Raw genomic sequence first — 72,089 nt, forward strand, 5'->3', positions numbered from 1 at the left:
CAGTGAGTGCCGGAGACAGAGCAACCTGCTCACCAGCTCCTGTGACCTTCACCTTCATGTTTCATATGAACCGGCAGGCCGAAGGTCAGCTTGAAGGAAGCAGATCACTGAGCGCCGAGCAGCCTCCGCTTGGTCACGGTGACGTTGTGGACACGCACGGCCGTTGCAGTTCAGTGTGAATCAGAGCCTCACGGTAGTTCTGCTAACCCGTTATTCAAACACGAGTCAATTTGTGACACCAGCCCTACTTCTGACGCAAACCCCCCCCAGCTACAGTCCCAGTCTGTCTGTTTGCCAACGTGTGAACCGGCCATTTAAAGGTCCCGCATCTTGCTCATTTCAGCTCTATGTTTTTTATTCTGGGACTCCACTAGAGAAGCTTTGCATGATTCACAGTTTTAAAGTCCTTATGTATCTACTCCTGGCCCTTTCTGCAGCCCCTCAGTCCCACCCCCCCCCCCCCCCCCCCTGTCTGAAACAAGCCGTTTTAGACAAACTGAACAACCTCCAAAAACTTGAAGAGTAAGTTCTGAGCAGAGCGCTCCGATAACTTAGACAGACTTAAGCGGGTGGATGAGCGCCCCTGTACTTGGTGGGTGGTGCTGTTCCTGGATCAGATGACCTGCTGGGGGGCGTGGCTGAGGGCGGTGACTGTATAGTTGTGACATCACAACCTTGAGGAAGTCCTGACAGCGTGTATAAAGTGTCTGAACACGGACTGAGCGTTTTTGAAAATCTCCCTCTCCACAATATGGGACCTTTAACTCCCCACCCCCCCAGTTTTAAGGATTTAAACAGGATATTATTCGACATATTACATAGCAAATCGTGTATGAATAATAATTAATGAGCTGTCGGTTGGCTGAGATTAATACATGATAATGGGATGGGCTCTAAGAAATAGCAGTGCACCGACACTGAGGTCACATGTGTTTACCACACGTGTTATCTATGTGTGTGTGTGTGTGTGTGTGTGTGTGTGTGTGTGTGTGTGTGTGCGTGTGTGTGTGTGTGTGTGGCCCAGTCATCCTGGAGCATTGAGTCAGTGGCTCTCTTGTTCTCCCCTAATTGATCAGCAGATGGCATTGACAAATGATGAATAGGTTGGACATGGTGCACCCCTCTCACTCTAAACACATACACATGCATGCACGCGTGCACACACACACACACACACACAGTGGCGCCCCTCTCTTGGTGTCATCACTCTTGTCCTACAAGACTCCTAACACCCCAGTGGCATGGGAGAGTGAGCGCATCAAACCACAGAAGAACAGCCCTCCTCGCTTCACTGAGACAGAGAGACTACACAAAGGCATGAGAGAGAGAGAGAGAGAGAGAGAGAAAGCGAGGAAGAGGAGATTCCTTACATAGCTTCCCATTTGTATGCACGGCTGCCGTCAGAGAAATGAAGGTATCCCCAGATATCCCATCCCTCCCTGTCCTTTCATGTGGCATTCAAAGGCAGCTCTTTCCTCTTTGGGCCTATTGAGATGCCACCACCTGTAACTGGATGCAAGGTTTCTCTCCTTTGTCCCTCACACACACACACACACACACACACTAAGACTGTGGGATAACATGAGTAAATGAAAGAGGGAGTCAATGAGCGAAAGGGTTCACATCTCCCTCCCTCCGACACAATACACCACGCAAGAAAACTCAACTTGTGTCTACGACCAAATCAAAACTGCAGCGATTCAGGTGTCACTGGACAGCTTCAAACGCCAGGATCCAAAACAACTTAATATGTTCCTCACATCAACTTTGGTCTTATTTTTTTTGTAGTTCAGACCACAATTGTCTATCGGCTATGATGACGTTGCACTCACTGAAGCAAATACTGAGACGTGGGAACGTAGTGACGTCAGGGAAAGAAGAAACACCAGCGGTCAAACTATCGGACAGGTTGGAAACGAGCCGATAGTTCACCTGAAGCCCCCTAAAAAAAAAAAACCCCATCACCAAATAAGCGTCGCTAAATAGCAGCATAGGCCAGGCATACTGTCATGTTGTTATATTACAGCAAATGTCTTCAGGAGGAGGTCGGGGTGGGAGGGTGGGAGGTTGCGTCAAAATGTCATTGTGAGAGGGGTTGACAACAAACCACCTTGTCTCCCACTAGCAGTCAATATTAGCTTCTTTCACAAACAGCCATGACCTCATTACACCATTTTGGGAGCCTTTTTCATTTGATGGGAAATCAAAGATTGGAGCTACATGGAACCAGTTCAAGGAAACTGGTCAAAAGCAACACAGTGGACCTGAGGTCCTCATTGGATTCGAGACGCAAAGACGCTTTAGTTTGTCGTCGGCGCCGTTAGAATTTCTCAAAATATTGGCTTTAAACGTCTAAATCCTGGTCATCGAACGTAATCCATGGTTTTCGCAGTCCCACTGTCCCACATCGGCATTGTTTTGCGGCGACTGTCGTGGTCCTGTGGGACCTTTTGGAGGGCACCGACAAAAGACCTGCGTTGCCGTTTAGTTGCGGGAATATTTCACTGGAGGAAACGCGGCGATAGTGACCGATACGCACATTGTGAAGGTTAGAGTCATCAAAATGAACCCTGAGCTTCCAGCACAGCAGCAGAGGGCGTGTGGCGTCGGTCGCCCCCCAGCTCCTCTGTCTTCATAACTTTGTGAAGGAGTTAACGTCTTAACCTCTCTCTCTCTCTCTCTCTCTCTCCTGACCACCTAGGGTCTCTCTCACAGTCCCTGTGGCCTGAATGTTAGTAATGAGGTGGCAAATTACTGTCTTAAAGTTTGATGGAGAGGTCCCCCGCTGACATCCTGACACACACACACACACACACACACACCCTGCCCCCCCCCCCTCCTCCCTCAGGGCTGTCCTCGACCCCCTGCCAACTGTAAAACAACAATGCTGCAAACTCTTTATTGATGAGACAGCAGTGGTTTTCACCGACTTGCCATTTCCCTCCAGCCGTTTGAAGAATTGTTCTTCTCCGTTTTTCACAGGACAGCTGATTGGCGTTTGTCCAGGACCAGAAAGCCTGCATTTCAACCACAGAAGAAGAAGAAGAAGAAGAAGAAAGGACGGACATCAGGAGGAGGTTTGAAAGGCATAAATCAATGAGTTTCACTTGCTTTTGTTGAGATACCACACAGCCTTGATATATATATATGTATATATATATATATACATATATATATATACATAAGTAACTTCTTCATGAAACACGAAATTGTTTCCCTACTGAGCAGAGAAGCGCTACTGATGATTTCATTTCAGTGTGCAGGCTCCTTCCCGCCACCTCCTCGAGATTTAAGCTTTAAAGCCGGACTGCAGGACGACTCCCCGCTCCTTGTCTACAAACTGTGTTGGGACCAGTATGAACACCAGTCTATTGCAATCCAAATTCAAAGTCTTCGTAAAGCTGATGACGCTCAGCGACACGTACGACCCCACCCCACCTCCAATTTACATTTACAACAGTCAAAGTTGCACAAATGCAGATAGAAAAAAAATTATAATAATAATGATAATAATGGTACAAAGAAAATGAAGAAAAACATAGACGTATATAGTATAATGATAAGGAAAAGAGAAACCTGATAATAATAACAATAATTTTACAAGAAAAGAAAGTGTCCATCTTTTCTAAGCTAATTTTCCGGAAGCCACTCAGCCTCAGAGGGAAGGTTGGGGGGGTGGGGGTTAGCGTCTTCTTTGTCATTAGAAACATTTGATGTCATTTTTGTGTATATAACATGAGTGGGAATCCATAACAGGAGCTGGAGGAGGTTTTTTCTACGGCCTTCTACTGTTGCTACACATGACGTGGAAAGGAAAAGTACCGCAAAGGTAATCTCCCTCCTCCTGAGACTGAATACTCCACTAGGTTTCACCAACCTATGGAACTCATGAACTCAACCGCAACTCCCTCACTGTCTGCCTTGTGGAGTCCATCAGGAGGCACAGCAGTGTTTAAAGATGACGGACAATCATTCGTTGGTCTCTGCAACACCGCTGGACGATGCAACGATCCGGAGATCACCTCGGCATTCATCGGGCAGTCTGCTGTTGGTGGTTTACACAATGCTTTCGAGTAAAGTTACGGCCCCGGTGCTCCAGTGCCAGGCTGGTGGTGCTCTTCTGCATCAGCGACCTGGTGGGAAGCCTGTGAGGGATCTGACATGTCTCTGAGAATGCTGCTTCTTCTTGCTGGCAGGAAAGAGTCAGGCATGGGGGGGGGGGGGGGGGTAGCTGATGTAAAATCCCCCATGATCAGATGTCTTTATGCAGATACAGATCACATGTTAACACCAGCTGGAAAAGTACCGTGCCACCAGAAAAGTGCGCGACCTGTTCCATCGCAGTTACACGGCCGGTGCCTGGAAGTCCCACATATGAAGGTGCTATCAATGAAAGAAAAATGGACAACATCATATGAATAAACAGTGTGGAGGTGCAGTGCTAATTAAACCATCTCGTCATATATCATGAAATGCTTTATAAATGCTGTGAAACATTGCAGAAAAACACCACATTTATCTCTTATGAAACAAATTCCCTGAAGAAGCCTTGCCCCCCCCCCCCCCCCCTCCAGTGAGCATTCTCATGGGAAAACTAACACCTCACTTCTTTTTTCCCTCCCTCTCTCCCTTCTTCTCCCCCTCTTCCTTCTTCTCCAATAAAGAAGAGAGAGCTGAGGGGGCCATAACGGTGGCAAGGCAGGTCTGTTTGATCCCCGTGCCATGCTATCTTCAGTTTTCTCCATTCAGCCCGTATGGACGGGGATCAGTGGAGTGGACCGCCCGTCTGCCCAAAGGGACAAAAGTCCCCCTGCTAATTGCTGCCACATCAAATGAAGAGGGACATCCCAAATGGGAGCCCTCGGATTGATGGAGAGGGGGAGAGGGAAGAAAAAGGACAGCGAGTTATTCTTCAAGCCGCTCGCTGGTTTCTCTCCTCAGTCTTTGTTGAACGTCAGCTGATGAAGTCTGGTTATTTGTTAAAGTCGTGGCGATTGTTCAGGATTTTAATATCGAGGGACATTTCTGTCTGTAATTTGCAACATGCAATATGACGTAACACGTTAGACATGAAAATGCATTGGGGGAGGTCAAACTGGCGGCAACTACGGTTTGTACACTCTGTTGATAGGTGGCATCTTAAGGTAGTGGCTCATGGGGATTGTGACATTTGGTACCGTTTCTGATATGTTTAGAGAAAATAAATTCATGTATCCCCTTTTAACCTCTTTTAGTTCATTATTTTGGTTTAAAAAAAAAGTTCCAGGTACAGCAAATCTCCATGTGCCCAGCATTGAAACAGCAGACAAAGTTATGGACTAGCAGCTAACTATGCTGGCGTCGGCTCTTGCAAGTTGTCGCGTACCGCCACAGTGTTCGAGACCGCAGAATCAAATAGCTTACAGGTTGCTCAGCCTTCGTTTCATTAGAATATATATTTTTTCTTTCTTTATAAAGTGTGTCCATGAATAGAAGTACAGCTCTAACTCGGCATTGAGGGGCCGCACAGCGGAGCCAGCAGCCGTGTTTGGCTTCTTGCTTCCTCACAGAGCAGTTGGCTTGTCGCCCCCGCAGAACACCGCAACGGATAGCACGTTGAACGCAAGCGCCTCTGTGTGCGCTCGCGGCTCACGCGCCACGCCGTCTAGCCAGAGCACTAATAAAAAAAACAAACACTTAAAAGCCTCCTGAGGACGTTATTGAGGACCGTCCAGCGCCTATTCATGTTGTAGCTTCGTCACTCAGTCAGGGACAGACTTTCATGTTTACGGGGCCGAGTCAAGTCAGGAAAATTCATTGTATTCTCTCTGTTGTTATTTTACGATAGAAGCAATAGTGAGATCTAGTCTGATTTTGAATTCAGACTTTGAGTTTTGCTTTGCTGAATCAAAGAGTTGAATGAACTTTCCAGTTGTGTCCAGACGTTGTTGGGTAGATTACAGATTTAATGAAGTCCCAATAATAATGCTAATGTCATGATGGTAGTCGAATTTTCGCGGTGGGTCCGTATCTTTCTTTTGTTTTATTCCTCATCAAAGATGAGTTGTTTTTTTTTTTTTTTGGAGGAGAGTTGGAGAGACATTCCCAGATTAGTTCTGCCCGTGCGGCTGCCTGCTATGTTATTGGGAAGCAGACAGTAGCTGACTGACTGCCTGTTTGACTGGCTGCCCCCTTATTGTCCTTCGGCAACGAGGAAGATCAGTGGACCAGGACCCGGCAACAAAAGGCTTGGAGCCACCACTCTGTGTGTGTTTGTGTGTTCGTGTATGTGTGTAGCTGTCACGGCCCAGTGATATAAGTGTCTCGGGGCCCCGGCCGGGTCCCTGCACCACACAGGGACTGAAAGAGAGGAAAAAGCTGTCACTTCAGAGGGCCTTTTCAAAACCTGCATCACTTTGGAGCAAACAGGCCCTGAAAGTCACAGTCCATATAGCCGCTGCTCAGCTTCTGCATCAGATGATTTGTTCCTCGAGATTAATAATGGGTCGCAATATGATCACCCAGGTAGGGAAAAAAAAAACCCCAAAATGATTCTTTGTACTACTCACAACTTGAAGAGGGGTCGCAAAGAGATACTGCCTCATATTAACGGGTCAAAAAGCAAAAAAGGTTGGGAGCCACTGTGCTACTGTGTGTGTTTCCATTTTTTTTTTTTTTTTTTATGGAAAAAGCTCTTAAGCATCAGGCTGGCATTATGTCAGTTTAAGCTGATTGTCCTTCTACGACAACAATACTGCTGCTAAGTTTGTTTTCCACTTTTAAGCTCGCAAAACGAACTAGCTTCTACCCTGGAAAAGCTGATGTTATTGCCTCTTAACGTCCGGTTGCTACAGTGTGCTGTTGGAGTCCTAAAACCCAGAAATGAGTCAGCAATTTTACACTTCCGGTTCCCTTGTCTGGAAGTCAATGGGTTTTTGGTTAGATGCTTGAAATAAGGTCTGTGGTGAACACAAGCTTTAGAGATTTGAATGTTTTGTTCCACTACTCAACCAGTCCTCCACCACCTGATGAAACATAAACGTGTGTCGTGAAAGAGTTTAGAGTCTTCAGCTGTTAGTCACATGTTAAGAAATACATTTGAGACCCTTTTGGTATTATGTACAAAAATACAGAAGATACTTTCATTTTAAGAATACTTCAGCAGTGGCTTCGGCCTCCAGCCGGCTTTCTTTAACCCATAAGAACCCAGACCCGTTTACACTCCAGACCAAGTGGACCACATTGAAGACATTTCTGATGGGGTTTTTTTTATACTACCCCTTAATGTCAAAGATCTGCGATGGTACATATATACGTTTCATTGGGCGTTTATGGTAAATTTACTTGTTTTATTGTTTTATATTAATTTGTTCAAGAAACATGGTCAAAACAGGTTGACTGTATACAGGAGACACTATTATAGCATTAGAATTGTTAAATGGGTTTTAACTTGCCTTCAGTATCAAAATACAGGCTTTTTGAATTGAGTTGCTTCCTTCACTTGTGTTACATGTCACACCACCATTTTGAAAAGGTCCCGACCTGCCACAGTCACATGACTGCGACATGACCACCACACCAGGATGTTACGTATATGTCTCTTAGGGACTTAATGAGTTGAGATCAAGCACAAAGCTGTATAAGGAAGATTCTGGGGCCTTTGAAGTGTGCGTTACACTGGTGTCACCATGGGCTCTTATGGGTTAAACCCAGCATGCTGGATTTCCCAAAGGTTAAACTGAACATTCAGCCCCGCTTTGACAAACAGAAGAATGTGCCTGCAGCTCTCAGGTGTCAGTGTACGTAACCGTGTAAATGCAAAGCAAGTTCGCCATTCTTGAAAGTGACAAAAAAAAAAAGGTATCATTTGTTAAGAAAAGGTTAAAAAGGTTGAAGTTGAATGGGGCAAGTACTGCTAAGACTTCGCCCTCTGATCACTACGGTGATGTACGGTCTGAGTTTTTCCCTCATAGCCTCCCTGTCATTTCTACAGCCCCCAGTTAATAAGACATGAAACTCTTCTTTCTTTTTACAACTACCCAGCAACATGCACAGGAACTGAGGGAAGTTCACGAGGAACTCAATGACATCAGATACGTTTCAGTCAAATCATCTGGCATCCCGAACATAAAATACATGAGTGAAATGAACAATATCTTATCTTAACAATATCTTATCTATCTCTAAAAAGTATAAAGAGTAATGGGATTAGAAACGTTCTATTGGTCCAACTAGTGAGCAATTGGTCGGACAGCTCTGGCATTTATGACATTTCTGGGAACCACAGGGGAAATACATTTAATACATATTTTAGAATTGTTAGACATTAGACGAATACATTTAAAATGTTAACCTCTCAGCTCTGTGAATTTTTTTCAATTTCACAATACATAATAGGCATAACCTGGAACAAAACTTTACGATGTAATTATTTCCAATGCAAAACAAAAAGGCCAATGAAATACTGGCTTTTAAAAGATATTGATTCTGTCAGGTTCAGTCTCACAGTTCTCATCAGGCTCATTTCCAGCCACAGCAGGCAGCTGCACCGAAGTTAGCAACTTTGTCTGGGTGCTGCATTTAGAAGCTACGGGCACATTTTTCTTAGTAGTTGGAGACCGAAATAGAGATGGATGGAGGGCGAAGGTTTCACTTTTCTTCCAGAAACTCCAAATAATAACGGGAGAATTTGCGACCCAGGAGGACACTTGAAAAGAGCAGAAAGAAATGGGAAAGGTGGTGACTAGGTGCCGGGGTTCCCCATGGCTCACAACTAGAGCCATTGTTCTTCCTTCGTGTTTAATATTGTTAAGGTGGATGTAATCAATAAGCCTTTTTGGCTCCTCCATCTCCCTGCACATACATTTCCATTTTTATGGCATTTGTATGGACCCCTGAAGGAGACAACGGGGACTCTGTGCAACATGCTGAACCAGACTCTTTCTCATCAAGGACCGCTCCCTCTCCAAGCTTTAAGCTTCAATTCTCCAACTCCCTCTTAAAGCTGGGGTGGGCCGTTTTCTGGCGCGAACACCGGCAGCATTTGTAAATACAGCCCCTCCCCTCTCTGTTCTACGCCCCGCCCGTCAGGCGAGCACGGACACGTCCACGCGCTTCGTACGCGCACGCAACCCAAGCTTGATCTCGACTACAGGCCAGCGAGCCGGGCCCAGGAGTTCGTAAGGTCAACCGGTTGCTTTTTACACAGCTATAAGGATACCTTCAATTGCCACGCTAACTTTTCCTGCTGTATTTTCCACCATTGTATCAGACCGTCTCCTTCTGAACGGCTGTGCATGCGCATCTGCATTCATAGAGGTCGGGTTATCAGCCAATAGGACCATCCTCCCTCTGAAACGACCCGTGATTGGCCAAAATCTCCCGTCACGGGCTAGATTTTCTGAAGCCTGAAAACAGCCATGAGGAGGTGCAGAAGTCTGGTTTCCTCTCGGACCACTTGAATTACAATATACTGAAAGCTTCTAATGCATTTTTCTGCTCAATGACGGCAAAAATAAAACTGCCTACCCCAGCTTTAACTGCCCCCCCCCCCCTAAAATCAATATTGGGCAATACTGTTAAACCCTCAGATGATGTTCAGTGACGATGAATTTGAAATTCTCTCTTTCTACAATATGGTGACCTCCACGGTTACAGTTAATAAAAAGGGGACACAAATTGCAAGCCTGTGATGGAACACAAACACTCCTGCATAAAACTCAGACGCACGACACCACCCCAACCACGCCCTTACATTCCACCACACACACACACACACACATCAGGGTCACTTTTCATCTTATGCTTAAAGCTGCACCATTATCCGCTCAGGACGCGATGTTCTTCACTCCACTACACCTTCTGCACACACTTGCGCTCTGGTTCTATGAGCTTATTTTTTTATTTACTTTTTTTTTTTTTGCCATTTCTTTTTTATTATGTTTCTGGGGTCTATCCTCTTAAGAAGCCCTAACTCAATAAGAGCTAAACTTACTTTCAGGGATCCGAGAGCTACTACTATAAGGTCGGCCAGACAGATGTCATTTTAACATGCGGCGCTGGTTCGCTCCTTGTTATCAGGCTCCTTTAAATCATCAGAGGGAAATTCTGGAATTCGTCCCTTATGACACACACTCTTCATATGCATATGCCAATCCAAGCAGACGAAACACTGTGTGAGAGAAAAGGACCGTACAATCATTTACCGTGAAAGTAAATCTCAGTCGTCCTGAAGCCAGTTTTGATAGACCCTCTGCCAAATCTGAGCATGGCAGCTGCCTGAGGCCTTTGTCTCCTTCCTTGCCGGTTGTTTCGGCGTGTTGACCAGTGTTGTTGTGCTGCTCGTTACACCTGACTGTCCTCATCAGCTCTCATTGTCTTCTCATCGGGAGTTAGATCTAATGAGGGTCAGTCTCTCATTACTGCCCATCTCGGCTCACCCCAGTCTGACCTCTGACCTCTTCCTCCCCACAGCCAAGAGATTTTTTTTTTTCCCCTTCTTTCCTCCCTCTCTGCCTTATGGCCAGACGCAGCACAAACTTTTCAAAGATGGGGCCAGAATGCGAGAGGAGAAAGATGAATGCAGCTTTCCTTTCAAAGTGCATTAAAATATAACATTTCAACAAATTTTACATTTTCACCAACAAGGACTTCAGAAAAAAGGGGAGTGAAATATAGCCTCTCATACTTCTAGTAGGATGGTAGTGAAGGGCTGGGGGGGGGGGTGGCTGGCAGTGGGGGTCACAGGAAGGGTGGAGGTGAGGATTAGGGGGCAACAATGAGTTAAATGTTCCCCCTCCAGACCACGTCGAGGCCGAAGCATCCCCCCAGTGTCCATAATTTGTCTGGAATAATTGAGTGTGTGTAGCCAGGGCTCAGGCCTTGCTCTCTGGTAGTTGGAGGTGAAGGGGCTCTCCAGAGAGAGTGGAGGACCCTCGCTGTCAGACAGGAATCTGAAGAGACCTCCCAGTAGCCCTCAGCGGTGAGACCCCGCAGCCCCGTTTATTCACAACCCTCCGTGGAGGGAGGCTGGGAGAGGGAAAATGCTCTCGTCATGTTTTGGCGATAACAGGGGCACACATGGACAAACGGCCCGGCAAGCCAGGTGACTCTCACACTGACGATACTGGTGTAACAGAACGACTTTTAAATGGGATGTAATGCATAACAACAACAACAACAACAAAATGTTTTAAATGTATTCATTTTACTTTAACAACAATAATGTACAAAGCGTTATTTATAATAACACGGACACATAGAGACGAGAAAATGACTCGGTTAATGGTGTTACCGGAGGAGACGCAGGTGGATGATGGAGGTGGGGAAAGTGATGGTGGAGGAGTTGGTATCAGATGTGATGATGGAGGAGGAGGAGGAGGAGGCTGTATCTCCGGTCTTTTTTTGAAACCGACACATAATCCTAAAAGGAGACATCCCAGAATAACAAGATGCTCTTTCTGCTGCTGAGGGTCCGTGACATCAAGCGTGTGACTGACTGGTGTTGACTTGTGCTCCGCCACTGAGAGTCAACTGTCAATGATGCACTGCCATCTAGTGGCAACGCTGACACATGCTGGACTCAGGAGGGACCACTGCCTGGCTGTGACCCAGGCACCTCCTGTGATTGGAAGGTTTTCATAGAGAACTACTGGACTATGCTAAGTACTGTATATAGAAGTATACATAACGTACTCTTCTAAAAGTTTTTTTTGTTACATTTTTATCATAAAAACCTCAATAAGGCAGATGTGAGATGAGATCAATTATCATGCAGTCAAAGCTGCACTAATCAGTGTTTTCATCCTGATGGTCAGCACTGCGGGTTGTCCATTTACCCCTGATGAACGTCTCAAAGGCTCAGTCTAAACTTTGAAACGTTAAACGCTGCAGATCATTTTTGAACTCGTGGAGCTTTCAGCCACACCTCACGGCATGTAATGACAACTAAACCGTCCCCGTGACAACCGAGCAAATTCCATCCGCAGGTGAAGGCCGTGAGGTGCGGCTAAAAAGCTCAGAGAGAGCAAGAACGTGGACTTGTGATAAAGAGTCTTTACTAACGCGACTTTGAAGTCAAAGTGTCTAAATGGTTTGTCTTCAGAGACTTTCAGCTTCACTTGCGACTTGAGACTCGACTCGGACCTGCTCCAACAGGTCCACCGCCAGTACACACTGTGTTAAAAAAAAACAACAAAACTGCTGTCTGGCACAGCCCGGGCTGTATAAACACTGTGTATGTCCATGTTTGTTATGCCCCTGTATGTCCGTGCCACTGGGGTGAGAAAGACATTTGTGTAATCTTTTCATCTGAACAAACCGGGCAAATAGAATAACCCTGTTTATGTTTGCTCAGTCTGTCACAGCACATGCCCTTCACCTGGGGCTGGGCAGGGGGTGGAGGAGGTGATGCGTCATCGTACAGCCTACTTATGTTGAGCGTAACGGCATGAAACGCACACTTCTGATGACATAGGAAGAGCTGACTCTTTTGAAGTTGTATGTTTGCTTCGTTCATCACCTCTCGGATAACCCCCGACCTCTGTGACATCGACAGAGGTTACTCCGGTTCAGTGTCTGTGTGGCCATGTATGGGATATATGGCAGAGCACAAACGTTTTGACGAAGCCCTTAATGGAGTTCAGGTGCCCGTCCGCCAGAGCAAATCTCTCGCGTGGTGGGAGAAAACGAATTACTAAAGTTTTAAAGTCCTTTTTCTATCGGCCGAGAGCTCTACGGAGCCGACCCGATTTCACTGACCACCATTTCCAATGTCGAAAATCTTTTGTTTTTTGGCCATTTGGGGGCAGCGGAAACAAGCTGTAAATACAACACCGACATATTATCACCTTTTAAAGGTGCCCTGTGGAGATTTCTTGAGGACACTTCCTAAAACGTATCCCTTAAGGTCTGACTAATGTGCTTTTCCTTACACATAAAACATTAGCAAAGCTCAGCTCCATGTTCACGAGCAAGCGGCCTTCTTCTTCCCTGCTATTTTTTGGCATGTTACCGCCCCCCCCCTGTAGATCAGTGGAATAACGTGAAACCATTGGTAGGAGTGACGAAGACAACTAAACACACAGAGCACTTCAGTGGGGCTTCTGTGGGACGCAGCCAGGAGGAGGTTATGATGGCAGGCTTTCCTCCCCACATTGAGTGTGGTCATTCGGAACAGCTAACCCCTGACGTGACAACTGAGCAATCTTCACAACAACTATGCAAACTCCACCCTCTGAGGAAGACAGTAAGATGTAACAAATGGCTTGCTGCTGTCTTTAGACTCATGCCATTAGAAGTTCTACTACTGTCTCCTGTGGTGTACCCCAAGGCTCCACCCTAGGTCCCATTTTCTTTTCTTTATATGCTTCCACTGGGTTCTGTTTTTAGAAAATAAAACAGCCCTTGTCACTGCTACGCTGACGACACACAGCTATACTTCCCCTTGAAACCAAGCGAAACACATAATCCGCAGTCTCCTCTAAGTTGTCTTGAGGATGTCAAATGCTGGATGGCAAAACATTTTCTCCAGCTAAATGAGAGTGAGACAGAGGGCCTTATTATTGGTGCCAAAAATATCTCTAGTGGTATAGCTAATTCTGGGCCTCTGTCTTCAAAGCTCTGTGCACATGCCTGAAATCTGTAATCAGTCATTTTTGACTCAACTTCCATTGAACTCGTGAAAGTTCACTGGAAGTTTTCCTGGTCTCGTATTTGAATACAAAGATTATGTTTGAACAACATGATTGGTGTAAATATGATATAGAACATTAAGAAAATCTTTAGATTCCTTGTTCTCACACACAGATGTTTCACGCACCGTGTCTAAGCTTTAGGAAAAACATGTTCCACTTTGGTTTCACACTGAAGTTGTCCTTCATGTTGCCAATCCATCAAACACTAGTTATGGTCTTTCCTGAGAGTCTGGATCACTGCACCGTACTGAATCAGACATGTTTCGGTTGGATAATCAGGGTTGTGACCTGTTATCTGTTGGAGTCCGGCCAGCATGTCTCTTACACCTGTTTGGCCAAAAGTGAAAGCTCTTTGGAAACAACACGTGAGGTTCTCTGCTGAAACGGAACGTGTATTGGGACGCCTTTGAATAGTCCAGAATCATGAAGGTCACGAGGTCCTTGTACACACTGCATGGTACTGCATCTAGTCTATTTAGTCCGGTTAGCGGATACTTGTGAGGGAACCTGAAGGCGTTCACTGGAGTGAGGTCAAATCTTTTTCCATCTATGACTGACAGACAAGGTTATCCCAGCTCTTTTTTTTTTAAATCATTACAACAGACGTGTAGTGAAGATTTTTCTTTTCTTTGCACCAAACACTCTTTGTGCATACAAACAGTGCAGTGCAGCTGCCATTTGCACAGCTGTGTTGCTCTGGAGTCCTGCCAGTGTTTTTGAGTCCACACGTGCTCAGTAGCTACAAAACACAACATCACACACACACACACACACATATACACGCCCAGAGAGAGAGAGAGAGAGAGAGAGTGATGAGTGAAGAAAATTGTCAGCCTGTTTTTAAGCATGTAATCCACTGTCTTTTAGTCCAGTTAAATTCTCGTCTTGATGCATTAATATGCACAGAAAGTACAATAATTAAAGGGGCTCCCACTGGTGAAAATAATACCGGTGAAGTCATCAGGCCTATCTTGGTGCTCGATGTTTATGCTGCAGTTTAGAGACTTGTAGAAAATAGTTTCACACTCAGGAGTTCAGACTGAAGCTGTGAGTTTAAGAAATAGACAATAACCTGAAATAGAGGGACCACTGACTAACCTGGCTTTCACGTGTAAATCCAACGTGAAAAGCTGGACCTTTCTCACAGTGAACACACCTCATTTTCATCAGTTCTCAAACACAGGTGTCATTCATAGGAATAACAGCTGCCTCCCGTTGCAGGTCCAGGCCGTGGCATTGCCCACGCTGGCTCACCTGATGTGCTTTTCCTGCTGCGTCCCGATTCCGTACTGCATACTTTTACTTAGGCCGTTTTCATATTAGGGACGATTTCTTCATACCATGCCTGAGTACGATTGATGAGATCAGTGCGCGCTGGGTGCACACACAGATGTTTGAACGGTACAGTCAAATAGGTATGGGGTCAGATACTAAATAGCAGTCTCCTTCCGTGTTTTCACACCTGATGCGAACCGTACCCGAGTACACATGAGCCCTACTCGAGACCACCTTTTTCGTGTGGGCCCGGGTACGGTACACTGTGTTCACATTAATCAAACAAACTGGACTTTGGGGGCAAGTGTACTCCGAAACAGGGTCCCTGATGTGAAAGCCCCCGAAGTGTGTAGTGTGTTCGCACTGGAAAATTGAGTAGACTCAAAAAGTCACACAAAAAAAAATGCTGTTGATGTACGCTACTGTCTCATGATGCAAGGCAAAAACAAGACGTGACTGGCGATCCTGGAACATTCCAAGTGGGCTGACCCTGACTTTAGCCAAGGGCAGGGTTAGCTCTGAGTCTGCAGGGTTATCCCCTGAAAACGCGGGGCTAAGTTCGCCCACGACTAAGCCCAGGCTAAGGGAGCTGTTAGCGCCAGGCTAAGAAAGCTCCTTAAGCAGAACTAAAGTAGGTCCTGTGTTGTTAGCTTGTGTTGTGGCCCGGTCTTAAAGGTGCCCTGTGTCAAATCTAGTTTTGAGACTTTGTTGGTTTGTTTAGATGGTGCTCACATGGTGCATATTCCTTAAAAAGGGTTCTGTTACAGTTAAGTTACCTCAAACTAAAAACCATGTTCCAGATTAGAGGCACTGGGTGTTTTGGGGTCCCTAGGTACATAATTGGTATTTTTCTCAGCAGACATGTGGACTTGTCATGGTGTTAATAACAATAACGATGGCTCTGTTCTATTCAAGAATCCCAGTGAGGCATGACAGTGTGACAGTGAGCCGACATGAACAATAGCAGGACCCTGAAAGTGAAGCAGCTAAAATGGAATTCAACCGTCATTCATTTTATGATTTACACCCCAGGACCCCTAATAGTCATAATAATCCAGCTGTGGAAAATGGCACTAAAAAAAACTGAACCACCTACAAAATTCATTTTGTCATTCAGAACCTCAGAGGGTTAGAGGACAATTAATGGACACAAATGACCACGTGCTACAGGTAAATATGCTCCTCAGTCTGGTGCGTGTGTCCCCACCCACCTCAGGGAAATGTTTGTCGAACTAAATCATTAATCTGTGTTAATGTTGGTGATGACCCCATAATCCAGCTGTGTTTTCACAGCTGTTGGAGAGAAAAACACCTGCTCTTTCCTGGTAGCATCAACATAAAACCCTACTGGACTTGTGGACCTACTGGTTAGGACTATTTGACAGTATCAACGCCAGTGATAATGTTTGCTTTTAGCTTTCTTTTTCAGAGGACTCTGGCGGGATGGAAGTCTACAGGCTGGTCAGATTCAGAACCCCCTTGCTGGAGAAACCTCATTTTGTCTCTCGCCTTGTCTTACAGCGCCCTCTGCTGTTAGAAGGACACATTTTCATCAAAATCCACAAGTATAGCACCAACAGTAATTTGCGATGCAAGGTCAGGGGAGACCTGCTGACCTTTCCAGCCACTGCTGTCAGAGAGAGCCTAGATCTTGTCGATTAATTGTGTCATTATTTTTAAGGCAAAAGTTCCCTTCTTCCAGCTTACCAAATGTGAGGATTTGCTGCTCTACTTGTCTCATGCGATAGTAAACTGGATACTCTTTGGTCAAAACAAACAATCTGAAGATGCCCACCTTGTACATTTTTTTAAAAATTTTTTTTACCACCTTCAGACATTTTACAGACCAAATAATTAATCAAGAAAAGAATCATCAGATGAATGTATAGTGAACATAATCCATATGTTCTTATTTGTACAAAGAAGGTAAAGTTATTGAAACAGATAGATGAAAGATTTTTGTCTGTTGTGCAGATGCAGTACCTTAATTCATTCAATAATACTTAATAAATTATGCTACATTTCTACTCTTGAATGGGAGCACCGGTACTGTACAATTTCCCCCCGGGGATCAATAAAGTATTTCTGATTCTGATTCTGATTCTGATCAGAAACACAGCAAATTGCATTGTATGTGGTTAGTTGGGGAGATACAGTAAGAGTTAGATAGAATTATAAATAAATGTGTATTTAACTTGTTAAAGCATTCAGCATTATTGACACGTTATTTATTTTTTAATTTAAGTTTTCCAACAACCAACTTGTGCTAGTTCATTGCAGAAGCCTCCGGGCTCCTAGGGGGCAGCACCGCTCTGATGGTGGCGGCAGCAGAGCCTGCGCAGTCAGCGGTACGCAGCTGGCTATACCTGTGTCGGATAAGAACATCTGGAGCGCACGGCGGTCAGAACGCGGTGAGCTAGTTCGTGCAGAAGAAGAAGAAGAAGAAGAAGAAGAAGAAGAAGAAGAAGCAGCCCGCGAGTGAGCTAGAGATGGCTGGGTGGGAAGACATGTTTGACAGTATTGTTACGGCGGATGAAAGGTGAGTTTTCGTGTTGACCGGGGGCACGGCTTATTCTAACAAGACTGAACATAGCCTCGAGCCACAACCACTGAGTGACGGGGAGTGGGGCGGGGGCTGTTTTCCAGGTTCCGAGGGGAGGGCTACCGGGACGGATTCGAGAGAGGCACCCGCCGAGGACTGCAGGACGGCCGTAGACATGGAGCCTCTCACGGGGCCAAGCTATCCACTGAGGTGAGCGGTGGAGCTAACGCTAGTTAGCCGAGTCAGCTAATAGAAGCTACCAGCCTACGCGTCTGTTATCGAACTCTAGCGTAGCTCCGTGCCTTAACGCTGCCCAGTTAGCGTCACACCCAGCTGCCCAAGCCGTGTCGGTGTTTTCAGCTGAAGTTCGTCAGCTGTGCTCACCACGGCCACCGCTACGCCCTGTTAGCTTGAAGCCAACCCAGGACTAGGGTTTAGCAGCCTGTTAGCTTAACGTTGTTGCTTTAAACCCCCTGCGGCCTCTCAGGCGCGCTCACTGTCTCTCGCCCTCTGTCGCCCCTACAGATTTCCTTCTATTATGGGTTTTCCGTCACGTGGAAATGTCTCCTCCAACACAACACAGATGTCAAGTCAAGGTATGGTCTCCTCAGACAACACCACCATTGTCTTCCTCCACTGTCTTCTAAACTACACGCATGATGCAAGTGACTTGAAACCAGTGTCTCCTCTGCTTCAGTTTCAATAGCTAAAAGCAGCAGGCAGTGACTCAGACCCCTGTAACAGTACCGGGCCCTGTTCTTCTCACATGGGTTCATTGACCCAGGCCTAAATGATACTGTTCATTCTCATCCAGCCAAAGTTGGTTCTTTAAGTTGGGGGGGGGGTTGTTGATTGATTTGTCCATCTTGAACAAAAGCGTTCTCTCATTTAGAAGTAAAGGCAGCAAGAGTAGATCGTTGAAACCATGATCAGCTCTCATGTGATTGGCCGAGGTAGATGTGTTGGGAGGCCTCCCAGCATGTGTTTCTGCATTATTATTATTATTGTTGGTGGTGTTATTTTTGTTCTACGTGTGCACTGCGTCCACGCTACAATTGTTGTTGCACAAGTTATTATGAGTGAATGCTGAAGTACAGTTGATGCGTTTTACTGTTCAGGGTACGAAACCCCGTCATGACGCCATAATTAAATGTGTGTTTTCTGTGTCTGTCAGTCAGACGGTTTTAATTGTGTTCAATTGAAGAGCGTAAAAATCCAGAGATGCGTCCAATCCTCAACAATCAAATCAAGCTCACTCAGTGATCTCAAGAGTATCCGGATATGGGGGAGCTGTGCTTCACATATGGCCATGCAAGGAACTGGATTCATTGTTTGGGAATATTGGGGAGTTTTCTATGCTATGTCCAGCTGGTTTGAAACATTGGAGCCTTCTTGGGGTCCAGCTGCACTTAAAAACCGATCAGAGGTGTGATTTTGAGATTTACTTCAAAGCCACAGTGAGTGTCCTGTCTCTGTGTGTGTGTGTGTGTGTGTGTGTCTGTGCTGCCAGAAAGCGCGTGAAGGCACTGGAGGCCGTCCTGCATATAATCCAACAGTCCCCTCATGATGATCCGCAGTCTGCAGAGCTACAGAAGGACATGGAGAAACTCCGCGCCAAGTTCAGACAGGTACTCCATTTACTCGGAAATTGGTAACGGTGAAGGGTGTCCCAATGCGGTCCGCGGGCTGATCGGGGGATCCTTTTGTTTACTGTAACCCACTGTTTGTTACTGGAGCTGTCATACACACACACACACACACACACCATTGTTAGTGAAAACACTGCTTCTGCAAGCGTAGGCACGGCATTACTATGAGCGAGTGAAACGCCGAGTGCTTCAAACTGCCAGCTAGCAGTTTACGTCAGCCTTGATACGGTACCTTGCAGTAAATATGAAATGTCATATTGTGCGACAGTTTTGTTTGTCTTTAGGACTTTTCAGTGGACAGCAGATAACTTCCTGTCTGTCCCTCTGATGGTCACAATAGAAGCATTCCTTTTTCCAATGCACCAAGCTAACGCTGAAGCTAATAGACTTACTGATGAATCGGCCACTATCTCTAGTCGCCCTCATATTGACCTGCTGAGAGAAACCCCAACCACTCCAATGATTTGCCTTTACACAGCCTTTGATTTGGTCTTGGTCAACGCAAGATTTGGTCTTGTACCTGAACGCATTCCTGTGTTGGCCTACTGCGACAGATGCAACTATCCTGCATTAGCAGAGCAGTTACCGCGCGCCAGCTAACCCTCCTCCATCTGGTATCGTCCAGGTCTGCTCTATGCTGAGTGTCCCGACGGACTTCAAGGACTACATCAAAACTTCTGAAGGGACTTCTTTCTGAACCTCCTGATTATGATGGAGGAGGAAGAGGAGGAGGAGCCGACGACCTCTGCGCCCTGGACAGAAGAGAGGGAGGCTGAGCTGCTATCAGCCAGCAGCCCTGATGTCCCACAGGTGGCAGCAAGCGATCGGTCTGCAGTGGAGTCATTAGAGGGTTTGGAGTGTGAAGCACAGTCATGGTGTTTGCATTGTGTTGGGAAGGGTAGACATGCAGGAAAGTCCAAAGACCCTCCTTTTTAAACTGAATTTGCGGAGTCTGGAACTGGGCTCCAGTGAGAAATCCTGTTTTCTTGTTTGACTGTAAGAGAGTGGATGTGTTGCAGTGATTCAGTGTGCAGCTGACTTGTAAGACAACACTGAGGGACACAGAACAGAACGGAACAAAGACACCAAAATAAAAATCGATTGAACACGATTTGCTCTCTGATGTCTGGTGTGTTCTTTGGGAGGTTTGACTTAACTACAGTGACTGAATAACTGAAGCAACACGTGCTGGTGCAAAGTAACTAAGCACATTTGCTCAAGTCATTTTTCGCGTTGCGCTCCTCCTGTGCCCCGACTACGTTTATCTGACCGCTGTGTACTTTTAGTTTGCAGAAAAAGCGGTATGAAGCGGGACACCTAGCTCAAACTGTGTTGAAATATAAAACCTCCTTCACGAACGTATAATGTTCAGCCTGTGTTGGGATGTAGTTTGCGCTGCCGTTGAACTGTAACCGGGTGGACAAATATGTTAATCAGTATATTTCTACACTCCCAACAAACTTTCATACTTTACTCACAACCTCTTCTGTATACTGATTATACTTTTTTTTTTTTTTTTTTTTGAAATAAAGTCAAACGTATTTTTACTTTATTTTATGTACTTGTATTTTGCAGTTGTGGTTTTGCTACGTCAGTAACTGGTAGCATCCAGTCAAAGTGTTGCATACAGCCATACACATACCCCTCCAGCTGCAATATTATATATAACGTACCATTGATCGCTGGACAGAAGATGAATCGACTCCTCCTCGGATTCATTGATTCACCATTTAAGCCAGTTCTAATGCAAAAATGCCAAAACTGAACAGGGTCCAGTTTGTTAAATGTGGGTGTTTTTACTCCTCTGGTATTTAACTGCACGTCTTTGGGGTTTGGACTGCTGGTCAGACAAAGCAAGCACTTTGAACGTGGAAGTATTTCTTTCTTCTTTTTTTTTTAAAACTATTCTGACTTGTGTCAGATCATGTCACAACGGATGTCAGATTCCCACCAACCACGCTGAGGGAATCACCCAGTGCAGCAGTTTTGCTGTCTTTTTATAGGAATCTTTGGATCACAATAAACCAATAACAGCAGTAGTGTGCCTTTTTCATACAATCTGAGTGATACCCGTGAGACGGACAGTGCTGGCCCTGGATATTCTACGGACTATGGAAGCCACGAGGGGGCGCTGCTGTCACTCTGTGATTACAGGTGAGCTTTGTTCACTGACGACAATAAATACGCTGATTTTATTGGAAATATAACTTTCAGGCTCTGCTGTAAGGGGTGTATACGTTGGGGTGTAACCAATAATGAATACTGTTCATTAAAAAAAAAAAAAAGTAAATCTTGCAGTAAAAAAAACACTCTCAGCCCGTCCTCTCCTACTCGCCCAGTCTTTCCTGACTTTTCCTCCCTCTGTGTCACAATGGCGGAGGTGGTCAGTGGTCGATTGGGGGCCATCGTCCATCGGGCCCCAATGTGTGGTTTTGAAATGTTACTGCAACGTTCAGGAATTGTCCGTGGCATGTGGGACGTGTTTTGTCGCGTGGCTACTCCACTGCCTGGCTATGATGTACGGTCTGCTCTGGAAGTACGGCACGTGGGGGCCCCGCAGGTTGTCGTAAAGAAAGGAGGGAGTCAGGGACGGGGATCCAAGTTGCGTAAATGATCCTTTCAGAGTCCGAATGTTTGTGAGGAGCAACAAAGGGTTACGGCTGTGATGGTGCCATGCGCTGCTCCACCTCCGGCCGGACTGGCAGCTTTTAGACTGGCTCTCTCTCTACTGACGGGGAGCCACTGGTTAATGTTAAACTCCTGTCCCCTCTCTGGATAAAACCAGGTCACCAGCCTCTGCTGTGATTGTACAGAGCGTATACGTGCTGCTGCTCTGTCGACAACAACAACAATGGCATCAGGAGGCACCAGGGAGGACCAAAGAGACTTTTTCAGCCTTTGTCAGCCAGCCCGCTTTCTATTCCATGTCCAAACTCACACTGACAATAACCCAACAGGACTGTGTGTGTGTGTGTGTGTGTGTGGTGGGGTACAGTAGCAGCTGGTTTATGCAGTGTCAGGCAGCAGGTGAACGCTGTCTTCCAGTCGGCAGCTTCTGAAGGCGAAAAAGAGAAAGAGGGAGGCAGGGTGGAGGAGGGGTGACAGGGGCCAAATGAGAGAGGCTGCATTCAGATGAGTGTTTTAGTACGACTTGTACCCTCTTAAAGTCAAAAAAAAAAAAAAAAATCAAAGGCAGAGACAGAGTGTGCAATTATCAAATGAAGAATCCAAAGAAAGAGAAAAGGAATGAATCGATTGTAGCCATAGTAAAGTGGAGAGGAGGAGGGGGAGGAGGAGGAGAAAGGGTACGGCGTTGGAGGAATAATGAACAGAGGAGGAAGGAAAGGAAGAGAGAAGGAGGAGGTGGAGGAGGAGAGGAGAAAGATGAGGAGGAAGAGCAGGAGGGAGAGGAGGAGGAGGAGGAGGAGGAGGAGGGACCGAGGTCTTTGAGAGAATGTAGAGGAATGTGGGGAGCAGGTGGTGAGTGGTGACATGAAAAGCAGTGGTGACAAATGCAGCCGTCCGGCCGGCCGGCCGGCAGCAGAAAAGCCCTCTGAATGAAATGGTGGCATCGGATTTCACCACAAGCACACCAACAGCTCCATGAGGAGGAGGAGGAGGAGGAGGAGGGGGGCCTCCATGGAGAACAGCAGACACACATGGTGTCGTCTGAGTGGAGACGCACACAGTTACAATAGAACTTTCAATTATATATTTGTACACATTCATAATTATCAATGATCAGTATGGATACAGAAATTGTTAAGAGATGTGAAAAATGAAGTTGTTGGCTCTGGAAAAAGTTTCTTTATTCTTTTTTTTTGTTGGGGGGGGGGGTTCTAACCACTGCTTTTTGTTATGACTTATTATGAGTTACAATGAAGAGAATAATCAGAACACAAAGCTGAAATATGGATAACCCTGAAAGGATCAGTCTGGCGTTGCTCCGTATTTGTCTCATTGCCAACAAATCCCATGAAAAACGCAGCACTTCCTAAAACAGCTGCTCACCGTGGTTTTTAATCAAACCGGAGGGAAACTTGTTGGGGACTATTTTCAGCCTCGGATGACTCCACATGTGGCTCTCCAGTGAGTATTTGGGGGCAGTGTACACTGAAGGCCGAGTTCCAAGATGGGAGCACAGGCGCCGGAGGTATGGTATACACACCTCTGGCCCACATTGGTTTTTAAGTCGCGGGTTGCTGTGTCCCAGTACGTCGGGTAGTGGTGGTGGTCTGGACCTGTGTTAAAGGATCCAAAATGGCTTTGGCAGGCCCTGGTTTGAGTGGAGAGCTATACTGTCATTAGAAAGATACAGCCAGTAGACAGCTCGGTGAACCCCCCCCCCCACCCAGCAGAATGGATCCTGGAAATACTTCCCCCAGTGTTTGATGTGGTCTGCTCAGTAATGTCTCTCCCTGCTCTCAGGCCCACAAACACTCACCTGTGACCAGGACCAGAATAGTAAATCGCATGTTCAGATGAGTGCGAGCTGGTTCAGCGTGGAACAGAGAGGAGCCCCCCCCCCCAACGGCTTGGCTTTTCACTTTCAGCGCAAACTGCCATGTTAACACAAACCCGCCACCCGGAGTCCGCTTGGGAAGTGATCGAGGCCGCCGCTCCGCGTTGCGGTTTGGGGGGGGGGGGGGGGGTGCTCCGTTACTGCACATACCAGATTTATAAACCTGCTCCTGTAAAGAATCCCCTCAGGGCCGCTCTGAGCGTCTGACCCACTGGTGTCTTTGGTGAACACAACATTATCTTGACCAATAAAGACAAATCTGACTGCCTTTAATGAACAAAATAGAATAAAATAAAAGAGGAATATTTGCTCCATATTCACTCATTTTGGTATAAAATATGTTTTACTTAAATTAGTTGAGGTAGACCACATAGGTGTGTGTGTGTGTGTGTGTGTGTGTGTGTGTGTGTGTGTGTGTGTGTGTGTGTGTGTGTGTGTGTGTGTGTGTGTGTGTGTGTGTATCAAGTGAAAATATCAATAAACAAAAGATGGTAGAAAAAGTGAAAGCACGGTGTAACACAACAGCAGGCTGTGTTGTATGTGTTACATAGTGTATGTCGGCGTGTGTGTGTGTGTGTGTGTGTGTGTGTGTGTGTGCGTGCTGAGGGTCTTTGTCTGCTGCTGGTTGAGCTGGCGCTGGCAGGCCTGTGGGAAAGGATTAGACTTTCACGCCTTTTCCTCCACACTGAAGCCCCATCAAAGACATTCCTTGCATAACAAATCAATGAGTACTGTCACACACACACACACACACAAATACTCCTGTTAATCATTAGCCAAACAATAACTTTCCAAGGATCCAGACAGAACTTTCTTGTTCTCTCCTTAAATGAGGGCAGGAGGAAATTAGCACAACTTACAAGTTGAAACATTAGCATGTGTGGCCGAGTAGAAACATGCATGGATTCAGTCAGCACTGGAGCTGGCCGGGATCATCCCGTATGTAAGCTGACATCAGACTGCAGCTGCGCCCCCCCTCCAACTCACGTTTCTACATGGTTCCTGAGCTTGCGCTAATTTGACTTCTGTTGTTTAAAGGATGGTGCTGATGAAGACTGAGCTGCACCTCACCATAGTAGCTACATCCTTGCATCCATTTTTTTTAACTCCAGCTGCCAAAGGTTCCCCATTAATAAGAGGTGACATCATTCTCCTTCACCACACATCGGGAGTCACATTTATCCGCTCCACCGCCGCTGATTATTATTATTTTTCTATAATCTATTTGTTGTATCTCCACTTCAGCCAGACTCTGAGAAATGTTCCCGCCCCTCAGAGGTAATTGCACTCGGTCATGAACTGGCGTGGGCGCCCTGGTCATTTTGTTTTCTAGTTTTGTAGATTCCAAAACCCAGATATTCAATTTACACGTCTGCAGAAAGTAGAAAGGTCTCACACTGAAGAGGATATTTGGGTATATTTGCCTGATAAAATGAATGAAACGGTTCAAAGAGGTGATCGCAGATGTGATGGTTTCGGCTCCAGCGCGCCGAGAGGTGTGCTGGCGACGGCGGCCAATGGATTTGTCGGTCACCTTTCACCAAGTCCCCCAGTGAAAGGAGGATCTGCTCCAGTTTGACGGACTGGATGAGTGACTTTTAGTTACAGGTTTCATTTGTTTTATCGGTGGCTGTCAGTATCGGCTGTTTGTGGATGAAGTCTGGCAATCTTCTAGATTTCTCAGTGTCGACATAAGCTTGATTCACCACCATGAAAACACACACACACACACACACACTCTGTTTACTTTGTTTCAGTCCCATGCACACCGTCCTGTTGTGCTGGAAACACTCACTAGAGTGCACTAATGTGTACCAATCCGTGGCTGAAAATAGTCCCCAACAAACGCACCCAGTTTCGTTCGTTTCAGTTTTCTAAAACCGGAGAAAAATATTCCTCACGATGAAAAGGGGGGCTCGCGCCAACATCCACGTCGCCTTTAGAACCGGAGCTCCGGCATATATCGCCTCGGAGTGTACTGATATGGAAGTCCCGGAAGTCAGTGAATTTGATTGATATAGTGTTATATTGTCAGTGCATAAAGCTTTCAACATCAATAACATCATATAGTGCCAGTTCACTTCAAACATCATCATCATCATCATCATCATCATCATCTCCTGTGGACAAGGACAGTCAGGTCTCCAGGATCCATCTAATTCATGTTTTTATTGTGTAGTCGACACAAATATGAATACACTGTTTGTCCCAGTTGCAGACAACTGGCATGAAGTAGACACAACTGTGTGGAATGATTTGTAAAAACAAAACAAAAGACAGTCTATGGCTTACGGAGCACGACACTGAATCTATTTACAAACTCAAATCAACTCACTGACAGTTTGAAAATTGGAGCAAAAAAAAAAAAAAAATGAAATGAAGCTTTTTTTCTTTTATAAATATAAAAAGTGGAAAGGACAGAAGGCCACTATGGGCCTAAAGGGGGGGGGGGGGGGGGGGGGGGTAAAGTCTCATTCACAGAGACAGCTTAACACTCAACAGAGTTATACATATCCCATTTTTCTGTTATGGCACCAGTATCAAAGCACGGCCTGGACTCGCTGGTCTCCATCGCAGATGCTTCACCTCAAGCAGGTTAAACAGAGCTAGTAGGCACTGAACCAACGAGTAGAATAGAATAAGAACTAAACAAACAAATAAAAAAAAAAAAAAGACTTAAAATTAGAGATAGATCGTGACTGTCACATGAGGTATTGTGGATCAAAGCATTTCTGTACATTGTCTCATTTTTCCTTGTTTTTTGGAATAATTCGGAAAATCATATTACGTAATTATTAACAAAACAAAAAAAAAACAATCACATAGAATCTACAAAAAAAAACAACAACAAATGAGGATGTCAATAACACAATTTTCTATGAGAAAATTCAAACCTAGAATGGCAGTATATTGACATTTATATGTATAAAAAAAAAAACAACCCAAAAATGTAGCAGCAAACAACAAGAGAAAAGCATCGTTTTTAATCCATTACGTTTTTGTCATCTTTTTTCTTTTTGTTTTTTTTCTTCTTTTTTTTCGTTTTTTTTTTTTAAAACACGTAGCTGGGATTTATTTTTCTATAGCAGCAGAATACAAGGAGTGTTTCTCTCCTACTCTCTATCCTTAATGTACAATCAGAAACCTAATGGACAGGGTCCCTACACAGTTGGACATACTTGTACAATTCAATACTTTTTCCAGAATTGGGTTTGAAGAGAGCCCCACCCCCCACCCCCCACCCCCAACCCCTGCTTGTAGTCATCTGTCCATCGTCGCACATAAAGTACACATCAACCCGGTCATGACAACGCTCCCGTACTGTGTAGGAACCCTGACTTGAACTCTACAGCATTAAGACACACCTCCCTGTTGAGCCTTCACCCTTTTTGCCACTTTTGCTGCCCCCCCCCCACCCCCCCGTACTCTTGCCAGCTTTGCTCTCCACTTTTTTTTTTTTTTTTTTAGGCAAGTCCCCAAGAAACGCAGCCCACGTCTTTTAGGTTTGTGCAAAATCATGTCAATAGTCTCAACACTCTTCTTTTTTTTTTAAGCTTCATCCCCTTCCCAGAATCCATGAGCAGTATTTGAACTGAGGCCGAGCAAACGGAGGAGATGTTGTCCCGGTGATTTAGAGTCACCATTAGATGTGATAGTTTTAGTTTTCTAAATGTTTCTGGATGGCAGGCGCTGCTCTGCAGGCAGACATAGTTAAACGTCAGTAAGGTGGAGCCACGGTGAGTTAGCAAACTAGAAAACGCAAGAAATAAATTATAACTATATAAAAATAAAGTATTATTTTAACTATAAAAATAATACTTTTTTTACTTTACCTCTGGGACCTTCTGCGCACCAAAGTTTAACTAAATCAAGGAGGATATTAAAAAAAAAACGTCAGAGCAGCTCTGCCTGTGTGAAACATTTGGTTGAATTAAAACTCACATCTGAGACTTGGAAGGCAGCTCCAGCGAGCTCCTGGCTCTATGGAGACTCATGACAAGTGTCGAGCAGCATTCAGTCTTATTAAAAAAAGGAAAAAGGAAAGATTTCTGCCATACTGGTCATGAATCAGATCCAGGCGCAACCGGTCTGACTCTCCATCACCAAGAGACTCCTGCTCAAACCCCCATTCCATTTTCATGTTGTTTTACAAACTTTATCACTGTGATTTCTTTTTCTTTCTTTCTGTCTTTTTTTTTTTTTAGACGACCAGCAGCGCTGACCAAAAAGTGCTTTTTTCTTTTTTTTTTTTTTAGAAAACAAAAGTTGGAATGGTTCAACTACACAGAGAAAAGGAAACATAACAGACTGTGGATTGCTCTGCATCGATTTGATCTCATCAAACTACAGCGAGCTGAAATGGTTTCATACGCCCAAGAATCACACCCGTCCAATCCTGAACATCAGCAGTCCACTAGGGTCAGAAAGACAGAGCGTCCCACACTACACAAAAAGGCTTGGGGGGGGGGAAAAACAAAAAAACAAAACAGGCATAAGACTAACTGATGAAGAGGTCTAAAATGATATATAATAAAGTGACTAAACACAAGCAAGCGGGGATATATGAATGTCTGCACTGCAACAAGACAAACATGGGAGCTTGGACAGGAAGTCTAACACATTCTAGATATAACAGAAGAGAAATGAAACAAAAAAAAAGCCTCTTCTATTTAATAAAAGTCAGATTTCAGGTGAAGACCTGAAGGCAGACTACAAGGACCTACTGTACATGACACTTTGGGATGTTTTAGTAGGCAAGTTGAGTCTGCTGTAATTTAAAGATTCCTAGTTTAATATTTGAGGGAATAAGAAAACATAACTACTAAAAGGTCTGCTTTGTGGCTTCAACTCCAGCCCTAACCCGTGGGTCAGCAGTATTCTCTGTCTTTTTTTTCTCTCTGGTACATTTCTGTAGTGTGTCATTTCTTTTCCCGGGATGGGAGGGGGACACTGGCAGGAAATGTGACTTGGGGTTTGTTGCGGGGCGGGCGGGGTGGGGCGGGGCGGGCGCTATGTCCCATCTTGGCAGCGGTATGGGGACAGCGGGCATGTGAGCGACATGTCGGCTATGATAGCAGCCCACCAGGAAGGAGGACGAGGAGGGGAGGCCGAGTTCAGATGAGGCACCCCCCCTCCCCGGCCCGCCCGTCACCACCCTCTCGTCGACAGCTTTCCCTCGATCATCAGGTCATCGGTGCCACGCGGCTGTCAGTCGCCCTCATATGTTGATGTCTCGGACGTCTGTCGGGGTGCAGGAGAGGTCCACGTCCTCGTCCACGCGTTTGGTTTCTGTCGTGCTGCCGTGCTGCTGAGCCTGCCGCAGGCTGGACTCCAGCAGAGACTCTATCTGCTCCTGACATGCCCGCAAGCAGTCCTGCAAGCACAGAATCAACACTGAGTACACGCCACCACACTGCCAACATCGGCGGCCTCTTCCGCACTCTATGGGTATGGGTTTGGGAGAATGAGTGTTAGCATACCGGGTCGCTGCGAATGACCTGCGACAGGAAGTTGGTGAGGTTCTGGGAGGACAAGGAGGCGTCTTGGCTCTTCAGGTAGAGACCTTGAACCGCTGCCACCACGCTGCCCGCCGCCACCATGGACGGAGGACTGGCAATGAAGTTGACATCTGTGGGAGCGACAGAAGCATGCGTTATAGACCGAATATCTACAGCACAGTTTGACCATGAGTAGAAAACACCTAATCTACTTTCAATCAACCCTGCTTGGGAAACATGTGTCAGTACGTTGTGATAGGCTATAACTCAATATACAAAATGTATAAATAAGCACCAGTGGATACTGCATGGCATGCTGACATGACAAATACATGTGAATATTTACTGTCGGCTCCACATGAAGATATAGGCTTCATGTCCTACCTGTAGCACAGAGAGCCACGAAGGTCTGGGCGTGTTTCCTGAGGATCTGCTTGGTGGACGGGTAGATCTTCAGCTTGGACAGGAAGTGCTCGATGAAGTCGTGCGGCGTGACTGAGGCAAGGTCCCACTTCAGTTTGTTGAGAACCAGCAGCTCCATTTGCTGTGGACGGACCAGAGACCAGAGGCATTCACTCAAACTGACCCACTTACTTAGAAAGAAAGATGTACTCCTCCTTTTACATCTACTGTGACATTTAGATCCTGCCGCTGCAGCACATTTAATCTGATCTTCCACGATGTTTTAACGGCTTTACTTTTGATACCGTCGTGGTTAATGTATTCAGCTTACTGTCTTTCATCCCCGCAGTGGTCAAAACGCTGCAGTGCAACATCCTCCAGATTTCAGCTTTCGCAAACATATTTTGTATTAAGTTCCTACGCAATCCTACTAATCAACAGATTTCTTTTTTGTTTTTTTTATGTGTAAACTTACAGGATCGGTAAACGTGATTAAGTATCCCAAACATCACTCTGATGGGGCTCACAGCAATATAAAATAAATGTCACAGCAAACACAAAAGAAAAAAAAAAAAGTGAGTGTCTTGTAGTTCTTCCTATTCAGTTTGTCAGTGCCAATAGCCTGCACCTCTGCCTTACGGCCAGTAGGTGTCGCTGTGCGCCAGCAGTTTTCTTGGCAGTCACTGAGACCATTCATGAAATCAGAGAGGCCTTCCAGTCACCATGGGAAAGTCACAGGCAGCCATTCAGAACTCTGCTGCAGCGACGCCACATTTCTACTGTTTTACATCAACCAAACAATTTCTCCATGCCCATTCAATGCAAACCACGTGACCACGGTGACACTGACAAACCAGATGAACTGCACGCACTGTGTGCTCTCGGGTCATGTGGTCTTCCAGTGCATGCTGCTCATGTAGGCTACTGTATGTGTTACGCAACGTCCATGTCTGCAGAACTCAATTACCAGCAGCTCCCCGGGCTGGACCGAGTTGTCCGTGTAGATGCAGAGTTTCTCCGCCGTTAAGGGCACAGTCTCCTTCATCTTGGACGCTAGAAACATGCACGTAGCTCCCAGCAGCTGTAGTCTTGTTTTCCTGGTGGCCTCGACTGATAAAAATCTGTCCAAATAGTTCATAGCCAGCGGGAAAACCTCCTCCTCGCATTTCTGTTCCTCGCAGACCTGGGGAGGTGAGAAGAAGCACTTAAGGGAGGTTTTTTGCTGTCGCATGCTGGAAGAAAACGTCCCCATTCATATGCATTGTTAAGTCCTCGCCCCCCCCCCCCCCCCTCCCACTGGCTCTGTGTCTTACTCCCGACACAGCTGTTCGCATTCAAATAAGCCATCGCCAGAAAAGACATTAAAAAAAAAACAACAACAAAAAAAAAAAAACACACTTTGCACAGCGAATTCATTCGAGCTTTAAGGAGTTCAAATCCATCCTGCGGGACTCGCCATTTCACGCAAAGCCACATTTCACACGCAGCCGAAAACCTCTTCTAAAAGTCTATTTCTGGAGCTCGTTTATTTACAGCAAGCAAAGGCTGTCGCGCTAAACGTTAATGAAACAGTGAGGGAATTAGTTCCCCCCCCCCCCTTTTTTCTTTTTTTTTTCGTCTTCTTCTTCTTCTTTTTTTTCCTGCAGTCAGTTCTGACTGAGACACAAAGGTGGCGTCGATGCAAGTTTCACTCTCTAATTTCAACTTCGTCATCTTTTCAAAAAATATTTAGAAATATTTAAAAATTAGCAGGGCGCGCGCAATTGGCACGTAAATGACCCCCGTCGAAGGCCCGATCGGACGAGGGTGCAATGTGTCGAATTCGGGGGCGCAGGGATTTTTTAAAAATTCATTTCTCGGGACTTGGGCTTCTTTTCACGTGCTCGCGGGGTGCGACTCTAACCCCGGCGCCCCGGTGCACCGCTTCGGAAATTAATTAAAAATAGAAATCCGGGGACGATTCGATCCGAAAGTGCATGTTAATGTCACAAAACGTCCGATCTATCAAACCCGACTGTTAAAACGCGTTTCACACTTCGGCGCGTTGGAGAAAAATGCCCTTTTTCTCCCCCCCCGCCGAGGCGACCTCCGCGGACAGCAGCGACTCTGCGGAGCAAAACAAACTTTCCCGGCTGATAGCAGCCGAACGAGCCGGAGCAGCCGGCGTGCGGCACCCTCATGATATAGATGCATTTCTGCCCGACCTAACCGACTTACTGTCATCGCCGCTGACGTTATGGATTTTTAATGATATTAAAAACCCTTCTCGTATACGCCAACAAAGATGGCGCGTAATACTGGCACGGGCCAGACTGCATACGTGTACATTGCTTTTATTTCGGAATATTTTCCCCGTGTAGCTACATTTCGCAACCCTCGAGAAAATGCAGGCGGCGGAATAATCGATAACAAAAAAGGCATCCACGGTGGAAAGTGAGCGCGGTGTGTAGCCAATATCTGCTCTTATGGCCGAAGGACCACCCAGCACCCGTGAAGACTTTTCAGAGCGTTTATGTAACACGCAGAGTGAAATATCACTGACATGTACTCTCAAATACTCACTACTTTCACACTAAGCCCCATTTCTCACACGGCGAGAGGCGAACGGGCTGGCGAGCCGCTGATACCCAACAAGTTAGCGGCGAAACTCGGGCACTGAGGGAAAGTTGAAGTGAAGGGGGAAAACCAACCTCTAGCATCCAGGTGGCAACTATTTTCCTCATTTTGGGGACTATTTCTTTCTGAACACACTTGAAGTAGTTCGGCGACGGCAGGTAGTTTTCCTCTGCCTTCAGCATGGTGTGTAGAACCCGGTCGTTGAGCAGGTTGACGTCCTGGTGGGCTCTCCTGATGGAGTCCACCTCGCAGCACAGCAGCTGGTCCTCCATAGTGGCCTGCTTCTGGTATTTCTGTGATTATGAGCCGCTGAAAATGTCCGCGTATCTGTGGGGGGGGGAAGGGGCCACAGCGCACACAAGGCTGCAGTCCGCTGCTCTCAAAGCACGTTCTTCTCTGGGCTGCTGCTGCTGCTCCTCCGGTGTGCGCGAGCCCTCTGAAGCAGGGAGCGCTTCACTCCGCGAGACAAAAAAAAAAAAGAAACGCCGGCCTCGCGCTCGGTAAGCAGACGCGCACGCACGCACACAAAGTTGAGCGTCGAGCGCGCGCGCTGAGGAGGCGGGGAGGGTGCGCGCGGTGACGTCAGCTGTTGTTAAGAGTGTGTGTGTGTGTGTGTGTGTGTGGGGGGGGGGATCAAAGAGACAAGCAGTCTGCTAGGGAGCGCGCGAGGAAGGGATTCTATTATAGACATATATATATATATATATATATATAAGGAAAGAGAGAGGGGAGGACCACCCCCCCCCCCCTCCTCCTATAGCCTGGTAGCTTCTGAGGAGGAGGTGGGAGGTCCGGGGCTGAGTCTGGGGACGTCTGTCCCCGGTGGAGGCTGGCGGCTGAGCGTCGGTAGGGGGCGATAACGGCTCACACCCCTTCTTCCTTCTTCCTCTGTCTCTCCCCAGGACTCAATGAAGGCAGCAGCTCTCCCAGCAAACTGCCGAACATGAGGGCAGCACATGGGACACCAGGCCGTCTGAAGCCCCCACTGCTGCTTCATTTCGTTTCCACTGACTCCTTGGCAGGCTTGTCCCACCTGGAGCTCTGTCAGTCGGGGGAACGGTCAACACCTCATGGGCTGCTTACCCATTATCGATCAATCATTATTGGCACTGAGAGGAGACACATCATGGTATTGATCATTACGCACACACATTTTATTCGTTGGATCTCGGGTCGAACGTCAGCCTAGTTCGTTTTGATAATGTCCGCAAAAGTGATGAGTTCACTTCACTCAGACTCGAATGAAGTGGTACTGGAGCGCAAATAGTAAAGTTGAAAGACTTTACTCTAACACACACACACACACACAAACGGGAGGAGACTGGAGTTGCACCAATGGGAGGAATTGCTGTTACTAGGCAGATGTCAGTGTAACTTCTCATGTGGGGAAAAGTTCAGTGCACTGGGGAAAAAGGTAGACATTGTTATCGATTGAGTGTTTTGATGTCACGTAGTCTTTCAAATAATCAATACAGGCGCTTTCTATTGACGGCCCTGCTTTATTTATCCGCTGCTTTGTTTGCCTCAGTCAGAGGCTGAGGAGAGGGCAAGAAGCCACACATATATATTCTGACGCAAGAGTTGACCAGTCGGGCCCCGTCAGTAGACGTGCAGTCAGTTACCCAAGTTGCGGCCAGCATTCAGCGCAAAGTTGTGCACATTTTTAATCTAGTTTCAATATGAATTGGAGCTTTTCACATTCCTGGGATTCCTCTCTGGGCTATTGGGTGGACTACCGTAATGCCTGAAGAGGGTTACACCTCTGTGGACAGAGCCGAGACTCACATCAGAACTCTGTTGTTGTTGTTGTTGTTGCTGTTGTTGCTGTGAGGGATCAAAAATACAATATGATTCTGCTATGCAAAATATCTTCTTTCTTTCTTTCTTTTTTTTTTTGCCACGCATTTACACATGTAACTGAATTGTAAACGTGTTGGATTTTACCTTCACTTTCGCTTCACGTTTAAGAAAAACCTCTTTTAACGTTTGTGTTATGGGTCACATAAATGCTGCCCTTGCGTACATTTCATCATGCATTGTAGTTTTGTTATGTGATCTCCTCTGTGCAAGTGAACCCCCCCCCCCCCGTCAATACCATTCAAATACTCCAGTCACATGAAAGAACACGAATCGAATCGATCAAGCTCGATGAGCCCTTTTACAAATTCTTTTATCACTCAAGTGTTTTATTTATGTCATAACAAGCCACCAGGGAAACTTTTTTTTTTTCCCCCTTAACTTCTTTATTTTATTCAGTCCTTTTTAACAAATGACAACGTGTTGGAAAGCAAAAAAAAAAACAACAACAACACGTGTATCCTGCAGACACAGACAGCTAGAATGTCAGAAACCAACAGTTATTCTGATCCACTTCATCTCCCTCAGATATGACTTTTCTTTTTTTTTTTTTTATCAATGGCATGTTGTGTCCTCTCATGCGCAGACAGACAGACAGAGGCTTTCTGTGGGAAACAAAGGGAGCCGGAGCATGTGACTTTTGCCGTGAGGCTCTTCTAGTAGCTTTATGGTAACAGGGGAAGGAAGTGTTTAAAGGGCCAGAGGAGAGCTGAAGTTGAGCAGGGCACAGAGCGGTTCAGACTACTGATCACACCAACACGGAGCCCACTGCTGGAAAATCAATGACATGTCAAGGCTGCCATTTACCACATCGAGGCCAAGGCTCTTTTGCCCTGGTTTTTTTTAATTTTTTTTTATTCACTCGCTGTTGCCGTGTACATTTTTGACTTTTCGCCGCTTCTTCGACACATTCAAACTGATTCCAGCCACTCACTGCAAGCCCGATGCTTGAATATAATGTCGCTATTTTCATTAAATTCATCAGTACTTGTACAGTGCGTGTGTGTGTGTTTGAAGAAAAGAAAAGAAAAGAATAGACAGGATGGGAGAATAAAACGCTACTCGTGCTAGCCACAGCATGAGGCTATGCTGCATATTGCCAAATGCTGAGTTTAAGGTCAGGGGACCATTAGGCTATGTTTCAGAGAAGGGCTTTATATCGCTTTGCACACATCGTATGAAGTTAATGGTTGATTTAAGAGTTAATACCTCACTTAGTAGGAATTCGAGTTTTCCACAGGTTGGCCTATCTGGGTATGACTTCGGTTTCGCTTTGACTGTACAGATATGGGCCTCTCGCACTTCTCACTTCTGCACGAACCCGCTTCCCGCCCCCGTGCTCGGCGGCTGGCCTTCTTGAGCGAGACGAGGATGTCGAATCGAAATGTGCATGTGTGTGTAAAAGCTGCGTCGCTTGTCATCGTCGAATTCATTCATTTTCTCAGCCTCGACCATTCCATTCATTCCCTTTCCCAGTGGGCTACTGCCTTTCATTCATTCAGTGGTTTGGCTGGTATGTGTGTGTGTGTGTGTGTGCTTACTCACCCCCCCACCACCACCCCCCCACCACCACCACCACCACCACCCCTCCCCCCCTGACACTCCCCTATGTTATTTGTAACCCCCACTCCCCAATTTTACTTAATTCTTCACATTTTCTTTATTGTTATTAGCTGTGTATAAGCCTATTCTTTTACACATTATACACATACACACACACACACACACATATATATATACTCATTAATGTAAGGTAGGTAACAAAGCCAGCAGACTGCAGCATGCATGCCTTGCATACCTGCATGTGCCAACAAGAAGGTAACCATTTGCCTGTGACAAATAGTCCCAGTTACTTCCTACTTGTGTGTTTTTTTTCTTCTTCTGCTTGTGTGCAACTTGATTGATTATCATCCAAATTCTGTTGCTTTCAGGAAATTGACTTTGCTAACTTTGGATATTTTTGCCACAAAGAAATATTCCCACAAATTATTATTTTTTGTGCTACTCTGTTGTCCTGCCTTCAACTCACCCCGAGCTTTAATACCGGGACAAGTTTGCAGGGGCGTTGAAGTGGTGACATTTGTCTTCACCCTCATTCTATGCCCCGGCTTTGAAGTCCTGATTCCTCTTCATATTCTAAATATGACCTCCAACAGCACGCACGCACACACACACACACACACACACACACACACACAGAGTATCTGTGTGAGGGCTTCCCTTCCTCCAGCCATCGTCCAGCCGGACTGAGTGAAAGAGAGGAGGCAGCAGAGAAAGAGGCTTCTTCCCCCGTGAATGAAACTCCTTTCTCAGCTGAGGGCAGGTCCACAATGACCCTGCAGAGATGGATAGGGAGATTGTCCTGTGAAGTGATCCGCGAACACAGATAGGCGGGGGTCAATCTGGGCATGCGTGTGTATGTGTGTGTATGTGTGTGTGTGTGTGTGTGTCCCGCACCACGACTGACCTAACAGCACCTCTGGTCTGGCTAGATGGGTGGGTGCTAAGGGGCCATGTAGGGCCAAGGGCAAGGATAAGAGGGGGGACCCCCCCCGGCACAATGGGGCAGTGGGAGTTTGGGAGGGGGGGGGGGGGGGGGGGGGTTGGAATGTCTGCATCCCATATCACACACACACACACTGCAGGGTGCTACTTTGATAAGTATCTGTGAACGAGGCTCGCGCAAACTGCTAGCTAGCTAGCAGCTAATATTTGACATACCGTTTTTACTCAGGGGTCACAAGGTGGCTGAAGGTGGCTCCAATGTGCGTCGAATTAAACATGTAAACTCATCTTTAACTGTGAAGGGGGGTTTGTACTGACTCATTGCACGGCTTTACGTTTCATGCAGTTCTTGCAGTCAGGACTAAAGACAGCTACTGCCACTCGGCTAGCTGTATCTTCCCATGGAGAGTTTCTTCATGTGCTCCAGGTCTTTCTGTAACATGTCTCACAGCAAGTGCCAGCCAACTTTAACGCCAGATAACAGATTTTATTGTGTTAAGATGCAACAGCTTGGCGTGGGAAGATGTAAAGATCGCACAAGAGGCCGCTTGTTTTGAGGAAAGTGGCTTGCAATACATAGGCAAAACTGACACCTAACTTTGCGTGGTAGCCATGTGAAATGAATGCGGTGTAATTCCGTGTGTGTGTGTGTGTGTGTGTGTGTGCGCGCTCTGCTAAGAAGACGAAAGGCTTGTGACAGCTCCACACACTCCCCAGAGTCTCAGGGAGTTTCTTCACCTGGGGAAATCACTGCTTTGTGTCGGACTCCGCCCCCCTTTTTTTCTTTTGCATTTGCATTTGCAAATATTTGCATAGATTTTGCATTCTGGCTTCAAAGTAGTATTCCTGAAGCAATTTGGACAAATCCTCCTAGAATCACCCGGAGCGCTTCCATTTCAACGACATGGGGAAAAACCCCGAACTCTTCTTCATGGGAATTTAACTATTTAGTGGATTTTTTTTTCTATTTAGCTTGGGAGGTTTTATTCTCCAACAGGAAAATCCCGCTTCAGTCTGATTGGCCACGTCCGTCGCGTTTTGCACAGCACAGCAGGTGACCCACGCATTGAATAGACACGACACCTCTGAGGGGGGCTAAAGCTTGGCAGGTACGTTGTCGAACAATCGCTTCTCATTTCGCTTGCCTGTTTGCCTGGAAAGGCCCAAAGCAGTGATGAGTAATACTTCCTCAAACTGTGTCCAGATCAGCAGATTTGGAGCTGATGAGGACTCCCTGCAGCCACAGCCCCGGGGTAAAGGTGTGTGCTGTAAATATTAAATACAGGCTGTAATAATAACCGCCAGTCGAATTCCATAGAAATGCAACTAATCTGATAAACTGAAGTTAAGTGTTAGTGTTTATAAAATAGTGAGGATAAAACTGTGGCACCAACTGTGGTTTTCTTTAATTACTTATTTGACATGTCATTCGTTATTGTGGAAATAAAACTAGAACTAGAAAGGGTCACGCGTATCATTAACACTTTAACCAGTTTTGATTATGTCAGACTGGTTTCCCAAACTTTTTAGTGGTGTGCTTAAAAAAAAAAGGGGGGGGGGGCGCTCTGTTGATACCCGTGTGATGTGGCTTGCTGCAATAATTGCAACCCTGATTATATAAAATACTTATATAAATACATGACTATTTAGCTAAACTGGCAGATGCCACTCCTTAACAGAAAACAACCAGTTATATTTTGGAACCCGGACAATGGAGGAAAGCTCATATCAGAGACAAAGACCAGCAGGTATCAGGTTCACGCCTTTAAAATGCTTACTTCTCTCCATTGAGTTTGGATGTGTTACGCCATGAAGTAGCTTTAAGGGACGTGAACTATATATATATATATTTTTTAACAGCCAGGACCTGATACAGATTGTTCACGACAGTCACTGTGTATTCTGCTCTGCATTTACACGGCGACATGCGCAGCCAAGGCTGAAACAACGTCCGACGTGGCACCAAGCATCAGGCGTTGAAGGACGGAGGACAAAATTTGAGGACGTAAACCCGCGTTTAAGCGCACTCACTGCTGTGCCATAATACAGGTGCCTTTTTCGTTCCACTTTTGTTCATTCAGACTGACAGCTGATTTCTCTTCGGGAAGGGAAGCTTGTTTTGTTTTGTTTTGCCCCGACTACTCAGCAGTGAGCGATGTCCCCGCTGGTCGACACAAGCTGTGGTGGCGGTTTTTCAAGACGAACAAAGAAACATGCTGATTTAAGAGGTATTGCAGCCAAGGATGTTATCATTATTTATATATCTATTCGTTGCAGTCAGGTTGGGTTTGTTTTTTTTTTTGTCAGCATTTCTTCGATATGAAATGCTGAATTCTTAAAATCTCAAGTTTCTTCAACAATCATCAGTGATATTTCACTGAAAGTCACTGCACTGCGAGCCTGTGATCTGCATCTCCTTTGAATGGCATCGCAAATTCATAGTTAGGTCCTTTTTTCAAAACTTGGGTGACGCCACGTTCACAAATAACTTTAGAAAACAAACCACGATGGCATTCATTTCAGCTTATATCCTTTTACTGCTTTTTTAAATTTTTTAAATTTTTATTTTTAAATCATCCAACAGTAAACTGTAACCCCCCCCCCCCCCCCGAATGTGGTCTGAGCGATCCGATCTCAAAGCTTCCTCAATGCTTGGGTCTTGGGTGCATTCACACCTGGTATAAGAGCTGTCCACCTGCGATCGGATCACCCAGGACGCATGTTAATACCAATAATCGGTGTGATCACTTCCATCTACCACACACACAGTTAGCGCTCGTCATGCCCAGCAGACTTCACCACATGAAGTGTCGGGCTGAGAGGAACTGTGGGAGTGTTTTGGTGAGAAAGAAAAATGCACTTGTTTATTGTGTAAACGTGGAGCCGTTTGGTGGGCTGGGTATACTTGCGGTTTAGCGGAGGTGGAACAGAAAGAGGCTTCTAATTTGAAGACATGCCCTTAAACATCCTTATTACCCCGGTACACCGTGTCACACGGCGTTTCTGCCTGTTTAGATTCAGTAAAAGGCTATTTGGCTTAAGTGTGGCGCACGGGCTGTGTGGGTGATAGTTAACGTTCCTTTCCTAATAGGAATGCAGGATATGTGGAAAGGTACGTTCTGATTAGCAGAGTGTGGGTGGCATTTGCTTTCTTGAGGACCGTCCATCCATTGTCATTTTTTCTGTCCTTTCTCAGAGGCCGCAACCTGTTTCTGTAGAGGACCTCATGCCTGCTTATTGTGTATTACTCTTACTAATAATGCGTTCAGCCTCTCTCTTTTCCAAGTGTGCATCTGTGCCCTGTTTTCGGGGGGAATTAGAGCCTGTAACCTCTCTAGCGAGTTCTGGGTCTTCGTGTCAGAGGCAAGAGAAAGTTCACCATAAAAAAAAAAATTAAAAAAAGGTATATGGTACAACATACAAGCCTTTATGGGACATACAATTCATTAAAACTATAAACGCACTCCCCAAAACAGAAAACACCCCCAGTGGACAACATTTAATGGACGCAGGCCACTCTGAAACGCTGCAAGTGAGTTAGCACACACCATTGAAGAGTAATACTGTGTGATGTCACAACTATACAGTCACCGCACTCAGCCGCGCCCCCCCCCCCCCCCAGCAGGTCATCTGCTCCAATCACAGTACCACCCACCAAGTACAGGGACACGCTCATCCGCCCCACTCAGTCTGTCTGAGTTATTGGAGCGCTCTGCTCAGGAACTACTCTTCAACTGTTTGGAGGTTGTTCAGTTTGTCTCAAATGGCTTGTTTCAGACAGGGGGGGGGGGGGGGGGGTGGGGACTGAGGGGCTGCAGAAAGGGTCAGGAGAAGATACATAAGGACTTCTTTTTTTGAACTGTGAATCATGCAGAGCTGCTCTAGTGGAGTCCCAGAATAAAAACATAGAGCTGAAATGAGCAGAACATGGGACCTTTAATATATGTACATGTAATTACATTATACATGTAAGGCGGATTGCAACTGAGAGAAAAGTACGAGAGCTATTAGATTCAGCTTCAGACGTCTTTCTTATCATCAGTGACACAACTTTCAGTGAATGCAACGACAAACTGATCTGATCCACATTTGAGTGGAAAGAAAAAAAAGAGAAAAAGGATGAAACCAAGATGACTTCTGGACTAGTTGCAGCAGTGGTAGCAGGAATTGTAGTCATAGTAGTGGGAGCAAAAGAATGTGGTTTAAACCGTCACCTCTGAAGTGCGCGCACACACACAGACACACACACACACACACAGACACACACACACACACACACACACACACACACACACACACAGACACACACACACACACACGCTTTCAATAAGGACGTCCCGGGAGAATTTTCTCTTTTTGCTCTTTGCCGACTGGCTTTAGTCAGGATGAAGTTTCATTGCCCTGGGCTGTGGTCTACCTCAGCTTTCCCCTTGGCCTAACAGACACACACACACACCCACACACACACACACACACACACACACACACACACACACACACACACAGGGGGGAATGTGGGTGGAAGTGGTTAAAAAAACAACAATAACAAGCCGTTTCTGCATATGTGTTTGCACGCGTGTGTCTTCTACTGCAGGAGACCCCCCCCCCCCCCCATGTTCCTATGTTTACTCTACTATTACTGCACATTCTCCTGTGTGTGTGTGTGTGTGTGTGTGGGAGGGGGTGTATGTGAGAGATTACAGGTAAATGCCTGGCGAGCAGTCTGGTAACCATTATGTTGTCACTATTATGTGACTGGTTGATGGTTGTCTGCTGGTAGAGCAACACACCAACATGAACTTCAGAGATATGATATAACTTCTCACCAGACTGCCTTGGAAATTTAGTAGATATATTCATGGTCCCTCAGAGGGTGAAACGTCATTATTCCGCTGACCCCTTCGGCTTTCACCTAGCGCCACCATCAGGTAAAAACTTTACGACTTTACTTTGGTCCACGACAAGCAGCCCAGAGCTTTTCCATTGGGTAAGGAACCATCCCAGGAACTCAGGAACCTTGCCTTCGCTTCTAAAGGAGGAACCAGGGTCTAAATATAGGTTATCTGCCGTAGTCGCTGGTGGCAGAAAAGGCCCTGATGTAGGGGTACGGCATGTGCCTCATTTCAACTGCTACCAATAGCAAATCGAGTGAGCCGAGCAGTGCCGTACCATGCCACCATGTGGAAACTGTCAGGAATCAGTTTGCGGCACTGAAAGTCGCTGATCGGCCAAGCGCAAAACTTGAGCTCTTTCCTTAACCTTAACCAAGTGTTTTAGTTACTTAAACCCGAACCATACATGAACCAGAGCTTATCTGCCATGGCCATGATCTTTCCCTAACCCTCATCCATACCATAGGTGTCATGTGCACATGGCGAGCATTTGACACAGGATGTTGACACAGAACGTAATCTGGGTTTTTTGCAGAATTGTCTAATAAGGATTCCATTTCCCCTCTGCTCGTCTTCCCGTCGTGCCACAGAAAATGCGAGGAACAGGATGTGTCTTGTGTTGGAGACTGCGCGTGAGAATTGTCTCTCAAACGCCACCATTGGACCATAATTTGCCCAGTCTTCATGGGTCTTCAGATGCAAACAGGAATGAGCGAAAGGGATATTTAGCTTCTAGTTTAAGTTTAGCGTAAGTTTCGGCATTGTGGCTCCACAATGCTCCTGCATTATTTGGTATCTTACATTTAACAACCAGATTTCAATCTCCAGGAATCTTCACGGTCCGTGAATCCGTGGAACCCCTGACCTTCCCTCTACTTCCACCGTTGGGTCCAAACCTCCACCTGTACACAGGAAATATCAAACGTAAGCCAGAAGATGAGTCCTGGTCATTAGTCTTTGACAGAGAGAGGCGTTAGGCATGAAACAAAGGGCTATTTCGGAAGGCCACGGGCCATGGCTTTATTGAGTGCATCCTCTGAACTTGAACAAGTGGACAAACCACTTCGGCAGTGTGGAGCACCCACAGAACAGGGGGGGGGGGGCGATGATCTTTGTCTAAAACTCGCTGCCACCAAGGTCAGTAGACTCCTAATTAGACATACGCAGTATATATATGTGTGTGTCACGGCCAAAGACTTGTCCCAGGACGACCTTCGGAGTGCGACCCTCCTTATTGATCCCAGCAGCTGCTCTCTCATCGACTAAACATGCCCTGCTGCTTAAATCCTCATCAGAATCGTGGCAATATGGACTATTGATTGTGGAGCGGAATTATCAGCCTACAGCCACCGTCTAGGACATCCGCCGTCTGACAAAAAAAACAAAACAAAACAAGGTTGCGAATTGATTTGTGGTGTGTGCTCCCAGCCTTATGTTATACACTGTAAGACAATCCGTGGAGTCCCGGCGTGTCCCGCGATTTGTCTTTGAAGACGTGTTTGAAGTGTGTCAGCAAAGAACCATATCAGGGAAACCCATGTGCTGGAGAGCACGTGGTAGCAGTGAGTGTGTGTGTGTGTGTGTGTTGCGGGGGGGGGGGGGCACATTTATCCAAGAAGAGGGCAACAAGTATGCGCTGCAGCTCCACGTGTTTGTAATTTTCTCTCTTGTCTCTCTCTCTCTCTCTCTGTCTGTTTGTCTCGCTGCCTTTCTCCCCATCTCCTCCATCCACATCCACACTGTGGTTCCTCCGTCACCACATCAAGAGCAGGGGAAATACAGAAAGCACGCTGAGAGAGAGAGAGAGAGAGACCCTCCCCACAACACCCTCTTTTGCGCATTTTGTTGAGTTTGCCGCTGATGCCGTTGTATCGGAAAAGACTTTGGCGACCTCTCTGAACCTCCAGCACGAGCGCGTTTTCAGTTTTCCGTCAACACCGTCTCTTCAGACATGTGCCTCCGCCGGACAAACGCGCTGATAGCGAGGCGCCCTCACCGAAAACTGCTCGCCGTGAGATTGGCGTGATGATGCGGAGATCACCGATCACAGCAGATCCTGGCATACCCGTCTCTTTCGTCATGTTTCTTCTTTTGTTCCTTGGTAATTTCCCCCCACGCAATCAAAGTGTCACCGGCGGCGTGGCAGACGGAACGTACCGCCTCGCCTTCAGAATGACGAAGCAAATACTCCTCGAACTTCTCGGAATCTTTACTAGAAAAATGTGTTGGCATGAACTCCAATGCCCAGAACTGAAACACAGGTCTAACGAATGCACAAAGATCTCTTATTATTATCTCGATTTTTTGACTTGATGGATTATCAGACGGGAAAATGTACTTGTCCCATGTTGTCTGACCGAAAAATGAGGTCTCCTGTTGAGTCCGGCATCTGTTGAAGAGGTGTTTGGATGTTGTGCACCTTTTTTTTTTTTTTTTTTTAAATACAAAACAGATCTAAATATTCAACCTAGGTGTTTCGCAGATTAAACCCGATGAAGACAACAACATGAAGAAAATCACTGATAACTCATAATGACAAGCGGAGCGATGTTTCTCAGCAGCCCGTTGTTGCAGCAGAGGGAACCTCTCCTTTTCCATCTTTTTTTTTTTATGGTTTGTGTTTTCCACAGTCTCAGTTAGACGGCCCAGAATGCCTTTGGCGCGCCCACTTCCTCCCATGGTGCCCCTAACTCATGTATGATTGGTCCTGCTGCCTTTCATCTCGGCCCAGGCCTTAATCACAGAGTGTGCATGTGCGTGCGGTTTGTTCTCCGCACTCTTGCCTGTTTTGTGTGTGTTTTTGTGGGTTATCGGGGGAGAATATGTCACACGACTGCTACCCACCTGAACTCAGTGTAGAAATAATATTGTATTTCCCAGGTAGACTTTCACACAGAAGCTTTTTGGATCACAGCGACTTGAACTCACTAATCTCTGGCACTTCCTGACGCAAGGGGATTGTAATTTCCTGATCTGGGGACTCCCTTTTTATGTTCCTTTTGGTGGGAAATACAGGGAAACGGAGACGATAACACGGCAACCAAAGAATCTGATCTGAGTCTGAGTAGCTCCAAGTCCAAGGGAACCAAAGAGCGGTGTGACCGGACTGCACAGGTGGACGCCAATCACGCCGCACTCCAACGGCCGCGCTGTGCGTTGCTTCAGTGCGTTGCTTCAGTGCATTGCTTCAGTGCACCGTCCTGTGCTGTTTGTTGGGTTATGTGCTGCAGCGGTGGAAGAAGTGCTCAAGTCTAATATACAATTACAAGTAAAAGCACTTGTACTTGAAGTAGTAGTACTTGAATGTGGATCAGTGGCGGAGGTGTGTTATGCTAACACAGCTAACCCTCTGCTGCATTATTTGCATTTCAGCTGCACGTTTATTGAAAATAAATGCCTTTTTCTTGAGTGAATTACTGCGCTATTGTTTCTTTATGCCTACTTACATCCGGAAAACTTTTTCTGAATGACTTAATATATCAACTGACCCGTCAGGCAGCTCCATCGCGGCGTATCTAACGAGTAAATACAATCTGCTAGTCCTGTAACTATTGCTGTGATGATGATGATGATGATGATGATGATGAGCTGATACTCACCGACACTTCCAGCCTATTGCTGAGTCTCTGCCTCGCCTCGTCATCTCTCTCCCCCGCGACTGATGACAAACACTTTGATATGAACAATTGAGGGGAATTAGCTGAAGCCTGAGCGGCATATGTGTGGGCTAATGAGTGCTCGGGTCAGGTGGCCAAACGGAGGCCAGTCCCGGACTGTCAGTCTGATGTCCATCTCCTCATTCACCTGCTAATAGGATCAAGAGCAGGAGGGTCGTGGCCGGGCAACCAGCGGGGCGTAGGCTAATGCCAAACGCGCGCCACCCTCGTCCATCTGCCCCAGATGGGCCATCGAACGCCGTCCATGGGGATTAGGAATATGACTCACTACTTTATGTGTGTGTGTGTGTGTGTGTGTGTGTGTGTGTGTGTGTGTGTATGGATTGTATGTAATTACTCGATGAACCACCTCCAGTAAGGTTTCCATTGTTCGCTCTCGACTTTCAAGATGACACGTCTACGTGGATTATCCCCCCTCATACCCAATAATCCCGTGGCCATTGGAGGCTGATGACCGCTCAGCTGGTTGGCCATAGTCTCGTAGTTTTTCAAGAGTAAAGCTGAGGTCGCCAGTAGATACAGCGCCGTACTATTAAACCACATGAATACATGACAAGAATGTAAGAACAATCACACCTGCACCGTAGGTATCTGTTAACCCTTTGAGTAGTGATGCCAGGTAACAAAAATGAGGTAGGTATTGTCGTGAATGGTCCCAAGAACACCTGACTCACCAAGCTAAGTGAAGCCAAAGTTGAACTATCAGTCGTGAGCATCCATCAGATTTTCAAGTACTTCCTGGTGCAACTGGGCACCATTCTAGCAGAATTTCCCAGATGCACTCACCATCATTTAGGTAAAAAAACATTTCCACTGCGCAAAGATTTCTTTCAAGTTTGAAACAAAACATGATCTACTTTCAGAACAGCAGAGGGGAACATGCAAGTTTGTGAGTCATTTGCTCTCATTGTTCAATTATTTTTACCCTCGCGTTGATGCCCAGTTTGGCTTTTCAGATCCCCGTGGACATGTTTCACTTCTCATATCACTATCAGTCAGACAATGGCCACAGGAAACACTTGTCTGTGTTGTTTGGAGGCAACTCCTATAATAATGACCACATATTGTAATGAAACAATATCCAGCAGAATGGGCTATTTCTGCCGTTGCCAACGGCGTTATTCACTATGTCTGATTAAAACTGACATTGTTGTCCTCCGTCAGTTGTGAGAAGTCTGAAATAACATTTTAATATATATTTTATTCATTGTTTATTTTGATATTTTTGGATATTACAGATACGTGTACATAATATTTGTTATATGTTTTTACGCTTTATTTTTTAGATAGATAGATAGATAGTACTATTTACGGCAACATCAACTGAAATAAAGTCTGAAAAGAGAATAAATCAGAGCCTATAGATCCGAGAAGCATCGCCATATGGAAGCAGAACAGCAAGTCAAGCAGATCGGACATGTACACGCCTGTTACAGTGTCGGCTATAAAACAATGGCTCCTATAGAATTAGCGATGCACACCCTGCTGACAGCGGGAGACACACACTGATACGGCGTGCTCACACACTTTAATCGTCACAAACACAAGCAGGAGTCCATCAGATCGCATTAATACCTCGCCCCGGGCAGATTAAAGTTGTTGATCGAAAGAACGAATCAAAGGACACACAGGACACGGACTTTTTTAATTAGTAGTATCAGGGGATAAAATAAGTGTGGCTGGATGATCTGGCTCTGGGTGATGTAGTTATTAAAGCAAACGCCCCCTCCCCCATGGTCGGTCAAGCCTGGGACCACAGATGCTGGACGTATTGATTATCACACATCTATCAATTCAACTGCGTTTTCAGGATAGCACACACATAGAGACACACGTTTGTGTAACTTAATTTAACCATTTCACTGAAATAAAACATCTCCTTATACAGGCCAAGACAGCAACATCACATAGAACGTACAACGTAGAGGTTACAACGACAGACACACACACTAATAATAAAAGAGATCAAGTATGAGGAGAATAATAACACGTGTCAAACATTTAAAGCTGCTAAAACTGAGTTGTAATTACAGGTTGTCAGTAGTTTAGAGTGGTAGACTTTGGGAATTTCCAAAAGCTCCAGTAGCTTCCAGTTGGTGAAAAGAACTTCAGAAGTGTCCAAAGGAGTGTGGTACAACACCGTTACCGGCGGTTACACTGGAATAAAATGACACGCTAACACTAATACAGTCGATTCAGCTAATTCAAAAGGGCTGTACACTGTATATATATATATATATATATGTGGGAATGTAGTAGCAGAACAAATAGAGAATAGCATTGCTGATACCTATATAAAGTTTGCTAACATTGTTTGAAGTGTTCCCTTATATTCTATCTGGCCTGTTATCCCAGTATATGTATTTTATTATGCTATCTGAAGCTTCACGCGTTACCTTGGGATGTTTTCTCACAATTTCAATCGCTCATTTTCTCGAATATCAGTCGCACAAAAAAAAAGTGAAATTCATATATACATAAATGTTTACATTTTACACGTGAAGTCCATTCAGATTCATCCGATGTGAAACGCTGTTTATGCCGTTTCACCTGATGGAGTCACATTGTGTTTGTTAGAAGGCTTCCCCTAAGATATAAAAGCCCACAATTCAACACGATAAAGTGAGCAGGTCCACACGGTATTAACATTCAGATGACTATTTGTTATTCTAAGAAAAATAATATTATCTGTAACCAGGAGAGAAAAAACGTCACGGTAACTCGAGATAACATAATAATTCATTTGTGATCTCAGCTTCCGTACTTACCGTCAAAGATGGAGACAAAAAAAAAAAAAAAATATATATATATATATATATATATATATATATCTCAGATTACAACTTCATCAGCAGACATAAGAACATTACATGATACCTGAGCCAATCGCATCTTCAGTTCGGCCATCGGATGTTGCCATTGTTTCTGGTATGTTCCAGTCTCTGGCCCATATGGTGGCAGAAGCCAGGGAACAGGCTCACAGGATTAACCCAGCCCTTAGAATAATGAACCCAATAGTCTGTGATTATGGTTTTAGCTAAGTGAGAGACAAAGAGGTGAGAGAGCTAATTTGGGTCTCACCGCTGTTCATAACCAAATGTCGTGGGCTGAGAGATGGCTGCCCTCGCCTTGTCGCCTATTAAGGGATCCTGCAGTAAACACCAGGCGTGGGAAGTGTTAAGACCAAGCATTGTGTTGGGTCTGAGTTCAGCTGTGACGCATGTCAAACGTGCTACATAATAAATTGTATCAAGTAAAAACTCAGTAATATCTGAGCAAGTGTGAACATGTTTTATATATATTTTTTTTTTTACAAAGTCTTCATGCTAAGCTAAGCTAACCAGCTGCAGGCTGTAGAGGGTGGTATCGACCCTCTCATCTAACTCTCGGCAGGAAAGCAAATAAGCAATTTCCCAAAATGTAGAACTACTCCTCTGAGTAAGATTTTGAGGACATTACTTGTAATGGAGTATTTTTTTTTAATCGGGGGGAATTACTTCTTGTCTTAAGTAATCTATTATATGTCTGTAATCCGTCTAATACTTCTTCACAGCTGGAAAACACATGTTATTTTTATCTTCTTCCGCCATCATTTCTGATATTGTGCCCCCAAGTCACAAAATGGAACACCAGCTTGATTGCTGATGTGTTGAAGATCATGTTTAAACTGGGAACAAACCGAACTAAACAGACAAAAACATGGCCACCACTTGTCATGGGGATATTATTCAAACTAGAGGCACGAGCCACGACAATACATTGGATATACTGTACATGACTACAGTGAAATGAACAGTAAACAAAAAAACATTTAGGCAAGTGTTTGCAAGTGTTTTTTTTGAAAATCATTACCTCCTCCTGCACCTAATCAAACACCAAACTGTGTATTATGCTAATGAGACATCAGCATATCAGGCTGAGCAGCAGTTGTCTATGAATATAGTGATAGTTTCATTGTTCGTGTGATGAAAGGAAGAGGCCAGCACCGGCAAGTCATTGTTCTACAGGAGACGTAGAATACATGCAAGTTTGCTGTGACGCAGCTAAATGCTTCAGATCTGCTGCGCCAAAGAAATGCGGCCCCTGATTTGCATTATCTTGGATCCGGCAGTGAGTGCAGCTGCTGTTGGGTTATGTAATATGATGCTCCATATGTTCCACATGACTAATTACACTATACAATAGGAGGAGGGAGCGTTAGGGTAAGGGGAAAGGGGAGGCGAAGGAGGCCGAGGGACAATGATTAGGAGGATGAGGAGACTGCGCAGGTCTTGGGAGATGAGGATGGGAAAGAGGGTGATGAAATAGAAAGAATACTGTCATTAGTTCCTGTTCCTTCGGTTTATATCAACAAGTGTGATCAGCCTTGCAGCCTGTGTCTCCTCGTCTCCGTGCCCACTGTTCTCCGATCAATCCAAATTGATTGTGATAGCTGCGGGCTTTGACCTACTTTGAAGAACAATAGCCCCCCCCCCCCCCCCCCCCCCGCCCCACGACTGCTTGGGACATTCTGATAGTTTGGTTTGGAGCGCGGGGCTAGGGAAGGGGGTGGGCCGCAGCCTAACCCCTTCATCCTTTCAGAAGCGCACTACCATCCTCTGTGACCCTAAACGACAAAGACTCTGAAGGGTCAAAACAAGCCAGATCCCAGGAGTGTCCAGACACCGTCGGGCTTTGCCAGCTGCCTCCTCACCCCTACCCCTGTGCAGTGACAGCCACACAGCTTTGGACATCTTCATCCTGTCCTGTATGACCTCCATACAGGACAGAACCCAAATGTATTCCTAGTAGAACTGGAGAGTGTCTTTGAATGCATTGGACTATATGGTTGTGTGTGTGTGTGTGTGTGTGTGTGTGCCCCTGACAAGTCCTCCAACCAAACTGGTTTAAGTTTGATGGTCAGCACCTTCCAAAAAGACCTACATTCATGGTCAAAAACTACCCTTAATGAGTGTTTTGATCTCAACGATCTCGCTTATATAGCGAGTCTCAGTCACCCACTCACGCTGACCGAGCTGCCATGCAAGGTGCTGGTCTCCGTCAGGAGCAACTTAGGGTTCAGTGTCTTGCTCAAGGACACTTCGACATGACGGGGGGGGAGGGCGGGTCTTGTGTATATATATATATATATATAGTCAGGGCCAGTGCGCCTCATGTGATCCTACAATACTGGACATGGCCACTACGCCAGAACAGAAGTTGTCATTACATTGTAGTGTGCCAATGAAATAACCGAGGTGACACGGGGCAGGAAATAACCTCAGTGCACCCCAAGAAAATCCCACCATCTCGCAGGTACCTGAGCCAACTCACCCCCACTACTGCAGCCGCTTTGCCTTCTTTTAATGCGGGGCCGTTTTCAGTCTGAACCCCCGACTGAGAGCAGATTCTTGTCCCATTGACGGATCCTAAGGACGGCAATTTCAGCTGGTCCAATTCAAACCTCCCCATATTGCTTCTTGGGACTAAATGTTGTCATCTGGGGTCCCCCGTATGTCTGTTTGTGACATTAAACATTTAAGAGGTCCTGAAACAGAGAGGCTGTCCCGTCCCATTATCTGGTTAACCTACACATCCCACATCCTCGGCTGTATATCAGCAGGAAACTGCCTCCAAACAGGCCCTGCTTTCTGCCTCTATGAGGCTGAGACAATGAGTCACATATTGGCCCGCGACCAGCCACTCACTGCTGAGACCAAAGCATCCTGAAGTGGTAGGAACTGACACACAAACACACAGACACACACGGGATGCCTAGGGGAGGGGGGGGGGGGACACTCTGGACCGGATGGTCAGAAGAAACGCCCTGCATAAGAATGGAAATAGCAGAGAAGGGGAAATAAAGGAAAACAACCACGCATAAGCGTCTAAACCAGTGTAGAAGAGTATAAACAGACAAAATAGCCACGGGCGATAATAAACACGCAATCAGTGAAAAGGGATTGTGCTGCAGAGATAAGGTTATTACTCAGTATTTACTTTTGGGCAGATGACAAATGTGGAAAAAGACACCCATGGCTTCAGGATAATGGCCCCCGATTCCACCGCACAGACTGAGATAATACAATAAACACCCCCCCCCCCCCCCCCCCACCCCCCCCCCAAAAAATGAAATGCCTCGGAAAAAAGCCGTCGGGATGCCGTCCGACATGCCGTGCAAGAGCTAGCAAACAACATTTCCCACCCTTTCCAGTGCACTTTTGGAACCTTGCCGGCTCTTGAACGTCGCCTCGTCAAAAAAAAGGGGAAGGAGTCGCGATGTCGGTCGTTAGCGACTTCGCCGCTCTTTGGCTCTTCTTGTCAGCAGCAATAAAGGCGTTCGCTGAGGTGACGTAGTCCGAGCAGCGATTACAAGTTAGCCACGCGTTGCTCCTGAAATTTCAATGATTTTAAATCTTTTTTTTTTTTAAATGGAAAATGCGCATTTACGTTTATGTCTAATAATCAATTCTACAGTTTTATCCTTTGAAAATCTTTTCTCATACTTTATTTTCTGTGGTGCTTTTTTACTTTGCTGTTGTGAAACACTTCCTGTACTTAGCTATACAAATAAAGTGTTTTATTATGATTATCATTATTCTAATCTCTCTGTTCTGCCTTTCATTTCTTGAAAGGATCCTTTAATGTTTGATTGGGGAGACTGAGGCATTTATCAGTGAGACCGTTGTAACCTGTACTACATTTTTGTATCTGTACTGTGCCACACGTCTGTTTTGGTGGAGGAGGAGCACGACACAGAAACAGAGAGGCTCTTTCAGTCACTCCGCAGTGGTGATGTGATGAAATGACGAAAGAAACGATTCTGTCTGCTGAGCGAGACACAGAGAAACCACCGCTCAGCCACACACACACACACACACACACACACACACACGCGCGCTCCTTTACCTCCTCCTCCACTTGGTTCTTCCTCCATGCTGCCTTTTCATGAATGGAGCTGTGGAGTGGAAGCCTCTCATTGGCTGAAGTGGCAGACCAATCGGAGCAGAGCCTGGGTTGGGTCTTCAGGCCATTCACAAAAGTTTTTCTCGCTCAGCTCACCTTCTCCTTCTCTCTCTCTCTCTCTCTCTCTCTCTGTCTCGCTGTCTCAGATAAACAAGATATATCACATATGACAACTTCAGAGTTCTGATGACCTGAATTCCACGTGTATAGAAAATGAAACAAACATGAAACTATTTACATCAAAGAAATCCTCATTGTCAAATGTGCAATACCTCCATATTAGAAGCCAGTGAAAGCTTTGGCTTATCACAGGAATTAGTGCAGTAGTTAGGCCTGGGAATGAAGGGGTTAAGGGAAGGGAAAGATCATAGATTTGGTTAGAAATTGAAATATATTTTAAAAAAAATTTGTTTTTTTTAGCAAAACCACCAACTTTCCCTAACAACAAAGTGTTACAGTAGCCTAAATCTAAATGTTTCTTCTGACTGACACACACTTTATGCTGCCAGGGCTCACATGACCTTTCCCCTGACAGTCGTGGCGCTGTTTGCCCCCCCCCCCCACCCCCAGACACAAAGTACTTCTTCTGCACTTAACGGCTCCGGCGGCCCAGACTCGGGCGTACTGTAAAGCCTGTATTGTTTAAATCCCACTGGCAGCAAGTCAGGACCTTAAAGGTTGCCCTCAGCAGGCGTGTTCGCGTTATCATTAGCTTTAGTTGCTGTCCCACCTCTTTTAAGCAGAAATTCTTTATCAACAGTAAGCTTATCCAGCTGGGCAGGGCGGCGCGGCAGCCACCAGAGATAACCGCACGGCTTCTACAGTTGGACAAGAGGCGTGGTAAGTAATGGAGAGACATTCTGCGCAACCAACCACTACAGGTCGCTTAGTTCAAATAGTGGAATTGGGAAACGTAATCATTCAGAGATCAGTATTTCTTTTGGGGATGTGGACAGCAGCCGTCAGCGACAAAGCATTTAGTGCCAGTTATTAAAATACACGCTCTCTAGGGTGCAGTTTTTTTTATTTTTTTATCTGTTTTCATTTGAATGCCGGTTAAGTCTAATCATGAGGTCATTTTGTCAGCGCCGACAGCGCTTTATATTCCTGACTCCCTGTTAGATTACTGATTCGCGGGAAATGGTTACACTTTTGCATAATGATTAATCGAGACAAGGGCTGTTTTAAAGCCTAATATTTTTGTAGTTTTGTCTGTCTCTCAGTGGACACAGCGGACAGTGGACAGAAGCTCTAGAAATGCTGGATCCTGCAATTTCCACGCTTTTTCTTTCTCAAACCCAGCTTAGAGTTGAACGTTTCTGAAATCTCAAAACCAATCCAAGAGCGCCCTAATGATGTCATACAATATGAATGTGGCCTTAGGGGTTTCATTGCAGTCCTGCTGGAGACACTTACGGCGTGTGTGATTTATAGTTCTGGATAGCCTGCTGATGGCACCACCAGCGCAGTACTTGTTCAATGTATTGCACAAGACCAGGCTTCTGTTTCAGTACGCCTTCGCCTTGTTGCCTGTTGTCATCACTGTCAAACATCTCTACCGGCATCGGAAACTTGCAGGAGTAAACACAGCCATCATCATCATCATCATCATCATCATGCGGCTGAAGCACAGACACTACCGGTGCTCCCATTCAAAAGTACAAAGGAGCATAAATTTAGAAATGAGAGTAATGTACAAAAATATAAAAAAAATAAGAAATAGAAAATAAAAATATACATATTTACAATATCTAAGTGAAAAATAAAAGTAAAAAATATACACAATAACCATGTATATGTACTGCACTGGTATAAATAGAGAATAAATAATGAGGTGGTAGTTGCTGACAGAGGTGAAGCAGGTCCAGAATCAGTTTCTGTTAGAGTGTTAGTGACACTCAGAGGGAGGAGTTGAACAGTTTGATGGCCACAGGCAGGAATGATTTCCTGTGGCGCTCCGTTGTGCATTTGGGAGGAATGAGTCTCCCCCACTGAAGGTGCTCTCCTGACCAGTACATCATGGTGAGGACGTGAGACGTTGTCCAAGATGAGCACCCTCCTCTCTGCCACCACCCTCAGAGAGTCCAGCTCCACTGGCCTTTGTGGATCAGTTTGTTGACTAGACTGTCAAACTGTACATACATCTATGATTGTTACTGGACCAACACAAACAGATGTGTGTATGTATGTGTGTGTGTGTGTGTTGTGTGGATGCGTTGTTTCAGTCTCTGAGCATTGTGATTGCAGCCACATGAAGAATCAGCTAACGTTGGTCTCGGTTAGAAGTCCGTGGTGCTGGCCACACTGCTAACTGATTTAAATCATGTGTGACAAAAAGCCACAAGCCTGGAGGAGCTCTCCAAAACCCCCAAACCCACCTTCCCAACCCCCCCGTGCATTCCCCTCTGCGTGGACCACCCAGCGGGGGTCCTTAATACTCAACGCAGGTCTTTATCGGTCACCTATTGAAAGACAAACTGAGCATTTTAATGCACTTCCAAGACGTCTCTAAATGTGAGTGCTCAGCAAACCTATCGGGCCTGTGCTGCAGGGGTAGAAGCGAGCAGGGGCGGTGAGACAAAGGTGGAGCCAGTGGGGTTCGTTTCCACCGAGGGCCTGTCCCTCGAGATTCAAGTCCCTCCCCACGGCAGCGCACAGCCCTCAGCAGACCACAGTTGGGGTTGGGTTATGCTCAAACAGAACTAGTTCGTGATCTGAGGTGCAAAGAAAAGAATGAAAAAAGAGAGCTGAGAGAGAAGTTCGAACCCTGGGTCCTTACACCTCCGCACAACCGACAAAGCGTGTGAACGTCGGACCCCCCACCTCCCTTTTCAGACGTTGGGGGGTTTCCGAAGCTATTCGACCATCTGACAAGCAGTTATGGTGGAGTATACTGGCAGCTTTACATGAGCAACCAAGGCTTCCATTATACCAACTACTACTGCAACATTCACACACCGATGGCGACCGAGCTGCCGTGCAAGGTGCTGGCCTCCGTCGGGACCAACTTAGGGTTCAGTGCCTTGCTCAAGGACACTTCAACGTGACGGGGGATAGAACCCCCAACTTGCTCCACCCTGCTCCACCTTAACCACCGCGCTGCAATGAGCAAACGTATCATCTGTTTGTGTTCAGCCTGTCCCGGGTTCTAACAGCATCATTTGAGCTGAGCTGAGGTCAGCGCTGTTGCCCCAGTGGAACCAGAACTGACCTGAGAAACCTGTCGCCACAAGACAGAGTATGTCAGAGGTTATCTGCAGGGTGACTGTGTGTGTCAGGGGTCATGAGAGCAGAGACTGAGTGAGATGTTAACAGACAGGCCTGGGTTATGTGAAATCGTTGACTTGTCTTCATCAAACGCCAACAGCAGAACTGTTTAGCTGGGAGTTCCATGTCTGAAACAGCGCACATGACGGACAGTTCAGACCTTTTGACTGTATATAACGAACTCTTTGTGTTGATTTTTATAGCATCTTGACTTTGGGTCTATGTTTACATGGTCGGTGCACTTTAGTCAACAACCAAAACTCACCTGTCCACCGGTCAATAAAGGCACCAAAACTGTATGCCCAGACTCGAACTGTAAACAATTGTTGCAACTGACAATCCAACCAGCACAGCCACTTAAGACACACAGTGATTGGCCAGGTGTGCGGAGGTGAGAGGTAAGCGGGATTTGAGCTTCCCTTGGACTTCTCTTTGTGTGTGCACAAACGAGGGGGACACTATGAATGCTGCTTTTTGACCCACCTTCGAGTGCAGCCTGTCTGAACAGCTACCAACACTTAAGCCTTTCGAAGACGACGGACAACAGGTCTTCTACTTCAAACCCACCAGCCCCATAACTACGTTTTTTTAAGACCCAACTTGGTTGACCCCGACTGGTATGGCCAAATTTGAGACCCGCAATTCGATCCAAGACCTTTATTTTAACCATTACTGACCACTAGCTTGCCAGACTAAAGCTAAGCAATTGGCTATACCATCTCTTTCCCACTGGGTGTTGTGTATCATCTTGCAACACATGACACACTGGGATACAGATGGAGGCGCAGTCAAAGTTTATTCCTATAGCATGTCACATTACAAAGTACTTTTGTAACAATGGGGGCAGTAATAATTTCTGCAATGAATGAATTCTGCAAAAGGTGGTCCCTTTTAACGGCAAGTACTTCCTGAAACCATCTAAAGACCATCAGAACTCTATGCAGAGCCACATTATATCGCTTGCGAAGTAAAGTTGAAATGATGTGGTGGTAGCAGTATGATGCGGGGGGGGGGGGGGGGTTCCAACTGATGATTATTGCAGAAATTATGAACTTGTTCTTGCCAGAACTTTTAGTAATGGTGGGCGCAAATGTTTTAGCATGGTGCACCAGAGCCAGCAGTGCATGGGGGGGGGGAGATTAAGAACATTTAAGGTTCTATATGGAGTTTTCAGAAAGTCCTTTGAGTGAACGGCAGTCAGCCCCCTGCACTCTGTCGACGCGAGCGAGTATCCTGGGCATCGGCCAAAACAGTGAAGTGACACCAGAGTTTGATCTACTGTGATTTACAATTATATTAATTATACATCCCAATATCCCTACTTGCCCCCGTTTTAAGCACAATTCAAAAAGTAATTCGAATATTATACTTGTCATATCATGTCATGTCAAAAAATGCATATTTGAGTATGATGACAAACTGGGCACACCAGTTGTGTTTCTAGTATGTTTTGCTTACAGCCCTGAGGTTATTGCTGCCCTCATGTTCAACCTCCTATCTGTAGAACCAAATCACAGCCACATGGCAAAAAGCTTCCACTTTGACCCCCGACTCCACCCCCAACCCCCACCCCCCGTAGTTAACTCTTAAATGCCACTGGCCCTCAATTGTTTGGCAGCTTAAACTGTTTTGTCTGAGTCCTACCACCCTGTGGAGGATCTTTCCTCTGCAGCCTACTGAGCTGAAACTAAGTGAAGTAAAAGATAACTTCAAACTTAATTGCAGTATTGATGCTGCTGAAAATCCATTCAGAGGGATCCAACCCGTTTTAAACAGATTATCTGGGCAGATGTGTCTTTAAAGAGGAAGTGCAAAGAGATGAAGGAAATGTTTTATTCTTGAAAGAGAGGTATTTAAGGTTACATTTTGAAACCAAGAAAGAATTTCAAAAATAAGAAGAATGAATGTTTGTCACATTATCAAGGGTCTTTTTTTTAAACTATAAATATTATAGGGCTGTTAAGTGTCTTGTGTAACTGTGTCCCCCTATGTTCACTTTGCCACATGTGTGTGGTAGCCACAGGCCATATGAGCCTAACTTTACCATCACACCTAAATGCCTAACCCCAACCCTCCTTTGAAGTACTGGCCAAAAGGTCCTCACAATCCAGAAATGTCCTCATTAGGGTGGTTTAAAACTGAAATCGGTACTCACAAAGACAGCAATACAAGCCCTAATTTATTGATTTTGAAATGATTTAATGACCCCTATCAGTATAGATATTGACAGACAGCAAGAAACAACAGGTCATAAGTGAGTGACTTACTGGGAAATAGTTGTTGTCAAATGAAAAGGGTGGCTGCTTCTTTTTAATAAGGAACTGTACATGGAGGACATGAGCACAACACACCTCTGTAACAAGCTCTCACATCCAAAGTATTTCTGATTCTGATCCAGGGAAAGGGAAACACAAGGGAGTTACAGTGGCTGTGATCAGTCGGTGAATCACATTCCTTGGTTACATTAACATCTTGGACCTCTACAAGTGTCACGTAACCAACTAGCGTACAATCCTCTGATTGGTCTGCTTTGGTTGGTCTGCTTTGCAGCAGCAAACTGACCAAGACCCTGGTTTTCAAGTGCTCCTGCTGCGGTTGTCTGGTCTCCGTCAGAGTTCAAACGAGACAGGCAAAGCGCACTAGCTTGTTTAATCTGCACCTAACGGGTTAAGTGTGAACAAACCCTCCACCTTTTTCTTCATTTAACGTCTTGGCTCCATCTGAGCAAGCAAGAAGTTGCGGGGGGACTAATATCACTGTCCACACACACACACACACACACACACACTCTGTGCAAACAGTGGCACACTCGCACACACAGTCTGGCGATGAATTTGCATTTAGGGAAGTAGTGTTTTTAGCTGGAACGTGTAACACTCTCCCTCTCTAACTGACATGTTGGCTAAAGTAAACAGTCCACACATCCACACCCAGCAGGCAGCTGCTCTAAACGTACAGCAACACAGCGAATGTTACTCCGTCAAACGTGATAATCTGGCAGAACTCACTCAAGATGAATCAGATAAGCTAGTGTTTCAACATAATCAAGGTTTAGGATTACGGCAGTGATGTTTTCTAGCGAATAGAAAGTGTTGGGGCGTCACGAACTAACATGCAAACCGTGTGGTTGGCGTGACTCTTTCTTATGTTTCTGGTGAATTTTGGCACAACATAGACAGACCATCGATGTTCCCTCTGGTAGGTTTTTCAGGGTATTGCTGTAGTGACAGGATAGCAGAAACAGACATTCCTGGACGTGCTGTTTTGTGCTTTTCTTGTGGTTTTCTTGTTGAAAGTTGTTCTCCAAAGCCACCAACAAGGACCTTGGTGCCAGGTGGGCCTGGGTTGTGAGTGGTATAAAAAGGTTTTGCTTTGTCCTCCAGCTGCAGTCATTTCCAGAAAGGCCCGAGCTCCCTGCCAAAGACTTTATAGGGACTCTGAACTGAGACAATGTAGCTGACCTTTCAGAGCTGGTCACAAGCAAGGTTTACAATTTGAAATCCAAGATGGATGGTTGAATTTTTCGAGATTCAAACTAACCACTGTTGATTTTGAAAGTTTGGTCACCACTGTAGTGCAGTGGTTTGTACAGTTGCCTCGCGGCAGGAAGGGTTCAAGCCTGGAGTATGCGCTTTTCTCCTCGCACCTGTGTGAGTTTTCTATGGGTGCTCTGCCTTCCTCCCACAGTTCAAAGACACGCAGTTTAATGGCAAACTCTAAATCGCCCAGAGGTGCGAATGGTGGTCTGTCTCTATGGCCCTGTTCACACCTGGCATTAACACGCGTCTTGGGCGATCAGATCACGGGTGGACAGCTCTAAGCGCAGGTGTGAATGCACCCGAGACGCACTGAGATTGGATCGCTCGGTGGTCTGGGCTGCAAAGTGGCCAAAATGCTGGAAAATATGTGTTTTAATTTCTATATTGGATACAAATCAAACACTGAGAAACAAAGACAGGAGAGGTTGATGATTCCAGTTTGATTCCAGAGGAGCTGTTATATGATCTGTTTCACATGGTTTTATGGGGCTTTATAGGGCCAACATCACCTGCGCCTACTTCTTTCACACATAGCACACTACACGAAAGAAAATTCAGCCATTTTCTTACCAGACAATGAGAAATGTGAGCATTTTACTTTTACATTTCATTTGTACATATAAAATAACCCAGATATATCATGTTCATTAGTGAGAGGTTAGAGGTGCCGTTGAATAGAGCCCCATGTTAACAGCTTTTATGCTAAGCTAAGCTATCCTCACATTTAACATACTGCCAAGAGAGTGGTATCAATCTACTCATCTGACTCTCACCAGATGCATTGCAAGTGTCTAAAAACGACCTATGTCATGTATTTTGTTGAGTTTCCGACAGGAAAGGCCAGGCTCTTCCAGGAAAGTGCGATGCCTTTGGCTTCTGGCTGGAAAACTACCTGCATGTTTATAGCAGTAAGGCGGAGGCAGCTGAGGTAACTATACGAGGTTGCCCCCCATCAGTCCTCTTCTCTTGGGAGGCTACTTGGGACGGTATCTTGACCGATGTCCCATTCAGAGCTCATCTCAGGCTCCACTTCTGCTTTTTAAATGATCTGATTCATACATGGTACAAAGACAGCCCCCCCCCCCCCCACCTCAAAGAGTCTTTAAAATCGCACAACAGATGGATGGTTCTGCTGTCTTATTAGATGATTAGCAATGGAGGCTAACAGAGGTGATGTTTCAGAGTCAAAACAACTGATATAACCGATGGAATCAGATATTAATTTGCCCCAGGAGACACTGAATGTGACCCCCCCCCCCCCCCCCCTTATTGTAAGTCAAACGTTTTCAGCTTTTTAAAAATTATAGTCACAGTGTCTCTCGTAAGACTGACCACTGGAGTTGTTCGGTCACATGTTCACACACACACACACACACACACACACACACACACACACACACACACATGCACACACACACATGCACACACTGCCTCAGCTGTTCAGTATAAATTCATCGCTGACATCTGTGCAGTTTCTTTTGCATAATGGACACTTACAAAGTGAATATCTGAACACACACACACACACACACACACACAGCAGCAGCAGCAGCAGCAGCTGGGACACTGCTGTAAAAAGGATGTATTGAATGAGAAGACCCACCATGACAACCTCTGCACACTGGCAGCAGATCAGTGGGAACTAAGAGAAGCGTCTTCTGTAATACTATCATACTGCCATTCTTGATCTCACCATCATTTCCACGTTTCTAACCTTAGGCAACCTCACGAAGGAATAAACACGTCCACACGTGTCCTGCTTTGTGATTTTCCACGCCGCGCCAACCCGTTCTACACTGGATTACTCCAGACGCAGCTTTCTCCTCATCACAATGAGGACTGGGTTAGTGGATCAGCTGAGTTAAGAGGGGAATCCCGCCTGAAGGCAGTGAAGCTCGTCCGCGTCGAGCGCAGTCAGATCAGCGTCATCGGGGCTGCTTTGCTGCCCTGTTCCTCTGAGTCAGTCACTTCGTTGCATCTCTAAAAAAATTTTTTAAAAAATGTCTCAGCCGCAGGGTTTCAGTCGCTGCATGCGATTGAAGGAAATGCGCTCTGGGATCAGTGAGTTTGCCTGCCTCAAATATTATCAAAGGTATTGATGCAGTTTGGTTCAGATCACGTTTTAAATAAAAAAAAAGGCCAAAAACAATACAAATGTGTTAAGTCATGTCGGCCATGATTTTGTCCAAACTCAAAGCTGGGCACGTAACCTTATCTTTACTTTCTTTACTGTGTGTCCGTGTGATGGAAAAATGTTGTCATCTGCGAATGTTCATAAGGGACTGTACACATCCACGTTTGCGGACTAAAATAGTGCAATGGAAGTGTGTGAGGTGAGTCTCCATCAAGCTGAATTAATGATATCTAACATATTTGGTTTAATATTTTAAACTGTAAACCATGTGCCATGAGAGCCCATACGTAATACCAATGCTTATGGAATATTTTATTCTATATTTGGAACATATACTGTGTCTAAATGCACTATGCGGCAAAGGGTCTATGTTTTAACTTGTGTCGAGGCTGATTTCCCCCCTGTAGTTAGGCTGAAAACCATCGACTGCAACGGATGGCAAACATGCTTTATCATGGTCTGCTATATTCATACAAAATTCCACATTTTGGAGGATTCCCTCACAACCCCCCCCCCTGACCTCACCAAAGAGCTGTTTACACTCCCCGACTTTCCTCTGCATTGAGTGCAACCTCGCAAAATTCAAAGACCTTCAAGACATTCCTTGACCAGTGAGAAGCCTGTTTAACGATATGGGGGGCAGAGAGGAGAGAAGAAAGGGAGAGAGAAAAAAGTCAGAGCCCTCTTTTGACTGTGAAGGAGGGAGAGAATTGAAAAAGACAAGGAGGAGGAGGATTAAGGCTGCGGTGCCAGCTAGCCCCGCAGAGGTCATTCTGCCCTGCTATGGTCACATTAAAGACCACAAGACCCCCTAACCCGAGTGAATGGACCCAGTTCAAGTGCAGGCACCCTTCCCCAATAGGGCGCGCACACACACACACACACACACACACACACACACACACACACACACACACACACATCTTGCCCCCAGTGTCCAGTCATCACTTTCATGTGCTGACATGGGTTGTTGGGCGGCCTTTCAGAGACCTTTCACTGTGCACGGGGTAATAGGCTCCCTAGCTGAATAAACTTGTCCCTTTCAATACGCTGTGGCTCCAGAGGATGCTGGAAGGGCAGAAGAGGGGGAGGTGAGGGAGGCCACCATGAGAGCCTGGTCACTCCGCACACACTCAAAATGTAACTTTGGAGCTGCACGGGCAGCTAAAGTTACAGTTACACTAGCGTGTGGTGGGTTTTTTTTGGGCTGGACCACAGCAAAGCGGGAGCATAACTCCAGATTCTACGAGTATAGGCGCTCAAGGCTATCGCTAGTCGCTAGGTTCGCCCATCACTCGTGCAGCGACCGGTGAGGCCCAGAGTTTAGAGGGCTGTGCCTAGAATCTGGAGTCATAGCATGTAACTACTGTTCTGTTTTGCCCCGCATCGCTACTGCAAATATTGTTGAATTTAAACAGCAAAACTTTAAAACGGTTTGTTTGACTAGGCTAGAAATGTACTTGCCCTCACTTGCCCTTACTGTCCACTTACAGTTGGACAACAAACAACACACACACACACAAAAAAAAAAGCAATTAGAAGGAAACGGGACAACGGAGAACCTTAAAAAACGAGAATATATTTGATTTAAGACTGTGGGAAGCAAAAACTTACAACTGGACAAACAAAACGGGCAAATGCAAATGATTTGTTGAGTTGAGTCGATCCCCTGGAGGAACATTTACGATTTCAACAAGAAACAGACCAGAGATGAAGGAAGGAGCAGGAAAACATACACGGATAGCAAATGAAAAAGTTAGAAAGAAAAGCAGTCTGTTACTCTAAACCATGTATGAATGTAATGTAATGTACAAGTGCAGTTTTCTGACAGTATGTTTGGATATATATTTATACATAGATTAGTATGTATGCATAAAACGTATGAATATAATGTAGCATAGTGTGGAAATAATACTATAATATGAACAAATATAGATATAGACACAATAATATATACATTTATATGATGGCACAGGGAGGACAACAAAATGAAATTCACTTGTGTTGTGTTGGAGGGGTTCTTTGAAATGCTTTTGTGTGTGAGTAGTGTGTGAGAGAGGCCCTCCTGCATCAGCAACGTTGCTAGAGCTGGATGATGAATCTGACACTGAGCTTCCTCCACGACTTCTGTGACACAAATGCTGTTCATGGCCATACATTTCTCACTGAAGACACATTCTTTTTCAGCATTTCAGAGAGTATGCATTTTCAAATCTGCCGTGACAACAATGCCATTCAACGCAAAATCTTTTGTTGTCATCTTTTTAGCATCGCCTACATTATTACAGAACCTTGCCCTTGGTTGTCAGTTGTTTGCGGCAGTGCTTTGCTAATGACGGCCCCAGAGGAGACAGAGACAGGGAACGCTGTCCCTGGAACCACCCTTTCCTGGTTGTTTTTCACCACCGAGGGTTCCTGCGGGTTCCTGTCGAAAAAGGGCTATTTGGGACACATACACACACACACGCACATACAGTAAGAGTCGCGTGGCGACTAGACGTCGACGCCTGAAGGAAGTAAGATCAGTGTGTCGTCTGTTACAATAAATACAGGGAGGCCTGTATTCCTCAACATCCCCTGCTATTCTTCTTCAGAGGCAGAAAACAGTAGGGAGGGAAGTAAGAAACAATGCGTTTCCTCTGACACTAAAGACCCTGAGCATTGTGATCATCAAGTCAGATACTAAGGATGCATTCATGGTTGTTTCTCCCCTCCTTCCGCACCAGCACTTGTCTCTTACCGGGATGTGACTCGGAGGAGGAGAGACAGAAGTGAGACAGCTGTTTGTTTATAACCTTAAAAAAGCCCATTACTGACTGCTACCACACAGCGTTAGGGTTATTGCTCACGGTTCATACTGACTGTGAAGTGATCCCTTCCCAAAACAACTACACTGCAAGTGATGGGGAACAAACTCCAGAGTTCAGCAGAAAACAAGGCTTCAGCAGTCTGAGGTAGCCAAATCGAGTGGGGGTCTTCCGAAGTCGCAGTCTTCTTAGATCCAAGAAACCCCTCTTTGTGTTTCCAACGACAAAACATTGGCAATAAATCTACACATCACTACCAGGACCAAAATGTGGTTAACTCAGACTGCTGAGGCCTCTGTACCCGCTAGGCACAGCGGTGCTTTGAGCTACACGCTAACGTCGCCATGCTAATGTGCCCACAATGACAATGTGTACTTGCTGATGTTTAGTAGCTGTAATGTTTACCATTTTTTTCTCTTAAATGTGGGGAGAGTGTCTGCCTCCTGAACCCACACTGGGAACCGGTTCCACAGGAGAGGAGCTTGATAGCTGAAGGCTCTGACTCCCATTTGGCTTTTGGAGACTCCAGGAACCACAAGCAACCCTTTATTCTGGGAGCGCAGTGCTCTAGTGGGGTAATAGGGTACTATAAGTTCTTTAAGATATGATGGTGCCTGACCAGTAAGAGCTTTGTAGGTCAGGAGAAGGATTTTCAACTCTTTCTACAGGGAGCCAGTGCAGAGAAGGTAATATGGCAGTACACATGCCGCAGCATTCTGGATCAACTGGAGAGTCTTCAGGGACTTATTGGGGCAGCCTGATAACAAGGAATTGCAATAATCCAGCCTAGAAGTAACAAATGCCTTGAAGTTTGTTTTACGTGAGAGTTAAAGGACATGTCCTGATCAAAGACAACTCTGAGATTCCTTACGGTGGTGCTAGAGGCCAGGGCAATGCCATCTAGAGTAACTATGTCTTTAGATAATGTGTTTCGGAGGTGTTCAGGGTCAAGTACAATAACTTGTCAATAACTGGTCATCCCTATGTCCTTAAGGTATGCTTGAAGTTTAGCTAACTGATTGGTTTCATCTGGCTTGATCGATAGATATAATTGGGTATCATCTGTGTAACAATTTATGTTGTTACACAGTGTAACAACATAAACATAAAAATGTAAAGGAAGCATATATAAAGTGAATAATATTGGTCCAAGCACAGAACCTTGTGGAATCTGACTAACTTTGGCATGCATGGAGAATTAATCGTGTACAAACTGAGATCGATCTGATAAATAGGACTTAAACCAGCTTAGTGCGGCTCCTTTCATGGCAATTAAATGTTCCAGTCGCTCTAATAGGATGTGATGGTCAGTGGTGTCGAATGGCGGCACTGAGATCTAACAAAACAAGTACAGAGACAAGTCCTTAATCAGACAAGGAGAACCTTGCTAGACCCTCACCAGCTTTTCTGGCCCTGCAGCTAATTTGAATTCACTTTATCTGTGTCTTCACCCTGCCTTCCACATACACACAGACAGTGATCAAACAAAAGAGGAGGGGGTGTTTTTTATGGCTGTGTATTGTAGAGGTGCCAGTAACTGACACCTGGCTCAGTTAGCTTTACATTGACACAGGTCTTTCAGGTCCCTGAAGTTCCTAAATGAGGTTGGCAGGCATCTGTCAAACACCACTGTTACTGTATGTCTGACCTTAAGGTGTGGAGGTTTGGTCCTGAGGTATCGAGTTCAACACCAGCTCCTTAGTGGCTCCATGCTAATTAGGAATCCCAAGAGGCAGCGAGACAAGTCACTCACCTGAGCTGACTCATCTGAAGAGTTTCACATGTAGACTGCTCTACGCCGTCGAACTTTAAAAAGCCGTTTCCACGCGCTTCCAGGTGGATTTAGTGGCGACGTCTGCCCACAGTGAAACACCTGAACCACATAAAAACACTTCAAGCTCTTCTTCTTCGTCCTCTTTTCACTTAACAAACAACCAAACCGAATTTCAACTCTATAAATGGCGCAGAGAGCTCTGCCAGGCGAGGACAACCTGATGTTCAATAACCGTATTGTTAAGCTCATTAAAGACTTTTGGCTTTTGTTGAATCTCACCAGAAAGCCACCTGGAGGTACCGATGCCACAAATGAAAACCCACGTCTCTGCAGTCGAGGGGGCTTCACTGATGTCATTCCTGTGTTGCTTTGGATTCGCGTTTGCTGTACTTGTCTGAGAACGAGTCTTCTCCCAGGTTGCAGTTCTCTTGCAGACTGCGGCAGGAATTCTTTAACTTTGCTGCATTCATGTTCCCCTGCCTACCTTCCCGAGCCCCTCCAGGCCCTGCTGCAGAGAACCCCACCCCCCACCCACAGCATGAAGCTGCCCCCCCCCCTGCAGGCGTCACTGTGTGTTTCTATTGATGTGTAGTGTTTAGTTCAAACCAAAAATAGTGTTTCAGAGTCTCCTGTATGCCGCATGGCAACTCCTGACAGCCCCCACATGACTTCATCGCCTTGTCTTCTGTCACATATACTAATACAGACGCAGATTTAAAGAAAGCAGCAACTCTGGGGGCTCTTTAGAGCCTTGGAAGTATTCTTGAATCAGTCACCCGCAACACTGGCCACAGGCAAGTGAGCGCATCACGTTTATTATAAAGCCCCATGGCAGTGAACTAGCATTATGCTGAATTCCTGCAAGGTGAACCGCAGTTAACCATCTGCTTGTGGTGGAGGAACTGAAGACAGCGAGTTCTGGTCCAGAGTCCTCATCCACTGCTGCTACGCACAGCAGCTAAACAAACTGGATTGAAACTACAGGCCCCTGAACTACAAAACCACAGCAGAATACGTTGGAATGGCTTTCTCTGATGAAGGGTTACTATGATATACAATCACGCACACAGTAAGGAATGTGGGTAACACTTCATGTTGAGGTACACATATTCATTGGCATACCATTAACTAGTTTGCTTAACTAGTTGCAGCTATTAGGCCATTAACTAAGCGTTTTCCCTCAACAAACTTCTGATTACTGCTTATTGATTGGTAAGTAAGAAAGTTGTTGTACATGATATGCATGCTAATAACCAACTAGTTCATGGTGAATATGTGTACCTTAATACACAGTGTTACTGAAATGTGTGAGTGTGTGGACTGAAGGTGTATTGCACGCGACAGCGAGCACTTTTTGTTGCCATATTTACAGTCTCTGCAAGGCCTCTCCTAGAAGCGACACACCTGTTTGTTTGAGCAGTGCAGGTATACATAATGGATTGTGGGACTTGCGGGGGAGTAGTGTGGAATGAATGGCAACCGCATACCAACGCGGTGAGAAAGATCAGATCCCAACAATGCGTTGAGGATTTCACAAAGTAAGCCTTGCCTTGCCGCTCACACCCACAGCGTCTGACCTATTTCTGTAGGGTTAAACGTCAACAGTCACTTGAAGGCATTTTAGACCCGATGGACTGAGCAGGAAGCGTCCTAAACCAGGCGCTCACCTAACCGGCTGTCAGCACGTCGCTGGCAGCAATTGCGCCGCTGTGACATATCTGAAAAAGCTGCTTGTGAGGCATTTTGACATCAATGAATCATAATCACTGTAATTACCAAGGAGACAGCGACACACTCTGCGCCTCACACACGGGAAGCTCACTTCCTACCTGCGGAGCTATTGGCTGACTATTGGCTCTTAGGCTGACATTATACGCAATGTGTTTAGCATGTTCGCAGAATGCGGTCGCATACAGCGCCGTGCGTCCAGGTGCATAAACAAGGCTGAGAGTCTACAGCCATGCTAGCAGCTCCGTGAGGCTGTATAAAAAATATTATCATCTGGGCACCATGAATGTCTGCACAACACTTCATGTCAATCCAACCAATGGTTGTTGAGATACTTCGGAGTGGTGGACAAACCAACATTGCTATCCCTACAGCAACGCCGCTAGCATACATATATATATATAATTATACACATACATATGCATTGTTATTGTATATATTTTTTACTTTATTTTTCACATAAATACTGTAAATGTGTATATTTTATTTTCTATTTCTTATTTTTATATTTTGTACATACTTTTAGCTCTAAATTTATGCTACTTTCTACTCTTGAATGGGAGCACCGGTACTGTACAATTTCCCCCCAGGGGATCAATAAAGTATTTCTGATTCTGATTCTGATTCTGATGGCTAAACATATGCATACACGCTCTTTTCTATCCTGTGTAGTATGCCATTGTGGATGGTCCCAACAAATACAATTTATTTTGTCTTCTCTCTAGTCTAGTTGGACAACCTCCAAACCATGTCCCATTACGGTGATCCACAGAAGAGGAGTGCTCTTCATAACCATGGAGGAAAGAGAGAGGAATGATCTTTTATTTCATTTCAGTGAACCTGTAACCATGTGACCATCGCCCTCGCCCTCTTTCCACTGGCCGGGTGGGAAGCAGACAGGTTCCGGGTTCACTTCCATTCATAAAACCCTGATTATATACTTGTCAGGTGGAACAGTGAAGTCAGTCCCAGGCGGTACTTCATGCAGGTGGTGAAAGACAGCAGGCTCTAATTGGGGCGGGGTCCAACGCGTCGTCTGTCGCCTCACGGACAGCAAGAATGAATACATACATACATACATATAACTTGTATCCCAGCATGGTTCATCAGGGCTGCAGACACTGGAGCCAAACTAAACAAACACAACATACCAAACTTGATTTCATGTTCAAAACGATGAATTCAAGGGACAGAGGTCCCCTCAAGACAGCAAGCGCCAAGCTTCACATGTTTAATCCATCTCCACTGCTTTTATCTTGTCAGATTTATGTTATTGCTGCGTTCAGAATCAGCAGTTTCACGTCTCGTTCCTTCAGGACGCTGAATATTGGGATCAATTCCACGTAATGAGCAGAATACTGGCAGCTATTAAGGTGAGCAAGAACCAGTCATTACGAAAGAACACGAGACTGATCAGATGGATCGGTGATAAAATGGTTGTTTTTCCAGTCAGCAGCATCTCAGTAATAAACTGTGTCGGAAGCGGAACGAGCCACTGCTGCTCTTCATGAAAAATATGAGAGGTTAAATAAATTGTAAGTCTCCACAAAACCAGACTGCCGTCCTCTGATGAGTGGAGTGGAATGATTGCTTTTGATAGTACGGCTTGTGTGTGTGTGTGTGTGTGTGTGGGGTGGGGTGGAGGGGTGGGGGGGCAAACAAAAGTTCTGAATAGCCTGGCTTTCTCCCTCCAAATAAAAGACAGCGAGCGAGCGAAGGAGGGATGAATAGGAGAAAGCAAAGTAAGAGAGGAGGCTGTGTGCTGCTCCGGCATGCAGCCTGTGAATTACCACAGCAGATGGTGTGTGTGTGTGTGTGTGTGTGTGTTTGAAACACAAAGGGCCCAGGAAGTGGCGGATGGCGGATGAGTGGCGTGCAGAGGCGCGAGCCACAAGACCTCTTGTCAATCACAGCCCTTTACTGCCTGTCTGTCTGACCGCTGGACAGATTGTCTGCTGCTGTCACTCTCAGGCTTCTACTGCCTGTCTCACTGCCCCAGTCACTAATACAGATCTACACTGCCCGTCTCACTGCCATCAATTACACAGATCGACACTGCCTGTCTCACTGCCCCAGTCACTAATACAGATCTACACTGCCTGTCTCACTGCCATCAATTATACAGATCTACACTGCCTGTCTCACTGCCATCAGTTATACAGATCTACACTGCCTGTCTCACTGCCATCAGTTATACAGCTCTACACTGCCTGTGGCGCTTCCATTAGTTACTAATACAGATCTACACTGCCTGTCTCACTGCCATCAGTTATACAAATCTACACTGCCTGTCTCACTGCCATCAGTTACTAATACTGATCTACACTGCCTGTCTCACTGCCATCAGTTATACAGCTCTACACTGCCTGTCTCACTGCCATCAGTTATACAGATCAACACTGCCTGTCTCACTGCCATCAGTTACTAATACTGATCTACACTGCCTGTCTCACTGCCATCAGTTACTAATACTGATCTACACTGCCTGTCTCACTGCCATCAGTTATACAGATCAACACTGCCTGTCTCACTGCCATCAGTTATACAGATCAACACTGCCTGTCTCACTGCCATCAGTTACTAATACAGATCTACACTGCCTGTCTCACTGCCATCAGTTATACAGCTCTACACTGCCTGTCTCACTGCCATCAATTACACAGATCGACACTGCCTATCTCACTGCCCCAGTCACTAATACAGATCTACACTGCCCGTCTCACTGCCATCAATTACACAGATCGACACTGCCTGTCTCACTGCCCCAGTCACTAATACAGATCTACACTGCCTGTCTCACTGCCATCAATTATACAGATCTACACTGCCTGTCTCACTGCCATCAGTTATACAGATCTACACTGCCTGTCTCACTGCCATCAGTTATACAGCTCTACACTGCCTGTGGCGCTTCCATTAGTTACTAATACAGATCTACACTGCCTGTCTCACTGCCATCAGTTATACAAATCTACACTGCCTGTCTCACTGCCATCAGTTACTAATACTGATCTACACTGCCTGTCTCACTGCCATCAGTTATACAGCTCTACACTGCCTGTCTCACTGCCATCAGTTATACAGATCAACACTGCCTGTCTCACTGCCATCAGTTACTAATACTGATCTACACTGCCTGTCTCACTGCCATCAGTTACTAATACTGATCTACACTGCCTGTCTCACTGCCATCAGTTATACAGCTCTACACTGCCTGTCTCACTGCCATCAATTACACAGATCGACACTGCCTGTCTCACTGCCCCAGTCACTAATACAGATCTACACTGCCCGTCTCACTGCCATCAATTACACAGATCGACACTGCCTGTCTCACTGCCCCAGTCACTAATACAGATCTACACTGCCCGTCTCACTGCCATCAATTACACAGATCGACACTGCCTGTCTCACTGCCCCAGTCACTAATACAGATCTACACTGCCTGTCTCACTGCCATCAATTATACAGATCTACACTGCCTGTCTCACTGCCATCAGTTATACAGATCTACACTGCCTGTCTCACTGCCATCAGTTATACAGCTCTACACTGCCTGTGGTGCTTCCATTAGTTACTAATACAGATCTACACTGCCTGTCTCACTGCCATCAGTTATACAGATCTACACTGCCTGTCTCACTGCCATCAGTTACTAATACTGATCTACACTGCCTGTCTTACTGCCATCAGTTATACAGCTCTACACTGCCTGTCTCACTGCCATCAGTTATACAGATCAACACTGCCTGTCTCACTGCCATCAGTTACTAATACTGATCTGCACTGCCTGTCTGACTGCCATCAGTTATACAGATCTTCACTGCCTGTCTCACTGCCATCAGTTATACAGATCAACACTGCCTGTCTCACTGCCATCAGTTATACAGATCAACACTGCCTGTCTCACTGCCATCAGTTACTAATACAGATCTACACTGCCTGTCTCACTGCCATCAGTTATACAGCTCTACACTGCCTGTCTCACTGCCATCAATTACACAGATCGACACTGCCTGTCTCACTGCCATCAGTTATACAGCTCTACACTGCCTGTGGTGCTTCCATTAGTTACTAATACAGATCTACACTGCCTGTCTCACTGCCATCAGTTATACAGATCTACACTGCCTGTCTCACTGCCATCAGTTACTAATACTGATCTACACTGCCTGTCTTACTGCCATCAGTTATACAGCTCTACACTGCCTGTCTCACTGCCATCAGTTATACAGATCAACACTGCCTGTCTCACTGCCATCAGTTACTAATACTGATCTACACTGCCTGTCTGACTGCCATCAGTTATACAGATCTTCACTGCCTGTCTCACTGCCATCAGTTATACAGATCAACACTGCCTGTCTCACTGCCATCAGTTATACAGATCAACACTGCCTGTCTCACTGCCATCAGTTACTAATACAGATCTACACTGCCTGTCTCACTGCCATCAGTTATACAGCTCTACACTGCCTGTCTCACTGCCATCAATTACACAGATCGACACTGCCTATCTCACTGCCCCAGTCACTAATACAGATCTACACTGCCCGTCTCACTGCCATCAATTACACAGATCGACACTGCCTGTCTCACTGCCCCAGTCACTAATACAGATCTACACTGCCTGTCTCACTGCCATCAATTATACAGATCTACACTGCCTGTCTCACTGCCATCAGTTATACAGATCTACACTGCCTGTGTCACTGCCATCAGTTATACAGCTCTACACTGCCTGTGGCGCTTCCATTAGTTACTAATACAGATCTACACTGCCTGTC

The 72,089-nt window shown here is 45.7% G+C and overlaps 2 protein-coding genes across 3 annotated transcripts; one reads left to right on the top strand and one right to left on the bottom strand.

Annotated features, from left to right (window-relative positions):
• Positions 1 to 17,349: 17,349 nt before the first annotated feature.
• lto1 (LTO1 maturation factor of ABCE1) lies at positions 17,350 to 20,250 on the top strand. The gene is made up of 5 exons (XM_070904678.1): positions 17,350 to 17,487; positions 17,595 to 17,700; positions 18,016 to 18,086; positions 19,001 to 19,118; positions 19,765 to 20,250. Exons 1-5 carry the CDS (start codon positions 17,438 to 17,440, stop codon positions 19,834 to 19,836), a joined length of 417 nt encoding a protein of 138 aa, XP_070760779.1. The 5' UTR covers positions 17,350 to 17,437; the 3' UTR covers positions 19,837 to 20,250.
• An 8,202-nt stretch (positions 20,251 to 28,452) lies between these two features.
• ccnd1 (cyclin D1) lies at positions 28,453 to 32,585 on the bottom strand. 2 transcript variants are annotated; one of them, XM_070902575.1, is made up of 5 exons: positions 32,273 to 32,585; positions 30,529 to 30,744; positions 29,544 to 29,703; positions 29,142 to 29,290; positions 28,453 to 29,035 (listed from the first exon to the last, which is right to left on the bottom strand). In XM_070902575.1, exons 1-5 carry the CDS (start codon positions 32,447 to 32,449, stop codon positions 28,880 to 28,882), a joined length of 858 nt encoding a protein of 285 aa, XP_070758676.1. In that variant the 5' UTR covers positions 32,450 to 32,585; the 3' UTR covers positions 28,453 to 28,879. The 2 variants fall into 2 exon arrangements, with proteins under 2 accessions (XP_070758676.1, XP_070758668.1); XM_070902567.1 differs by having other exon boundaries at positions 32,252 to 32,585.
• Positions 32,586 to 72,089: the final 39,504 nt, after the last annotated feature.

Source organism: Enoplosus armatus, chromosome 1 (assembly GCF_043641665.1).
Source record: "Enoplosus armatus isolate fEnoArm2 chromosome 1, fEnoArm2.hap1, whole genome shotgun sequence".
NCBI lineage: Eukaryota > Metazoa > Chordata > Actinopteri > Centrarchiformes > Enoplosidae > Enoplosus > Enoplosus armatus.

What these genes read in the sequence shown, in the direction of transcription:
- lto1 (XM_070904678.1), top strand. Translation starts at nt 17,438, where the DNA reads ATGGCTGGGTGGGAAGACATGTTTGACAGTATTGTTACGGCGGATGAA. An exon ending in ATTGTTACGGCGGATGAAAG is followed by an intron (nt 17,488 to 17,594) that starts GTGAGTTTTCGT and finishes GCTGTTTTCCAG; the next exon opens with GTTCCGAGGGGAGGGCTACC. An exon ending in TCCGCGCCAAGTTCAGACAG is followed by an intron (nt 19,119 to 19,764) that starts GTACTCCATTTA and finishes GGTATCGTCCAG; the next exon opens with GTCTGCTCTATGCTGAGTGT.
- ccnd1 (XM_070902567.1), bottom strand. Translation starts at nt 32,449, where the DNA reads ATGGAGGACCAGCTGCTGTGCTGCGAGGTGGACTCCATCAGGAGAGCC. An exon ending in TTGCCACCTGGATGCTAGAG is followed by an intron (nt 30,745 to 32,251) that starts GTTGGTTTTCCC and finishes TCACCTCCCCAG; the next exon opens with GTCTGCGAGGAACAGAAATG. An exon ending in TCCAGCCCGGGGAGCTGCTG is followed by an intron (nt 29,704 to 30,528) that starts GTAATTGAGTTC and finishes GTCCGTCCACAG; the next exon opens with CAAATGGAGCTGCTGGTTCT.